This window comes from Budorcas taxicolor, chromosome 3 (assembly GCF_023091745.1).
Source record: "Budorcas taxicolor isolate Tak-1 chromosome 3, Takin1.1, whole genome shotgun sequence".
In the NCBI taxonomy this organism is placed as follows: Eukaryota; Metazoa; Chordata; class Mammalia; order Artiodactyla; family Bovidae; genus Budorcas; species Budorcas taxicolor.
The window spans coordinates 14183698-14251312 of record NC_068912.1 but is presented as its reverse complement, the minus strand read 5'-3'; the positions used below and the strand labels follow the sequence as shown (position 1 = coordinate 14251312).

Sequence of the window (67615 nt, the reverse complement as noted above, 5' to 3'; positions counted from 1 at the left end):
AACACGGGAAGGTGCCAAGATAAGTTGTAAAGGAAAATGTGTGAAAGAAAATCAGTTTTAGATTGAAGGCTAATATTTTTGGAAGTTGGGTGTGTGTGTTATTTTTTTTTTTAATCCCAATAAGAAAAAGTAACCAGGATCCAATGTAAGATACAAAAAGAGTGATACCAAGAGGAAGATTTAAAAAAAAGAATTACTCAAAGCCTGTTTAATTTATTTATTTTTATTTTTGGCTGTCCTGGGTCTTAGTTGCGTTGGGCTCTCTCTAGCTTTGTTGAATGGGGGCTACTCTTCATTGCACACCAGCTGCTCATTGCAGTGGCTTCTCTTGTTGTGGAGCTCAGGCTTTAGGCACGTGGGCTTCAAGGTTGTGGTGCACAGGCTTAGTTCCTTTGTGGCATGTGAAATCTCCCCGGACCAGGGATCGAACCCATGTCCCCGGTATTGGCAGGCAGATTCTTATCCACTGTACCACCAAGGAAGTCCCCAAAGCCTACTTTAAAAATTGGAAAAATTGTCCTTTAAAAAGTTTGACATACAATAAATTACACGTATTTAAAATGTATATAACTTGGTAAGTTTTTATATACATGAAACAATATGCAGATAACACCACCCTTATGGCAGAAACTGAAGTGGAACTAAAAAGCCTCTTGATGAAAGTGAAAGAGGAGAATGAAAAAGTTGGCTTAAAGCTCAACATTCAGAAAACGAAGATCATGGCATCCGGTCCCATCACTTCATGGGAAATAGATGGGGAAACAGTGGAAACAGTGTCAGAATTTATTTTGAGGGGCTCCAAAATCACTGCAGATGGTGACTGCAGCCAGGGAATTAAAAGACGCTTACTCCTTAGAAGAAAAGTTATGACCAACCTAGATAGCATATTCAAAAGCAGAGACATTACTTTGCCAACAAGGTCCATCTAGTCAAGGCTATGGTTTTTCCTGTGGTCATGTATGGATGTGAGAGTTGGACTGTGAAGAAGGCTGAATGCTGAAGAATTGATGCTTTTGAACGTGGTGTTGGAGAAGACTCTTGAGAGTCCCTTGGACTGCAAGGAGATCCAACCAGTCCATTCTGAAGGATATCAGCCCTGGGATTTCTTTGGAAAGAATGATGCTAAAGCTGAAACTCCAGTACTTGGGCCACCTCATGCGAAGAGTTGACTCATTGGAAAAGACTCTGATGCTGGGAGGGATTGGGGGCAGGAGGAGAAGGGGACAACAGAGGATGAGATGGCTGGATGGCATCACCGACTCGATGGACGCGAGTCTGAGTGAACCCCGGGAGTTGGTGATGGACAGGGAGGCCTGCTGCGATTCATAGAGTCGCAAAGAGTTGGACACGACTGAGCGACTGAACTGAATTGAACTGAACTGAACTGAACTGAAACAATCACCACAAATCAAAACCTGTTTATCATCTCAAAGTTTACTCTTGCTCTTTTCTACGTCTTTCCTCCCATGGCTTCCAACTGGATGCAGCCAAGCTGACTACAGGTGTGTATAGCTTTTATTAGTCTTCTCAAATACCCAGCTGTTTGGATTCACTGAATTGTTTCTCTATTGTTTTTCTGTTTTGTTGATTTCTGTCCTGATCTTTATTGTTTCCTTTCTTCTGCTTGCTTTGGATTTCATTTGCTCCTCTTTTTCTAGTTTCTTACAGTTGAAGTTGAGATCTTTGATTTGAGATCTTTCTCAGAGCTTGGCTATACCGGTACTCTGATTTTGGATTTCCTGTCTTGGATTTCCTGTCTACGGAATTGTTAGAAATACATTTTTGGTGTTTAAACTGGTCTATGATAATTTTTATAGCAGCCCAAACTGACTAAGATAGTTTCATTGACTTTGTCTGTTTTTTTTAATTCTCCGTTTTATTTTTCTCTTCTCACAGCTTTGGGGTTAGTTTGCCCTTTGTTTTCTGGTTCTTTAAGATGTGCATGTCTGTGCTCAGTCACTCAGTCGTGTCCGACCCTTTGCGACCCCGTGGACTGGAGCTCGCCAGGCTCCGCTGTCTGCGGAGTTGTCCAGGCAAGAATACTGGAGTAGCTTGCCATTTTCTACTCCAAACACAGAATCTTCCCAACACAGGGATCAAACCCTGCCCAGTGACTTAAGACTGCACTCCCAGTGCAGGGGGCTGGATTTGATCCCTGCTGGGGGAGCTAGATCCCACGTGCTGCCACGAAGGGTTCTCTCATACAGCAACTGAAGATCCAGCATGCCGTAACGATCAGTGATCCTGTGTGCTGCAGCTAAACCAGCGCTACCAAATGAATAAATATTTTTTAAAATGGAAGTTAATGTATTTATCTACACAGTAACTATTTCTGATGCCCTTCATGCCTTCTTGTAAATCGGAATTTTATCTGGTATCATTCTTTCTGTTTGAAATGCTTCCTTTATCGTTATTTCCTGTGTAGGTCTGCTGGTGTAGGTGATGTCTTTGGTGTAATTTTTTTTCCTGCTTTCTTGAGCTTGGGGTTCACTCAACTTCTTGGATCTGTGGGTTACGGTTCTTGTTAAATTTGGAAAGTTATTGGTTAATTATTTCTTCAGCTATTTTTGTCTGTTCCCCATCTCTTTCTTCTCCTTTGAAGACAACATGTATATTAGGCCACTGAGGGGTCTCACAGCTCACTGATACTCTTCCTTTTTTCTCTTCATGTTTCATTTTGGATGGTTTCTATTGCTCTTCTAAAAATCCATTAATCTTTTCTTCTGCTTTCTTTGATTTACCATTAGTCATATCCAGTATATTTTTCATCTCAAACATTTGAGTTTTCATTCCAAGAAGTTCAGTTACATTCTTTTTAAAGTTTCCTGTATATCTATACGTAGTATGCCCAGTCTTCTAATTTCTTGAACATATAGATTACAGTTATAATAACTATTTTTGTATCCTGATTATATCATATATGTCATTTCTGGTTCAGGTTCAGTTGATTGATATATTCCAGTTGATACTATGGGTCTTAATGTCCCCCTTCTTTGCATACCTGGCAATTTTTAGTTGGATGCTAGATATTTTTGTATTCCTATATATATGGACTCAATTTGCAAGCAAATTTGGAAAACTCAGCAGTGGCCACAGGACTGGAAAAGGTCAGTTTTCATTCCAATCCCAAAGAAAGGCAATGCCAAAGAACGCTCAAACTACCGCACAATTGCACTCATCTCACACGCTAGTAAAGTAATGCTCAAAATTCTCCAAGCCAGGCTTCAGCAATATGTGAACCATGAACTTCCAGATGTTCAAGCTGGTTTTAGAAAAGGCAGAGGAACCAGAGATCAAATTGCCAACATCCACTGGATCATCGAAAAAGCAAGAGAGTTCCGGAAAAAGATCTGTTTCTACTTTATTGACTATGCCAAAGCCTTTGACTGTGTGGATCACAATAAACTGTGGAAAATTCTGAAAGAGATGGGAATACCAGACCACCTGACCTGCCTCTTGACAAACCTGTATACAGGGCAGGAAGCAACAGTTAGAACTGGACATGGAACAACAGACTGGTTCCAAATAGGAAAAGGAGTACCTCATCAAGGCTGTATATTGTCACCCTGCTTATTTAACTTATATGCAGAGTACATCATGAAAAACGCTGGGCTGGAAGAAGCACATGCTGGAATCAAGATTGCCGGGAGAAATATCAATAACCTCAGATATGCAGATGACACCACCCTTACGGCAGAAAGTGAAGAAGAACTAAAAAGCCTCTTGATGAAAGTGAAAGAGGAGAATGAAAAAGTTGGCTTAAAGCTCAACATTCAGAAAACTAAGATCATGGCATCCGGTCCCATCACTTCATGGGAAATAGATGGGGGAACATTGGAAACAGTGTCAGAATTTATTTTGAGGGGCTCCCAAATCACTGCAGATGGTGACTGCAGCCATGAAATTAAAAGGTGCTTACTCCTTGGAAGGAAAGTTATGACCAACCTAGATAGCATTTTGAAAAGCAGAGATATTACTTTGCCAACAAAGGTCCGTCTAGTCAAGGCTATGGTTTTTCCTGTAATCATGTATGGATGTGAGAGTTGGACTGTGAAGAAAGCTGAGCGCCGAAGAGTTGATGCTTTTGACCTGTGGTGTTGGAGAAGACTCTTGCGAGTCCCTTGGACTGCAAGGAGATCCAACCAGTCCATTCTAAAGGAGATCAGCCCTGGGTGTTCTTTGGAAGGAATGATGCTAAAGCTGAAACTCCAATACTTTGGCCACCTCATGCGAAGAGTTGACTCATTGGAAAAGACTCTGATGCTGGGAGGGATTGGGGGCAGGAGGAAAAGGTGACGACAGAGGATGAGATGGCTGGATGGCATCACTGACTTGATGGATGTGAGTTTGAGTGAACTCTGGGAGATGGTGATGGACAGGGAGGCCTGGCATGCTGCGATTCATGGGGTCGCAAAGAGTCGGACACGACTGAGCGACTGAACTGCACTGAACTGGTAAATATTCTCAAATTTTGTTATAGAACTCAGTGAAGTTTCTTGGAAGCAGTTTTGCCCTTTCAGTTCTTACATTTAAGCTTTGTTAGGCAGAACAAGGACAGTATTTAGTCTAAAGTTGATCTCCCCCACCCCAGCTGCTGAGGTTTGATCTTCCAGTTGACTGTAGGATGTCCTATGAATCATGAGATCTTTCAATCTGACTGGTAGGAACAGGCACCTTGCCTGGGCCTGTGTGTTTCAAGGATTCTTCTTTCTAATCCTTTCAGGTTGTTCTTTCATCAATCTAGGATTATTTCCTTCTACACATGCACTCTTCTAAACTCAGCTGTGTACTTTAGAAGGGCCCATGCAGATCTCTGGAGTCCTCATCCGATGCAGCTTTTTCCTTTCTGATATTCTGGCCTCTGGCAAACCAACTGGCCTTCCAGGACTCTCAGCTTTATGTCCTCAACTCTAGGGCACTACTGCACTCCACTTGGGCTCCCCCTCCTGTACCTTGGCCTGGAAACTTTGTCCAGGAAGTAAGCTGGAGCAGCTGTAGGACTCACCTCATTTGTATTTTATTTCCCAGGAATCACTATCCTGCATTGCCTGGTTGCCAATGTCTTGAGAACCATTGTTTCATACATTTTTGTCTGTTTTTAAAAAATTATATATTTTTATTATTTTCAATATTATATATTTTATTTTATTTTTATTACATATTTTTATAGGCTTCAGCTATAGCTGAAGCTCAGCTGGTAAAGAATCTTCCTGCAATGTGGGAGACCTGGGTTCAATCCCTGAGTTGGGAAGATCCCCTGGATAAGGCAACGGTTACCCACTCCAGTATTCTGGGCTGGAGAATTCCAAAGAGTTGGACATGACTGAGCGACTTTCACTTTCATTTTAATAGAGTCAAATAAAGTTTTATAGTATTCAACATGCTTTCCTGACAGAGAAAACGTATCTCAAGAAGTAATTTACCTAAGATCTCAAAAAAAAAAAAACAAAAAAACTGTAAAGTTGAATATCTCTACTTAAAATGTTATAGTTAATACAAATTCTTGCAAGAGACTCTGGCCTAGGATGCTATTTGTGAGAAGTAATAAACTGTGTTGTATGTTTCCTCTCCAATGATGAACTTTGACATTTTATTTTCTTTTTTGTTAAAAAATATATACTCTATTTCCAACTAAAGGGTTGTACATAACATACGTGTATGATCTACAAACCATGTATATACACATATAGGCATTGAGTTCATTCTTGATATTTAAAAATAAACTTTATATATTACAAAAAGAAAGGCAATGTCAAAGAAGGCTCAAACTGCCGCACAGTTGCACTCATCTCACACGCTAGTAAAGTGATGCTCGAAATTCTCCAAGCCAGGCTTCAGCAATACGTGAACCGTGAACTTCTGATGTTCAAGCTGGTTTTAGAAAAGGCAGAGGAACCAGAGATCAAATTGCCAATATCCGCTGGATCATCGAAAAAGCAAGAGAGTTCCGGAAAAAGATCTGTATCTACTTTATTGACTATGCCAAAGCCTTTGACTGTGTGGACTACAATCAACTGTGGGAAATTCTGAAAGAGATGGGAATACCAGACCACATGAACTGCCTCTTGACAAACCTGTATACAGGTCAGGAAACAACATTTAGAACTGGACATGGAACAACAGACTGGTTCCAAATAGGAAAAGGAGTACCTCGTCAAGGCTGTATATTGTTACCCTGCTTATTTAACTTATATGCAGAGTACATCATGCAAAATGCTGGGCTGGAAGAAGCACAAGCTGGAATCAAGATTGCCGGGAGAAATATCAATAACCTCAGATATGCAGATGACACCACCCTTATGGCAGAAAGTGAAGAGGAACTAAAGAGCCTCTTGATGAAAGTGAAAGAGGAGAGTGAAAAAGTTGGCTTAAAGCTCAACAGTCAGAAAACTAAGATCATGGCATCCGGTCCCATCACTTCATGGCAAATAGATGGGGAAATAGTGGAAACAGTGGCTGACTTTATCTTTCTGGGCTCCCAAATCACTGCAGATGGTGACTGCAGCCATGAAATTAAAAGGTGCTTACTCCTTGGAAGGAAAGTTGTAACCAACCTAGACAACATATTAAAAGCAGAGACATTACTTTGTCCACAAAGGTCTGTCTAGTCAAGGCGATGGTTTTTCCAGTGGTCATGTATAGATGTGAGAGTTGGACTGTGAAGAAAGCTGAGCGACAAAGAATTGATGCTTTTGAACTACGGTGTTAGAAAAGACTCTTGAGAGTCCATTGGACTGCAAGGAGATGCAACTGGTCCATCCTAAAGGAGCTCAGTCCTGGGTATTCATTGAAAGGACTGATGATGAAGCTGAAACTCCAACACTTTGGCCACCTCATGTGAAGAGCTGACTCATTGGAAAAGACCCTGATGCTGGGAGGGATTGGGGGCAGGAGGAGAAGGGGATGACAGAGGATGAGATGGCTGGATGGCATCACCGACTCGATGGACATGGGTTTGCGTGGACTCCAGGAGTTGGTGATGACAGGGAGGCCTGGCGTGCTGTGGTTCATGGAGTTGCAAAGAGTCGGACACGACTGAGCGACTGAACTGAACTGAACTGATATTACAAAATATATAAAGTTTATATAAGTTTATATATTCTGTATTTCTATCACATGTAGTTCATTATCCTCATAAATCTTTTTCTATAAAATACAGGTTAGTACAAATGAAATGTCAGAAATTTTAATTTGTGGATCAATGATAGGATATTCTTCATCAAAATTTAGCTTGGTGTTAAATTACTGAGCTAACCCATGTAGAATATTCTACTCATATGGGGAAGTAGAGCATGCGATTGGCAGTGCCTGAGTAAAGCTGATATGCAGTAAATACTGTGTGTGTGTGTGCACGCTTTGCCACTCAGTGTCCAGCTCTTTGTGACCCCATTAACTATAGCTTGCTAAGCTCCTCTGTCCATGGGATTTTCCAGGCAAGAATACTGGAGTGGGTTGCCATGCCCTCCTCCAGGGATTCTTCCTACCCCAGGGACTGAACCCGCATCTCTTATATGTCTTGCTTTGGCAGGCAGATTTTTTTTTTTATCACTGAGCCACCTGGAAAGCCCAAACACCGGCTGAACTTAAAGATAATTGCATGCTCTATTTGTCTGTTTTTTAGTTATTTCAGTTGAAACAACTGAACTCAGCCCCTGTTATACCTTTTTAGTGAGATGTGGAAATGCTGGCTTGCCCTTTATCTTCAAATTTAAATCCCAACTCTAGACTTAACATTTGAAAAATTTTCTCACTGATGGAATTAAAGGAAGACTTGTCATGTTACCATTGCAGCCTGTTGTGGGTGTTTGAGCCAGTTCTCTGGATTTGAATTTTGGATGCCCCAAGATTCAAGATTCAAGCTGTGGGGCCTTGGGAATGTTAATTAATCTATTTATGCCTGTGTCCACACTTTCAGTTTATTATATATTTTTATCACATGCATATTTATTCTATATATTCTTTCTTTCTTTGGCTGTCCCGGGTCTCAGCTGTGGCACGCAGGATCTTCAGTCTTCATTGCAGCATGTGGGATGCTTAGTTGTGGCATGCAAACTCTTAGCTGTGGCATGTGGGATCCAGTTCTCTGACCAAGGATCAAACCCAGGCCCTCTGCATTGGGAGTGCAGAGTCTTAGCCACTGGACCACCAGGGAAGTCCCATGTGTCCATTTTAATACTTGGGCCACTGGATGCGAAGAGCTGACTCATTTGAAAAGACTCTGATGCTAGGAAAGATTGAGGGCAGGAGATGAAGGTGGCCGCAGAGGATGAGATGGTTGGATGACACCATTGACTCCGTGGACATGTGTTTGAGCAAACTCTGGGAGTTAGTGAGGGACAGGGAAAGCTGGTGTGCTGCAGTCCATGGGGTCACAAAGACACTGAACAACAACATAATACCTTCCTTATAAGGTGGTTGTGAGGATTAAATGAGTTAATACTTGTAAAGCACTGTGCATTGCCTAACACACAGCAGGTGATTATTATATGGTAGCTGGTCATGTGTATGAAGAGTGCAAAAAGATGAGCTTGACTAGTGTAGGCTATAGATTGGTGGGAAGTCATAAGAAGTGCAATTAGGAAGCTGGATGGGTGCAGTGGAAGAAGGGCGTGAGATGGCACTAATGAGTTTAATTGAGATAGGAAAGACCTATGAGCACATGAAGAAATGTACAATTCCTAACAAGGAATAAAAATTAATACTCTGTTTACCTATAATATCAAATTGGCAAAGCACTAGAAAAATGAAATTATCTGTTGTGGGCAAAGAAGGATTCCATGAAATAAAAACTCTCACTGAGTAAATGAAGTAAAAATTAATTTTTACTTTTTGAGGGACAATTTGGTACAATGAATAAAAAGTCTTAAAGAGGACATATCTCTTTTCCTCAAATTTATTGAAGTATGATTTACATATAATCTTATGTATATATAATGTTTAATATATGTATTAAAATGTTTATTTAATTTTTTATATATTTGGCTGTGCCAGGGTGTGACATTCAGACTCTTAGTTGTAGCGTGTGGGATCTGGTTTCCTAACCAGGGGTTGAACCCAGGACCCCTGCGTTGGGAGCAAGGAATCTTAGCCAGTGGACCACCAGGGAAGCCACAACTCTGTAAATTTAAGGTGTGCAATGTGATGATTTGATACATGTATATATAGTGAAATGTTTACCACAACAAGATCAGGTAACACATCCTTTCCTTCACATAAGGGTAACATTTTTGTTGTTGTTGTTATGGTGAGAACATAAAAGTTCTACTATAATAACATTGTCAATATACTGTACACTATTGTTGACCATAGTCACCATGCTATATGTTAGATCCTTGGAGCCTATTTATCTTTTATCTGCAAGTTTGTACCTTTGACTAACCTCTACCCATCCCCCCAGCCCTTGGTAACCACCATTCTCTTCTCTGTGTCTATGAGTTTGGTGTTAGACTCCATATATACGTGGAATCATACAGTTTTGTCTTTCTCTGTCTGACATTTCACTTAACATAATGCCCTGGAGTTTCATCCGTGTCATTGCAAATGGCAAGATTTCCCTCTTTTTAACGCCTGAATAATATTCCATTGTATTGCTCGTGTCTTTTGATCCAGTAATTCCTCAAGGATGTTCATTGTAACACCATTGTTTATAGTAAGGAGCAGTTGGAAAAATACCTGATATGAAACCATTAATTGAGTTACAGTCCAGCTGTATCTTGAAATAGTGTTAGGTATCCTAATTGTCTAAAACAAGAAACACACAAATATTCCTCCATACATACACACACAGCTGCTAGGCAATATTCCAAAATATTATAATATTTCTAGGAGATGGGATGACAGATTATCTTTTTGTCACCCGATTCCAAAGTGGGGGACTGGTAGGCTTGATTCCACACACCAAGGAATTATCAGTTGTGTGCGTGTGTGCTAAGTTGCTTCAATCATGTCCGACTCTGTACGACCCTATGGACTGTAGCCCACCAGGTTCCTCTGCCCTTGGGATTCTCTAGGCAAGAATCCTGGAGTGGGTTGCCATGTCCTCTTCCAGGGGATCTTGCTGACCCAAGGGTTGAATCTGCGTCTCTTATGTCTCCTGCATTGGCAGGTGGGTTCTCTACCACTAGCGCCACCTGGGAAGCCCAACACCCATTGAGTGTCCCATGATTCATTTCCGTTCTGACACTATCTACCCAGAGATAGCATCAGGTTCCGCAGGTCAAGGGCTCAGTACCACAAGATTGCCCTCTGCTTCAGACACAAAGCACAAGTCCAGGTTGTCCTGACCTGTCGCAAGTCCTGTGCTCCTGACCGAGTGCCTATAAATCAGAGGTTCCCATTACCACTCCCCTCCCCCGCCCCGTGCCTTGCATTCTACTACTTTGCTAGAGCAGCTCACAGAACTTAGGAAAACAATTTACTTGCTAGATGACAGCCAGATGGAAGAGATGCCAAAGGCAACAAGTGTGGGAAAGGCCTTGGAGCTTTCATATTCTCTGAATGCCACTCTCCCCAAACATGCATGCGTTCAGCAACCCAGAAGCTCTCCAAACCGTGTCTTTTCAGGGATTTATGGAGTCTTTATTACATAGGCATGATTGATTAAGTCATCGGCCACTGATGGTTGAACTCAATCTCTAGCCCCTCTCCTTTCCCTGGAGATAGTGGGAGCTAAGTGGGGAGACTGAAAGTTCCAACCCTCTAGTCATAAGGTTGGCTCCACTGGCGACCAGCCCCCATCCTTAGGTGTGGTCTAAAAGTCGCTTCATTAACATAACGAAAGACACACTTATTGCTCTCATCACTTAGGATATTCAAGGGTTTTAGGAGCTCTGTGCCAGAAACTGGACAAAGACTAAATACGTATTATTATAAATCATGATATCACGCAGGTGATTTACATTATCTTTATACTTTGTTTTTTCCAACTGTTCTGTAATAACTTTATTAAGTATAAAAACATCTCATATATATTTTAAAAGGTTTCAATTTTAATATAGGACAGCAGGGAAACAGCAATATTATCTGGTGAAGGAAAAGGGTAAATATGGTAATTTAGTTCTAGCAGCAGTTTGTGGAATGGGATGGATAAAACTCAAATATTCTGATGACTTCTTCTCTATGTACTTGATGAGTTTCACTGGAAGCTTTTGGGGAGTCCTGAACAAGGACTGACACACATGATGACCTTCCCCACCTGCATTTTGAGAGGAATGTCACAAGGAGCTGCTCCTGCCTGCAGAAACCCCCAGGCAGGGTTTCTGAGAAGCGGGCATGGCAGCTGCGGAGAGAGCCCAGCACGGCTGCCAGACTATTCTGATGCCTCACTAATCCTCACAGCTGGCAAGCACACAGCAGTCAGACTGGAGAGACTCTCCACCAAGATCATGAGGACTCCAAGAAGAGGAGAGACCTAGCCTTTTCTGAAAAGTAGGTTAGCATTAAGGACAGAAGTGAGAGTAGGGGACTTCCCTGGTGGTCCAGCGGCTAAGACTTGGAGATCCCAGTGCAGAGGACTCGGGTTCAATCCCTGGTGGGGGAACTAGACCCGTATGTCACAACTAAGACCCGGCACAGCCAACTAATAAATATTAAAGAAGAAAAAGTGAGAGGCTGAACAGCTGTGTTGTGAGATAGGCTGAAGGCTGAAGCTGAAACTGGGAGTTCTAAAATGAATTTGTGGGGCAGGCAAAAATTCAGTTGTAAAGTGAATGAAGATGGAGGAGCAGAGATTAATTGGAGTAAAATGGGCATTGGATGAAAGGGGCAGCTCTAATCAAACAAGAGGCAGTCCTGGGGTTCTCAGGTAGGTGAGGGAGAAGCCCTTGGCAGCATAGACTTTTCCTTATGGTGTTACAAGTCTTCAAGTTGGTGGCAGTGAGAAACACAAAGAAGTCAGCAGAAGACCAGTCACCTGAGTGGAGTTGAGTGAAGGAAGGATACGGAGGCTATGGGTACAAAGATGGATAGTTAATAAAGCGCCATTGCTGTGCTAAGCAGATGGACCAAGCGAGCTAAGCCAGGTTAGCACAGACAGCAAGGAGCACCCGAGTTGAGTCCATGGAGTTGAGGTGGTAGAGCTTGGCCCACAGGCCAGGGAATCACGTGGTCATGCCTGAGGAGTGCCCAACACTGAGCAGTGATATGTGAGAATGCTGGCGGAGTGTGGGCAGCAAAGGCAGTGAGTACCTCACTTGGAGGTTGGGAGCAACCTTGAGGCTCTCATCTTCAGGGGCTCACAGACTTTTAGAGCTGTGAAATTTCTTAAACATGACTCAATTTAATGCCTCCTCCTTTTTTTTTTTTTTTCTAGAAGAGAAAATGGAAGCCCAAAGAGATGATCATAAGTTGTCCATACTCTTTGAGGCCCTTACCTTTTAGCTACATGACCATATACTCCTATTTGTTACAAGGGAATTGACATACAAGGAACTGGTCATATCTAAGATTCTGGAATCTTGCTCATAGTCTTTCTATATTTTGTGGATGCTACCATCATCCTGCACAGTTTCAGGGTCAAGATAATGACTGTCCAATATTCAAGTTCTTAAGTCCTTTGATGTTCTTATGTTCAACTCCTTTTTCTTTTACTCTATAGCGTCCACTTATGGCCATATCATGGGCCTTATTATCACCTGATTCTTCCAGTACCCCTGGCTACAACTTCCTGCCCTATCATGCCTCCAGTTTTTCTAGTCAGTTGTTCTAGATCTGTGAACTATCACTTCAATAACTCAGTTATCCATACTCCCAAATGCACTGCTTTCTTGCAAACGTTAACCAGAGAGCAGCTCACCTGTTCCTCTTTTCTGACACTGTATCTGTGCTGCTGAGGACTGCTAGGGAGTCATCCAAACATGAAATGTAACACCAGTACAGAGTATGGTCTCTTACGTTGAATTCCTGTGTTTTGTGTGTTTCTGAGAGGTATCAAATCCTCCCCTTTTCTCCATAGCAGCTATTGTAAACCTCCCCTCTTGCCTCAGGTGTTTTCCCCACTGTATCCCTTCTCACTCTTGTTTGATGAGAGGGGACAAAAAAAAAAAAAAAAAAAAAAAACAAAAAAAACAGCATAGCATGTTAGGAGCTTAAAAATCACCACTCCACCTTAAATTTAAAAAAAAGTAAAATCGGAACAAAAGGCAAGATCAAGTTCTTAGATCTACCAAATGAGGGACATCACAAGGCAAACTGGCGCTCTACCCAATTGAAGAAATAGATATATAGATAAAGAGATGCACCTTACCAGAGCAGAAACCCATGAGCAGAAACTTCCATTGGAACTAGAGCTGGGGTAGGAAAACCTGAGCTGTAATTGATAAATTGCTGCAGGCTCAGTGTGTGTGTCTGTAAGTTAAAGACGCTAGGGGTGCCCAGTCACGGGTGGAAGAGGGGCACTCATTTCTGTCAGTTTTGACTCAAGGAACTCTATCAGATCCTCACAGTGAATACTGGAGAAAAATCCCCTTGCGTTCTGGCAGAGGGTTAGGGGTCAGAAAAAGAGGCATTCTGAATTACACTAAGAGGATTTTCTAATCTGTCTTAATAAGGTATGCCTTCAGGAGAAACTATCTTACCAGGACTTATCCTACTGGGGCTTTATCAGAGCCTAACTTATCTGGGGGGAAGGGAAAATACCCAACTCCAGCCCCCTTTAAGGAAGGGAAAACTTGAGAAACACTGGTGAAGTTCACAGTCCGGGGCACAGGCTCACTAAAAGACAGACCTAACCTACAAAACAACTCCCCTCCTACCAGACCTTGCTGCTGCTGCGTTGCTTCAGTCGTGTCCGACTCTGCAACCCCATAGACGGCAGCCCACCAGGCTCCCCCGTCCCTGGGATTCTCCAGGCAAGAACACTGGAGTGGGTTGCCATTTCCTTCTCCAATGCATGAAAGTGAAAAGTGAAAGGGAAGTCACTCAGTCGTGTCTGACTCTTTGCGACCCCACAGATTGCACCCTACCCGGCTCCTCCCTCCATGGGATTTTCCAGGCAAGAGTACTGGAGTGGGGTGCCATTGCCTTCTCCGACCAGACCTTGCTACTATGTTGCTAAAGACCTATTTCCCTCAGTTTCTTTCACCCAGGACATCATGTTTGCCTTTCAACAAAAAACTACAAGGCATACTAAAAGACAAAAAGACCCAGTTTGAAAAGATCGAATAAGCATCACAACCAGAGTCAAATATGGCAGGAATGTTGGAATTATCAGACCAGGAATTTGAAAACTATGATTACTACGCTAAGGGCTCTAGTGGGAAAAAATAGAAAACAAGCAAGAACTGATGATAGTAACGTAAGCTGTGAGATGGAAGTTCTAAGAAAAAATTAAAAAAGAAGTGTTGAAGATCAAAAACACATTTTCTGCAACAGAAGTGAAGAAGACCTCTGATTGACTCACGAGTAGGCTGAACTTGGCTGAAGAAAGAATCTCCAAGCTTGAGTATATAACAAGAGGAAAGCAAAGAGGATAAAGACTGAAAAAGACGGAACAGAATGTTCAAGAGCTGTGGGAAAAATACAAAAACGCAACATGCATGTAATGGGCATATTAGAAAGAGAAGAAAGAAATGTTTGAAGTAATAATGACTAAGAATTTCTCCAAATTAATGTCGGATACTAAGCCAAGATCCAGGAAGCTTAGAGAACATCAAACAGTAAAATGCCAAAAAAGACTATACATAGGCGTATAATATTAAGCTTCATACAATCAAAGATAAAGAAAATATCTTGAAAGACGCTGAAGCTGTGATGGGGGTGGTGGAGAATACCTTCCCTATAGAGGAGCAAAGATAAAAATGATCTACAACTTCTCAGAAACCATGCAAGCAAGAGGAGAGTGGAGTGAAATATTTAGTGTTAAGAGAAAAACCCCAGCAGCCTACAATTTGTATTTTGTACACTGCGAAGTATCCTTTAAAAATGAAGGAGTGGTTAGGACTCCATGCTTCCGCTGCAGGGGGCCCAGGTTCAACCCCCAGAGTGGCAGGGGTACTGAGCCCCTGCAAGCTGCATCGTGCGGACGAGAAAAAGAGAGAGAGAGAGAAATAAAGACATTTTTTGCCATTAGACTTGCCTTGGAAGAAATGTTTTAAACAGTTCTTCAGAGAGAAGGAAGTAATATAGGTCAGAAACTCTAGTCTATAAAAAGAAAGAGGAGCTTTGGAGAATGAGTCAGTGAAGTAAAATAAAAACTTTTAGTTTTCTTACTCTTAATTGATCTAACAGGTAACATTTTGTTCAAAATAATAGTAATAGCAACAATGTATTTGATTATTGTACATGTATATGCACACAAGAATATGTATGTATGTGCTTATGTGTAAGAGAAATGAATGACAGTCATGATAAAAGGGACAGGAGAGAGGGATTAGGGATATTTTATGATTACGAGGTGCTTCTTGTGTATATTTGAAAGTGGACTTGGATTAGTTGTACGTATATATTGCAAACTCTAGGGCAACAGTTAAGAAATGTAGACAAAAAAAAAATGTAGACAAAGAAATACAACTGATACGCTAAGAGAAGAGAGAAAATGAAACGTTATAATAATATGATGTTTAATTAAAACTGCAAAAGGCAAAAAAAAGTGTGGAAGACAAAAATAGGAACAAAGGACGAGGATGCCAAATAGAAAAGTAACAATTATGGTACATAGTAACCTGACTATATTAATAACCACTGTAAACGTCAATGACCTAAATACACCAAGAAAGACAGAGATTGTCAAAGTGGATCAAAGAACAAGACCCAGTATGTTATCTACAAGAAACCCACTTTAAATATAAAGACATATATAAGTTAAAAGTAAATGAAGAAGATACACTTACTTCCCTGTTGCATATATCTTGTTAACAATAAAATATTTTTTATCTAAAAAGTAATAGATGGAGAAAGACATGCCATGCAAATACTAATCAAAAGAAAGTAAACATATCTATACTAATTTCAGACAAAGTCAACTTCTGAGCAAGAAAAGTATCAGGGATAAAGAAGGGCATTATGTAATGATAGAGGGGTCAGTATCCCAAAAAGCTGCAATGATCTTTGTGTGTATGCATCTATCAAAATACATAAGGCAAAACCCCAATATGACTGCAAAGAGAAATAGATGAGTCCACTGTTGTAGCTGAAAACTTTAATTCCCCTCCATCAGAAATGGCCAGATCCAGCAGGCATGAAATCATTAAGGACATAGTTTAATTCAACAGTATCATCAATCAGCTGGATGTAATTGACACCTATAGACTATTTCATCCAAGAAGAGCAGATTATATATTCTTCTCTAGCTCATGGAACATCCACTAAGGTAGACCACACTCTGGGCCATAAGACACATCTTAACAAGTTTAAAAGAATAGAAATCGTACAGTATTTGCTCTCACACGCCAATAGAATTAAACTAGTCAATAACAGAAAGATAGCTGGAAAACCCCAAAACACTTGGAAGCTTAACAACGCACTTGTGGATAACAAAAGGTTAAAGGAGAAATGTCAAGGTAAATTAAAAGATATTCTGAACTAAAAAATACAATTTATCGAAATTTGTGGAGTGAAGCAAAAGCAGTGCTTAAAGAGAAATTTATAGCATTGAATACATTTATTAGAAAAGACAAAAGATCTAAAATCAATCATCTAAGCTTCCACCTTAGGAAACTAGAAAAAGAGGAGCAAATTAAATTCCAAATGACAAGAAGCAAACAAATAAAAATTAAAGCAGAAAACAAGAACAAGAAATCAGTAAAGAAAATCAATGAAACCAAAATCTGTTTCTTTGAAATGATCGACAAAATTAACAAGCCTCTAACAAGGCTAAGAAAAAAGTGAGATGACACAAGTTACTAATATCAGAAATGAAAGAGGGGACATCATCTCAAAACTAATGGGCATTAAAAGGTTAATAAAGGAGTATTATGAATAGCTCTATGCCCATAATTAGATGAAATGAACAAGTTCTTTGAAAGGTCCAATCTGCCAAAACTCACACAAGAAGAAATAGACAATCTGAATAGGCCTATATCTTAAAAAAAAAAACCTGAACCTTATAGGGTTTTGGTAACAATTAAACAGTTTATAACCATGAAGTTACTAGAATATTAGCTGGTATATAGTAGCATAGGATAGTTCAGTTCAGTTCAGTTCAGTCGCTCAGTTGTGTCCGACTCTTTGCAACCCCATGAATCGTAGCATGCCAGGCCTCCCTGTCCATCACCATCTCCTGGAGTTCACTCAAACTCACATCCATTGAGTCGGTGATGCCATCCAGCCATCTCATCCTCTGTTGTCCCCTTCTGCTCCTGCCCCCAGTACCTCCCAGCATCAGAGTCTTTTCCAATGAGTCAACTCTTCTCATGAGGTGGCCAAAGTATTGGAGTTTCACCTTTAGCATCATTCCTTCCAAAGAACACCCAGGACTGATCTCCTTTAGAATGGACTGGTTGGATCTCCTTGCAGTCCAAGGGACTCGCAAGAGTCTTCTCCAACACTACGGTTCAAAAGCATCAATTCTTTGGCGCTCAGCTTTCTTCACAGTCCAACTCTCACATCCATACATGACCACTGGAAAAACCATAGCCTTGACTAGACAGACCTTTGTTGGCAAAGTAATGTCTCTGCTTTTCAAAATGCTATCTAGGTTGGTCATAACTTTCCTTCCAAGGAGTTCAGTTCAGTTCAGTTCAGTCGCTCAGTCGTGTCCGACTCTTTGCGACCCCATGAATCGCAGCACGCCAGGCCTCCCTGTCCATCACCATCTCCTGGAGTTCACTCAGACTCACATCCATCGAGTCTGTGATGCCATCCAGCCATCTCATCCTGGGTCATCCCCTTCTCCTCCTGCCCCCAATCTCTCCCAGCATCAGAGTCTTTTCCAATGAGTCAACACTTCGCATGAGGTGTCCAAATACTGGAGCTTCAACTTTAGCATCATTCCTTCCAAAGAAATCCCAGGGTTGATCTCCTTCAGAATGGACTGGTTGGATCTCCTTGCAGTCCAAGGGACTCTCAAGAGTCTTCTCCAACACCACAGTTCAAAAGCATCAATTCTTCGGCACTCAGCCTTCTTCACAGTCCAACTCTCACATCCATACATGACCACAGGAAAAACCATAGCCTTGACTAGACGGACCTTATTTCGTGGCTGCAGTCACCATCTGCAGTGATTTTGGAGCCCCCAAAAATAAAGTCTGACACTGTTTCCACTATTTCCTCATCTATTTCAGTTATTGTTATACTATTAATATAAGGTCATGAACGTAGGGTCAATATATATCTTGTTTATTGTCCAGTGATATTCTGGGACCAGTTTGAACTGACTCATAAGAACCAATTGTGCCCATTTTATCCCAATTCCATAGTTAGAGAAGTCACAGAGCTTGATATTGACTATGGTGGAAGTATTTACACCCCTGTAATTTGGCTAATGCTTCAAATCAGGGATTTTTTTTTTTTGAGAGTTGGTTTACTGGTATGCCATTATTTAGCCCAATGCCTGGCACTTAGTTGGTACTCAGTAAATATTTGTTCAGTGAATAAACATATGACCACATTATTTCATTAAGGTCTCTTCAGCACACCTTGAATGGAATAAGGCTCAGTGTGGAGTTTCTTATCACAGGAGATCCTTGCTGTGCGCATTACTGGGGTATTACTTTTGACAAAAGGAAAGGGGGACACGGAACAGGAAGACCATCCAAGGAGACTCATTCTGAGGAACTGGGCTGGTCTAGGGTCTCAGAGTCAGCATCTAGTATCTGTGTAAGGCTGCTATTTGGGTTTTGCAGTCTTGAGGTATCTGTGAGGATGTCTGAGTGAGTGAGAGAAGGTCAGGCGACTCAGTGTGTGTACTAGGCTAATGAGAAAATGATGTGTGGAATTGATATTAGATGTGGAAGAGCCCTTGACTGTGAGGGCCCATGAAAAGGCAGGGATGGGACTGGGGTGTGGAAAGGGAGGGTAGGAAGGAGGCAGGCTCCTGTTGAAGAGGAAGCCTTTAGAAGGCTGTTGGGGAGAGGCTTCAGTGTGGGGCCCTCTGGGTATTGTAAGCAGGTATAAGATCATTACCCATTCTAGTTGTCATTTCCCTTTTTCCAGCCTCCTTTCTTCTGTAAAATGATAGTAAAACTTGATCCTCCCCCAATGAGTATGTACTGGTGGGATGTGGGTTTGGAGAAGGGAAGGTATGCCACATATTTGTCATTATCATTGTTAGTAGTACTATAGGATAGTGTAAAAGTTTCACCACAAAAATGCCATTATTGCTTTACACCTTATAACAATAACACATGCTTTAACAATCGTTATTTGATCTTCCGACTTGATCCTATGATGGCAGATTTTACTTTAAAATTTGTTTACTTTTAATATAAGTAATTCAATCTTGTAGTTTAGAAGAATTGCAAGTATAAAATATTTGCAGCCACTGGACTTGCCTTCTGTGATGGCTCACACCCTATCTGTGGAGTTTTTTTCTCTCTAAATCAATCCACTTCTTACCTAAAAAAGTAAATAAAAATATTTGCAGTGAAAAATCTATTTTTGCATCGGTCCTCCAGCCACTCATTTTCTTCTCCCCAAATAAGTAACCTTTGATATTAGTTATTGTTTACTTTTCCAGACATTTAAATGAGTTGACCTAAAACAAAGAGTCTGCTAGCTATTTGCTCAGCAAAGATGGATTTATTCAGGATCAGCAGAGAATTGCAATTCAGGGTTCATAACCTTGGTGAGCCATCTGCAAGTGCCCCAACGGCAAGGGAAAGAGAACACTTTTCAGAGAGAGGAAAAGGAAGTTGGGAGAGCTATAGTAAACAAAAACTCCATAGCTTTTCATTGGCTGAGTTATTTCCAGGAAAGAAGAGGGGTCTTTCTTCTTCCTGCTGGGCTCTACTACTATCACAGGGCATAAGAGCTCCCCCTTCTGGTCTTCTGGCTCTATTTAATTGCAATTTCTATTAATTAATTTTTTACAAATGCCTAATCAAGTAAACACGAATATTATTTCTCCCTTGTGGATCAATAATAACATCCCATGCATACTACTATGTCTCAGAGGTATTTCGACATCAGTACACAAGGTTCTCCTTTCTTTCTGTCTTCGCACAGCATTCCATTTTATGGATGTGCTATAATTTGTTGGTTTAACACTGCAGGCAGACATTTCGGTTGCTTCCATTGTTCTGCTTTTGAAACCCTGCTGCATCGAATTGCCTTGTAATACTGCACCAGTGCCAGTTTATCTGTATTGTCCCTGTTTCATAGATAGCACAGCTGGGGCTCAAGGTGAGGCAGTGACATGTCCAAGGTCACAAACGGGCATCGAAGCAAGTTCTATGACCCAGGCACAGTGAGAGTTTCCTTCTGCTGCCACGTGGAGCCTGGATTTTAGTTCAACGTTCGTTGCGTCATGCTGCCACAGGCAAGTCTTCCCTAGACACTGGCATGCAGAAATGGGGAAAGACCTATGTGATCCTGCCGATAGGATCGAAATGAGCTTCTGAGCGAAATCCTAAAGGATGGGGAAGAATTAGCTTAAGCAGTGGGCAAGACAGGGCTTTTTTAGTCCGTGGGACAAACAAGCACCCAAATCCCCAAGGCACAAGCAATTCAGTGCCAGCAGGATGTCAAGTGGGTGGTGGGAAGCAGCTACAGAAGAAGTGTCTCTGAGTTTTTGATGGGCGCTAGTTCCTGGATTCCAGGCTATACTGAACTTGGACTTGGTTCTTTAGAGTGGAGTGGATGGGATTTCTGTGAGAAGATTTACTTTCATGACTTAACTTTTAACAATAATATAAAAGAGAGAGAGAGAGATGACCATGTGCTGGATTATCTGGGTGGTGCTTAATAACCTATATTGCCAAATGACTCTGGCGTCTGCATTCGCCTTTGTCTTTGTGATGAGCTGGCATTGAGTGGTGCTGCTTTAATTGTCTCAGCTAATGAGACGAGAACAGAGGAGGACTCAGGATGTAAATGATGCGTTTGTGCCTCCAGGAGGCCAAACGTCCTCCCAGCAGGCTGAGGGAACAAAGGGCGAGCAGAAGTTCCAACAGAGAAAAGTGGTGGGAGAAGTGAGTCATTGCATGCCTGCCAAACTCCAGAGACCCTGTGCTGGAGGGATCAGTCCCAGTCACATTGTGTGCAGCAATTGGTTTCAGCAGACATCATCTGTCACAATAAATTAATGTTATTATTTTAAGATGCATTGGGTGTGTAGTTTTGTTTCTATTTAATTGGTAAATTGCCATCACTTTTATAGTTTTACATGCCGTAAGTATGTATCTATATCTAGTTTTAAGCCTCTATCTATTTAAATGACCTAATCATACAGATAGATTACCATCGCTGGGGGTACAGAAGCCTTTTTTTCCTTTTAGGGGAGCCACTGAAGGGTTTTGAGTCACATGATTAGACTGGCTTTTTAACAGAACATCCTGGCAGTATGGATTACGGACTGGAAAGAGACAAGCTTAGATTCCCTCAGAGGCCGGTGGGGGCCTAAACTAGGTCAGTGCAGCATTGTCTGGAAAAGAATAGATTTGAGAAATGTTTAGGAGGTGGAACTGGTAGGGTTTGGTAGCTGACGGGGGGTAGGAAGTGAGGAAGAAGAAAGCATGGCCTGACACTCTGTAATTTCTACTTGGGTGTAATTGGCTTTATTGTGGTATCATTAATTATTAATAAAGTTAGAAACTGAGAGTAAAAGGGATTGAGGAGCAGCACTGGATGATGAGACAAAGAATTCCATCTGGGGCACGATATGTGTGAGTTGCCTGTGGAACAGTCAGGCAGAGATGCTTGGTGGACAGCTGGACCCATGAGCCTGAAGCTTGAGTCAGAGGTTGGTGCTGGCTGTGGAGGTGTGGTGGTGGTGAAGACAAAGAGAGAAGACAACACTGAAACCATCTAGGAAGCATGTGTAGGATAAGCAGAGCTGTGGCTGGTGTTCCGGAGGACACTGGAGGTGAGGGTGCAGAGGGGAGCCCAGAAAGAAGTTTGAAAAGGAACAGTCTCAGGGATGGGCGAGTTGCAATGGATGGATCTTAGCGACTAATGGAACAAAGGGTTGCCAACAATGTTGCATGCAGAAGAGAATGAATAAGATGAGGACCAAAGTGTGGTCACTAGATTTAGTAATATAAAAGTCACATGGCACTCGTTCCCTTCCTAAGCCCCAACACAACCTTGGAATCCTTCTCAACTCTGTGCTTCCTCACAGTGGCCCCGGTCAATTAACTGGAGTTGGCACAAGAGCGGACACCTGCCTGACCTTCCTTGCTAGGTTGGGATTACATCACTGGGGAGACAACGGACTGGGGAGACAATCCATTCCTAGGACTGGAAGAAAAGACCAGGGCAGGGGAGGGAAGCCCTAGGGGGAAGTGAAGTAGGCTGAGAGAAGGAGAGCCGGGAATAGGTACGAGGAGGTTTAGAATAGATGCTAAGAGCTGATGTGGGACCATCAAGAGATTTGTGCGGGCCTAGATGAGGTTGGACAGGGCAGCTTCACGGTAGCGCCCTGCCCTGCAGTTGTGGGATTTTCTCCATCAGTTCATGGCAAGCTGGGGGTAGGAAAAGTGAATGGGATCGATTACCAACACATAGGAGCTGATACCCAGAGTTTGTGGTTCCAAGTGACCCAGGATGACTTATTCTTGGTGACCTTTGAATCCTCAACTGAGAAACAGATGGGTTGGATGGATGCTCTGTCTGGCTTCATTTCTGATTTCCTGGCAATGTTCCGTGGTAATTGTGCTGTGTGGGTCTCATTCCATTTGGATGCAAAACCTCTGGCCCAGAAACCAAATCTCACCCACTGCTTGCTTTCCTCAGGCTGAACCCTCAGGTAATTACTGCTGAGCTCACTCAAATTTCCCCTGATGGGTTGCTGTGACTGGTCTGAGCTTCTGAAAGGGTTATAACAAAGCAATGAAAGAATTAAAAAACAGTATTAATTAGTGATAGTATTAACATTTCAAATGGAATTAACGTCTCCCAGCCAGGTGACCAGATAAATTACTTTTGTAGGTAATTACGATAAGCAATTAACACTAAATGAGATAAGTGATACCTTGCCTGGTTCCTGGAACATTTTCTTCCTCTCTTTCTTCAAAACCTTCTGAAAAGCTCTCTTTTTGGCTAACCCTATTTTCTACCTTCATCCTTTGCCAGCCATAATACGTAATGTAAACTATTTTTGGGCTTCCCAGATGGAGTTAGGTTCCATTCCCGGGTCGGGAAGATCCCCCGGAGGAGGGCATGGCAACCCACTCCAGTATTCTTGCTAGGAGAATCTCATGGACAGAGGAGCCTGGCAGGCTATGGTCCACAGGATCACAAAGGGTCGGACACGACTGAAGTAACTTAGCACGCACACAAACTATTTTAAAAATATTGTATTAGTGAGGCTGCCTTTGTTCCCAGGTTTAAAGCAGGAGAGTCCGAGTTATAAATAGCATATGAACAGAAAAATGTTCAGTTTCCTCACCACTTACTAAAAACATACCAAAGAAGACAGTAATGATGTAAGGGTTTGCTCTTATTAATCAAAGTGGGGGAAGGCAGGGAGAGGTCCCAGGGTCTAGAAGAACTCAGCCTTTGCAGCTGACATCATAGACCAGCATTCGAGGCAGGATTATGGAGCCAGATGGCTTGGATTTGAACCTGGCTCTGCCACTTGCCGGAAAAATGGCCTTGAACAGGTTGTTTTACCTCATTATGCCTTGGTGTCCTACAAAATGGGATGATAATAGTACTTACCTCCTAAAACTATTGTGGCTTTTGGAAGAACTGATGTATCTGAAGCTCTTATGACACAGTTGGCTCATAGTAAGCAGTGTGTAAACGTGACTTTTTAAAATGTTATAATCTTTTTTCAGAGGACAGTTGAGCAATATGTATTGAAATGTCATAATCCTTGACCCATTATTTCACTCCAGGGAATGAATCTCAAAGAACTAATTTAAGGGGGAAAAAAAAAAGATTAAAACTATGGACAAAAGTTTTGAAACGATTTTACTTACAAAGCAAATAACGAGAAACAACCCAAAAAGTCACCAAAAGGGTAATGGTAGAACCGGTGTTGTAGCAGCATGATAGAACAGTCTGCCCTGGTTAAGACCTGTTGCTGTTGTTGTTCACTTGCTCAGTCATGTCCGATGCTTTGCAGCCTCATGGACTGCAGCACAGGCTTCCCTGCCCTTCACTATCTCCCGGAGATTACTCAAACTTATTTCCACTGAGTCAATGATGCTGTCCAGCCATATCATCCTTTGTCGCCCCCTTCTCCTGTCCTCAATCTTTCTCAGTCTCAGGTTAAGGTGGGTGACATTAATAACAAATGTATTTGTTCAGTTGCTAAAACGTGTCTGACTTTTTGTGACCCCATGAACTGCAGCACGCCAGGCTTCCCTCTCCTTCGTTGTTTCCCTGAGTTTGCTCAAACTCATGTCCACTGAGTCAGTGATGCCATCAACCATCTCATCTTCTGTCGCCCCCTTCTCCTCTTGCCCTCAATCTTTCCCAAATGCATAGCATAGTGAAGTGTTTATGAAGTAATATTTGATGAAAAAAGCAATCACAGAATTATACATCTCTTTTGATACCTTTATAAACAATGGACATATGTTGCCTGTGCTTTTGGAGATTAGAAGGGACTTCTCAAGATTTACCTTTAGGCATTTTAATTAATTAATTAATTAAAGTGGAAACAAGTTTATTTAAAGAGATACACATTCCATAGGGAGAATGAAGTTCGTTTCAGAAAGTGAGAGCGGCCTACTTTCAGGTATTTTAAAGGAGGTTGAATACCAAACAAAATTTATGTTTACATTAGGTGTCGAGCATGTATGCAGAAACCTTGCCTCTCAAGTGCTTGGTACTCGGTCACCTACCGTGACTGCCAAGCCCTGACGATACCACCCCACCCTCCTCTCCGGGGCCCGGTCACCTACCTTCTGTGCCAGGCACTGACTTTGCCACACTGTCTGTGGCAGAAAGAAGTGTCTTCAGTGCACCTCAGAACATGGCAGCGCCGTGTCTGGCACGTAGTGAGCATTTAAGAAACGTTTATTGAATTATACATACATGTGTTCATATGTGTGTGTATAAATGTATACAGTATTTGAATTTTTTTCTCCCGTCTTGGTCTTCATTAGTGGGGAAAAAAGGGAGAGGACAGGGATTATCCTCATTGCCAGCAATGATTCAGGGCAGCAAGCACTTTTTGTTTTTATGTCTTCGAGGCCTCTTCTATATGCTAATCAAGTGTTCTAGCGACGAAACATCTTCCCTTTAACAGTATGTGTTGCATCACCCTGAGAAAACCAGCCTTATGGGGACACGACATTAGCACACGTCAGGCAAGTAGAGGACAGCCCCAGACAATATGTAATCATGCGCCAGAATGCACACAGCAAGGAGCATGTCTGCTGCTGTGGCTTGGGAATCCCTGTGGCCCAGTGCTAGGGCTCAGCGCCCGCGCTGCAGAGGTCTGCGCTCGATCCCCAGTCAGGGAACCAAGGCCCACAGGCTGCGAGGCGCAGTGGAAAAAAGTTACGAAAGACTAATTTACAAAACAGAAATAGACTCAAGACGCAGAAAACAAACTTATGGCTACCAAAGGGAAAAGGAGGGGTAAATAAGGATTTTGAGATTAAAAGATACACACTGCTATATAGAAAATGGATACCAAACAAGATGTGTTATAGAGCACAGGGAACTATAGTCAATATCTTGTAATAATCTATAATGGAAAACAATATGAAAAAGGATTATATATATATATACTGGAAAAGAATATATATATAATGGAATCATCTAAATTTGTAAACATTGTAAACAACATTATAAATCAACTATGTAAAAAATGTAAAAATCAACTAATTCAGTTAGAAAAAATCACACAGAAATAACTTTAAAAACTTCCCTGTTAATATATACTATGCTCTTATTTCTAAGGAATTTTAAGGGCCTCAAGTCTCAAGCCAAGTGATTATGGTGAGATGGAAAGAACATTAACTGATAATTAGGAAATTTATATTCTAAATTTGGCTCCTCTATGTGTATGATTTTGAACAAGTCCCTTCTTCTCTCTGGGCCTATAAAATTAGAGGGTTGAACTGGATGATCTCAAAGGTCCCTTCTGGCTATTAGTGTCTGGTTCATGAAGTCTGGGAGTTCTGACACCCTGAAACTCTGCTGGAACCCAGGCGTGCTTCTGTTGCTGCGTCTGGTGTGATGAGCCCCGGACCCTGGATCCGGGGCAGTTGGTGAGCTCACTTTGCTGCGTCTCAGCCCAGTTCCCACTCCTCCTAGAAGAAGGTTGAGTAGCTGCTTCGTGTTCTTCCCAGGGGAAGCCTAACAGCCCCAGAGGGCCAGAGGGTGTGATGTCTAGGGTTGATGGCTGCCGCAGACTGTACCAGAGGAATCGACAATCTACCCTCTGTTTTCCCATTAGATTTGTGGATCCTTTAGTGAATAGTCCATAGCTTGCAAATGGGATTTCTATCTTGCAACTCTCTTCCTCCCCTAAGAAGACTCCAAGGTGCTCATCACCGCTTCACTTCAAACAGCGCTCCTGGCGGGCTTTACTCTTTCAGCCTCGTCGGGAACTCTAAGCCCTTCTGATCGCGAACCTTGATTCTGGCCACCAGAGGGCGCTCCTGCAATGTGGACATCAATAGTTCTCGGCGTCGGTGGAGCCAGGGTCCCATTTTAGGACATCTGCACTTGCTGAAGCCATTCTTAAGTGATTCTCAAGCGGGTACGGTTTCTTCCCCTGGGGAGACATTTCATCAGGTCTAGAAGAGGAGAGATGGGGAGAGTGCTACTGGTACCTAGAGGCCAGGAATGCGTAGGATAGCTCCTTACCAATGGAGAATTTTTGCCATATGTCATTAGTGCTGAGGTTGAGAACCTCTGCTCAACTTGAATCTGTTGTCTAAACGGCATAGTGCGCTGCCTGGAAATTTACGTCCTCTGAAGCTGAGCTTTCAGTTTCCTGGGTTCACCTCTTCCAAAAACAAACTTTAGAAAAGTGACCACAAAGCATTTTTCATTGTCTGAAACGTGGGGGTCATAGCAACAGCAAACCACTGAAGAGGAGGATGGGTCCGGCAGAAGCCACATGGGGGTCCCTAATTATGGGACCCCGTCCTTGAGACTGGCCTCTTGGAAGAGGACACTATCCCTATGACAGTGAGATCCATTTCCTTGTGTCGAAGCAGACAACGTTAGCTCTTTGTCTCCCTCAACTGGGCAGGATGATGGGAAAGCCCCAGGCTGGGGGTTCATCCTTCCCGTAGCACTGGGGATGGGCCTGTGACTTTGGGAGCGAATGAGAAGCAGTTTTCACTGTAGCTCCTAGGATCTCCTGGGAGAGGCAGTCTGAGGTCCCCCTTTTTGGCATCTGGGGTAAGGGAGAGAGATTGAGATGAAGACACTCACAGATGCTTTCTCCCAGCCTCTATCCAGCTTGGAAGCCTGGGGGCTGGTTCCTTGATCACCTTAACCTTTCTGTGGGGTGAGGCCTTAGCCCCACTTTCTCTGGGTCTCTTCTTCCTCATTCCACCCATGAGAACGTGCATCTGCCACAAATAAGGCCTGAGGGGCAGTGAAAAGCAGAATGAACAGGGAGCTCCGAGAGAAGGATGCGCCCCTACTCTTTGGATGAGAGGCAGGGACAAACCAGGGACAAAAGGCACCCTCTGAGCCTGCTTAGTTTCTGCTCCCCATCGTGGGAAGGAGGTAGAGATAAACCCTAAGCCTGTAATTGGCAGCCTAGAGACAGCAGGGCAATATGGTTCTGTTGCCTTGGCTCCTGGAACGTTCTTTTCTGATGGCTTTTCCTTGGTTGAACAAAAGACCCCTCTCTCCTCTTCCCCCGGCGACCTGATGCTTCAACGGGGACCCCTGCCAACACCCTACTTCATCCCCAGCCCCTTAGAACACTGCTTAGAAGTCCACGGCAGGGACCTGGGGGGTCACTCTGTGAAGACCTCTGCTATGCTCTGAAGTTCCTTCCTTGAGGCTGGTTTCCACTGGTCTGGGGAGCATCTCCGGCTGCAGCCTCAGCCTTTCTCTCTGGGACATGATGGCAGCAGAGGGAGGGGACTGGCTGGCTCGGTGTCTGCTAGGCCTCAGGACCCCTCCCAGACCCCCTCCTCCCACCTCTTCCCATCAGAAATCTTGGGTGGATCAGACGGCAGCAGGGGGTGGTCAGCCAAGAGGGCAGTTTGCCAAGGGCATTTTATTTGTGGTTTGCTGTGGAGTGTTACAGAGCTGAGGAGGCCCGTCCCTCCTGAGCCCACTTGCTTAGGTCTTGGAGAAAGAAGGGGACAGGAGCTCCCAAGATCACAGAAAGCAGAGGGGTGGGACAGAAGCGCGTGGAGGCGCAGGAGAGAGATGGGACACCTTAGCCTGGGTGAGGGACAGTGCCCCACAGAAGAAAGAAATTGCCCTGAGACTTGGGGAACAAGACAACTCCTGACCCCTCCCCAGCTTAGACTCTTAATTTCCCCTCTTGTGTGGGCAGGTATGGGGTCTTTCAAATGATGGGAACCTCTTTCTCATCTGCCTTAAAAAAGAAAAAAATTGAGATGAAGACTGTCTCTTTAATGTGATCGGCAGTTTGGTGAGGGGGCACTCTGCCTTGGGTTTCCCATTCTCACATGTACTCCTTCCCTGCGATGCCCCTGTGCCCTTGGGTCCAGCTCCATCCCTTCAATCTCCTGCTTTGCCAGGGGAGGGTGCGAAGCCAGAGGGAGGTAGACAAGAGGACAGAGGGAGTTTGGGGGACTCCCCCCAACTTCACATCTTCCTCCCCCATTAAGGAGGATCCAGGGGCCACGCTACTTTGAAGCTCGCCAGACTGGGGGATGCGGGGCCTTCCTCTCCAGTGCTGGCTCCCTGCCTCTCTGAGGAGAAGCCCTCCCTGGGAGCCGACGTGGTCTCGGGCTTTACCTCCAGCCCCTCGGGCCTCAGGGACCAGAGTCGGAGCCTCTCCTCAGCCCCCTGCGCCAGTCTGGCCAACAGTGGAAGCTCTGGAAAATGCTGGGCTGCTGGGGCACAAATGGGTCCTGGGAGCGGGGTGCCTGGTATGGGGGACCCTGGGAAGTGCAGCTCTGGGGCGACCGGGGGCAAGAAGGGTGTTGAGCGGCAGGGCCAGTTGGAGGGGACAGCGAATGGTAGGGGAGGGGTGAAGGAGGCAAAACTGGGCAGGTCGCTCAGGGGGCTCCCCAGATGGCAGCAAGGGCCAAGCTGGCAGGGGACCGGGGCAGAGCCAAGTCCTAGGGAGAGAGAAGGGGAGAGAGGGAGAGAGAAAGGGTCAGAGAGTGTCCGCCGTTGGAGATGCCCCCTTTTATCGCCCACTTCCTATTTCTTTTTGCTCCTGCTTGAAACTTTCTCTCCCCACCCGGGCACTTTCCTTTTTTATTTGCTTCACGTCTCATCATAGATGTCATTTCTTTGGGGAAGCCTCCACGCCTCCCCAGCCTGGGTGAAAGCCCCAGGACAACCCTCCCCCCTCCTTCCTGGTCCTCTCCTCCAGGACCTGTTGTTCAGAATCAGGAGTCATTTGTGAGATTACTTAATATCTGTGTCCCCGGCACTGTGGGGGCAGGAACTGTGTCTGTTTTAGTTTGGATCCTGGGATCCAGCCCAGCCTGGCGTGTATTAAGTGCTCAATAAAAATGCATTGGATGAATGAATTGAGGATATTCTTTGCCATAATTCAGTGGATCCATTCTTCTCTCTCCTTATCCCTGTAGAAGAAGACTGTAGTTCTGTTCTGGTCTGGAAAAGAGCTGGCTGTGTGGCTCTGGGTTTGTCATTTAGATTCTCAGGCCTCAGTTTCTTCATCCATAAAACCTCCTCTCCCAGATAAGATCAAGCAGTGTCACGGGTACAAAGAGGCCTGCAGAGCTGTGAGGCCAATGTGTGGGGGGTGAACCCCGGCCTTTCTCTGCTCTGGCTGGCTCTGGCCCATAGCTTTCTTCCTCCAAGTAGCTCTCCCTCCTTCCATTCCTTCCAAATCTACCCCATTTCCCCAGGATCCTACAATAGGGGTTCCTAGCCTGGGATCTCTGGGAATGATTATATAGAAGTTCACACCACTTTCTGTAGCTCAAAAAACCTAACTCCAGAGCTTCCCTGGTGAATGATAAAGAACGTGCCTGCCAGTGCAAGAGGCATGAGTTCAGTCCCTGGTCTGGGAAGATCCCATATGCAGCGGAGCCATTAAGCCCGTGTGTGTGTGTGCGTGCGTGTGTGTGCACACATACACACTCAGTCATGTCTGATTCTCCAGACCCCATGGACTGGAACCCTCCAGGCTCCTCTGTCCATGGAATTTTCCAGGCAAGAATACCAGAGTGGGTTGCCATTTCCTCCTCCAGGGGATCTTCCCAATCCAGGGATCGAACCTGGGTCTTTTTGTGTTGGCAGGTGAATTCTTTACCGCTGAGCCGCCTGGGAAGCCCAACTAAGGCCATGCGCCACACTACTGAGCCTGTGCGTTAGAGCCTGGGAGTCGCCACTAAGCCCGTGTGCCGCAGCTACTGAAGCCCGCACGCCCCGGAGCCGGTGCTCGGCAGCGAGAGAAGCCTGTGTGCACAGCTAGAGAGAAGGCCCCGCTCACCACAACTAGAGGAGAGCCTGCACAGCCAAACAAATACAATTATTGAAAACAACTCCCCAAACAAACAAAACCTAAGTCCAGTTCCACGTTTTTTCTTAGCAAGGTCAAGTGTGAATTCAGTCAAGGTGGTAACACCAGCAGGGCTATAGCTGGTAAAAACTGGAAAAAAAAACATTTAGTTATTACTTAAGTCATCCAATTTATTTGGTAAGAACAAATTTCTGACACTGGATCTGTGAAAGGGGAAAACAGTTAAGATAAGCTTTCAAGAGGCAGAGCATGGATACCCCTGCCAGCCTGGGTATCTGTCTTAGTCGCCCAGTTGTGTTTGACTCTATGCGATCCCATGGACTGTAGCCCTCCAGGCTCCTCTGCCCATGAAATTCTCCATGCAAGAATATTAGAGTGGGTTGCCATTTCCTCCTCCAGGGGATCGTCCCAACCCAGGGATTGAACCCAGGTCTCCTGCATTGTAGGAGGATTCTTTACCATCTGAGCCACCAGGGAAGCAAAAGGTAATACACATATGGAATGTAGCCTACATGGACTGTAGAATGCCAGGCTCCTCTGTCCATGGAATTCTCCAGGCCAGAGTACCAGAGTGGGTAGCCAGTCCCTTCTCCAGGGGATCTTCCCCAGGGATCTTCCCCAGGTCTCCTGCATTGCAGGTGGATTCTTGACCACCTGAGCTGTCAGGGGAACCCAGTATGTACCTTCTCCTGAATCACTGTCCTTTCCTTGGATTCTTAGGTGAAGTGGGGACTGTTGTTTTCCCCCAGGAAGGCTGTATCCCTTGGAGGTTCCGAGGACAGTGTCTCCCTCAGAGCCCCACAGCTGAGCAGGCAAGTGGAGGGGATGGTTGTAAGAGCCTTCCTCCCCTTCCCCTCCCGTTCCTAGCTCTAGCCCTGTGGCTTCCTGCTGCTGGCTCAGTAGTCCTGGCCTCTCGGCTGCCCAGAAGCAGTTCTGAGTGAAGGCAGAGTGAGGGGTTGGCACCGCCTTCTGGAATCCCAGTTCAGAAGTGGGCCATGTGGGTGCTGCTGGCCTTCTGGTGACCTAACCTGCTGAGCATGCCTCAGGGCCCCAGCACAGGTAGGGCCTGTACCCACAGAGGGCAGGGCGGTGCAAAACAACTCCAAGCTGGGGCTCACCAGGGAATACTTTTTTTTTCCCCTGATAGTTTCTCAAAGAGAGAAGCTCTGTGCCCAGGGCATTCCCAGAACTAGGAAGGGGTGGGTGAGAGTGGAAGAACAGGGAGGAGTTCAGGTGCTGTCTCGCTCTAGGCTGCCTGACTTGCTGCCCTTCGAGTCCTGGCAGGCCTTGGGCCGCCCCACGCCCACAACCTCGGCTGCGCTCGTGAGGGCCTGGAGCCAGGTGCTCTGCATTCTCTGGGAGGTGGGACCTCTGGACTCCCAGCTGCACTGGAGTGGGGCTAAGGCCAAGGGTCTTTGTTCCACAAAATTGCCAGAAGTGGAGGGACATGTCGTGGGCCTCTGCAGAAGAGCCTATGGTTGGTCAAGGATTTCTGTGATCTATTTTCACAAAAAAATCTGATTTTGCTGCTTCCCAGTTTACAGCCCTGGAAGAGGTGGCCCCTGCCTGCATGTTTGCCATGTCCCCCTCAATCGCCATGTGCTGCCACACTGGTGAGCTCCCAGTGCCTCTTTCCTGCCCCAGGACCTTTGCACACCTTGTGCTCTCTGCTTGCCATATGCTTGCCTCTCTCCCCACTAAGCCGGCACTGGTTTACATTCTGGGAATCAGTTCAAATGTCACTTTGTCAAGGAAGTCTTCCTGGCTGCTCTCTGCACCCTGAACTTCTCTGTAGCATTTGGTACAGATACCAATACTTGTCAGTTTGTTGGATCATTAACTGAATATCCCTCTTGCCTACAAGCTTTATAAAGGCAGTCTTGCTCACACTGGCACCCCAAGCCCTAGGACAGGGCCTGGCACATTCAGCAGGAGCTCATGAGCTATCTGTTGAAAGAAGTAGTGAGTGGATGAATGAGTGAACTTTATCTTCCCAATTTCTCTTCAACTGGGCCTCCTTCTGCACCCAGGCCCTTGCCTTGGTTCCGGCTCCATCACCAGCTACCTAGATCTGCAAAAGCCTCCAGCACCAGCTGTAGGCGTCCTACATCCCCAACTCTACATACAGCCCAAGTTGTCTTTGTAAGATGAACATCTGGACGCGTTTCTCCCTCTGGGTTCCTTGTGCTTTCAGGATTAAGTCCAAGCCCTTCAGCATGGCTTCTGAGGCTCTCTGGGACTAAACGCCCGTTTCCCTTGCCAGCATCATCTTGCCAGCTGTGTCTCTCCTCTTCCTCCTCATCCCTGCTCCCGTCACCTGCCTCACTGTGACCACGTAAGCTACGAGCAGATCTTCAGATTTGACTGCACTTATTTGCAGCTTTTTCCTTTATAAATGATGTTCCCTCTGCCTGGACATCTTTCTCCATCTTCTTCACCTGCTCAGGTGCAGCCTCCTCCAGGAAGCCCCAACTCCTCTGCATTCCAGTAGCACCTTGCGCTTCCCTGAATCCCAGTACTGGTCACTGACCACCCTCCTATTTCTGCTCCTCCCTGGTCTCTGAGCATCCCGAGGGCCATCTTTCACACGTGGACCCCCACACCTAGTAAATAGCTGCTGCTCTTGCTAAGTCGCTTCAGTCGTGTCTGACTCTGTGTGACCCCGTAGACGGCAGCCCAGCAGGCTTGCCCATCCATGGGATTCTCCAGGCAAGAGTACTGGAGTGGGTTGCCATTGCCTTCTCCAAGTAAATAGCTGGTGTGCATCAAATGTTTGTTGATTGTCTGCACGATGTGTCCCCAGACTCATGCCCGCTCTTCCATGTACTCAATATGAAGGGTTCTCCCCTCCTCCGTTCAAGATTCCCTGGGCCCTCTCCAGGAGCGAGCACTCACGGTGGACACTGCTGCTGCTCCCCTTCTTGTTTCCAGAGGCCTCTGGTGGCTCTTGAGGGGTCCGCTGTCCAGCCAGCTGCTCCGCCATGGCCCGATGGGGGAACAGCATGCTGTGTAGGAGCTGGGGAGTGAGGAGAGGCAGGCACGGGGGTGGAATGGGCCCTCCTTGGTATGTATTCCACAGTACACATTGTTTAACAACCAGTCGTTAAAATAATGAAATAGCCTCATAATGGTTCTTAAGTCAGTACTGCCCACATGTCCCACACCCTCTATGGAGACCCCACCCCCTTCCCCATGGCCCACCGTTAAAGGGGTCATGCCTGGTGCAGAAGGAGTTGCCCTCTCCCGCAGGCTCTAGTCGGGACTGTTAAACATGGAGGGGTGAATCAGAGTGTCCCTTCCGCCCCTGGGACACTTGGGGACTAGGATGCAGGGGGAGGAGAACGTTGAAAGCTGACGGCCCCCAAGGCAGAGAGGAGGGTGGGAGCATTCTGGATGGAGAGGCAGGGCCTGGCGGAGCTCTGGGGACAGGCCCAGCTTTTGTGCCTACCTCACTCTGCACACCCATGGGGAGCAGCGCTGGCTGAAATAGAGCAGGGGCCCCCAGCAGCAAGCAGGGGGACGGGGCTGCCCGGATCTCCCACAGAGGGTAGTTGACGACGATGAGCTTGCTGAAGTTGAACTTGTAAGTGAACCTTTTGCCTTTGGTCTTGTGCAGGATCCTCTTATTGTAGTAATATCTGGAGATCCCAAGGATGAGAGCAGGAGGTTGGCAGGGAGGATGCATTCAAGAGACCCAGCCACATCCCCGCTCCCCAGGTTGGCGAGATGGACCCCTAGCTGTTCTTGGATAACCGCTAGCCATCCTGTCACACTCCAGAGCGGTTCCCAAGCCTCGGAGGGGTGGGAATTGGACAGGGGTCCCAGAAACCACAGCCTTTTTATCTGAACTCTTTCCTCTCTGGTCGAGTCGTCGGCCTCCTCTCACCTGAGGGCCCGGCTCAGCTTGTCATAGTTCATCTGTGGTTTGCACTTCCTGCGGCCCCAGAGGCGGGCCACCTCATCCGGATCCTTGATGACGAATTCCCCGTACTCTCCCTGCTGCCAGGCGATGACATGGCGGAACTCCTCCTTCTGCAGCAGCTCCAGGATGAAGTGCCACAGCTGGATCTGCCGGGAGCCCGGGGACGACTCGGCTTTGTAGGCCCAGTCGGGGAAGGCCAGGCCTGGGGTGGAGAGGGGAGTCAGCGCCGCCCCACTGCTCCCCGAGGCCTCCTCTGGGGCGCGGCTGGGACCCCTGTCAGAGGCTCACCTGGGATCCAGGCGCTACCAGCCGCGGAGATGGCAGGGAGGCCCTTGGCCAAGCAGCTGCAGTGCATGGTCCACTCCCAGGGAGCGAGGGCTGCGTCTGGGCCTTGGGGGGAGATAGTCCTCTTAGCAGGAAGGGAAAGAAGAAGGCAGGGGAGAAGGAAGTGAAAGAGGAGGGAAAGAGAGAAGAGGGGGGAGACTGGGGAAGGGGAGCGGGGTCTGAGCAGGACACTCCCCCACAGCCAGGCTGGGCCAAACTCCCCTGGGGACCTCCTCACTGGCCAGGGGCTGACCCAGGACTCGGGGGTTTGAGGCTGAGCTGCTTAAACAGATGGAGAGGAATGCAAAGGGTCCTAGATCTTGCCCTCTAGATCCTACCCCTGCTGGGGGATTTGGACAGAGAATGAGACCTCTTCTCAGGGCTTAACAGGATTGAGGTTTTTCCCAAGAGAAGACAAGCTAAAATGTAATTAATCGTTGGCTCTTTCTAAACCTCGAAGGGAAGGAGGTGGCAGATTGACAGACCCACACCTTTATAATGCTTAGAACAATTTTGCATTTGAGAAGAGGCGGGATTGTTGTGTGTTTACTCACTGAGAAGTCTCAAACGCCTAGCAGAGTACCTGACTGTTCATGGATGTTCAAGAAATGATTCTTGGTAGAATCACTGAATGGTGATGAATGTATCAAGGATGTCACTCTGTGTTTCCCCTACGGCTTCCCCTTCAGAGTGTCAGCTCCCTGTGGTCAGGAACCCCGGGTACCTTTTTCATTGCTGGCTCCCCAGGATCCCCACTGCCTAACCTAGGGTCTTGTACTCACAGAAGGTCTCTAAATATTTGTTGAATTAATGAACCATGGACAAGAGAGAAGGAATCTTGCTGGTTCCCAGTTTAGCTTGGGGTGGGATAGGGGCAGCTGGTGAGACGGGGGAAGACTGGGGGACCAGCCCTAGTGAGATAAACTTGCCTGTTGCAGGTGAGGGGAGGAGTTGTCTTTGTCCCAAAGCCTTCTGGATGGGACTGAGGATGGTGCGAAAGGCTGGCACCATCCAGAGCGATGGTCACTAGTGCAGGAGGAGCCAATAGCCCAGAGGACGAGGAGAGATGGGAGGGGCATGGGTTTGGCAGAACGAGAGGCCTGCTTCAGGCTGGGCCAGACACAGTGGGGTTACCTGACTGTTTGGACAACTCGCTCACCAACAGGGGACCGGCTCACACCACCTGGGCTCTGAGTTTCTACCTCCACTGCAGTTGGCATGAGGCAAGCGCTGTTCTCAACTAGAACTTCCTAGGCCGTCAGGTCTGGGGGCAAGTGAGAGCTTATCTGGAGTAGCCTCCTCACTTGCCAGATGAGGCTGAGAGAGGGAAAGTGACTTGCTATATCATGGGTGGCCGCCCCCACCGCCCCCCACTCCTATTCCACAGCACTTTCTCCTGTACTCTGCTGCCTTAAGACTTAAATCGTCTGTAAAAGTGCTTCTCAAACTCTAACGTGCATAAGGGTCGCCTGGGGATCTCTTTAAAATGCAGATTCTAATTCAGTGGGACTTGGTGGAACTTGAGATTCTGCATTGCTAACAAGCTCCTAGGTGATCTCAGTGCTGCTGGTCTGTGGGTTGTACTGTGAGTAGCAAGAACCCATGGGAAACAGCATCAAGGGGCTGTGGGAGGAATTCCGACAACAAGGCCGTACTGCATAGCACAGGGAACTATTCAACACCCCGTGATAACCCATAATGAAAAAGAATATGAAGAGGGATGTGTAGATATGTAGAACTGAATCAGTTTGCTGTACAGCAGAAATGAACACACCTCTGTTAACCAACTATGATGGTGGTGGTTTAGGTGCTAATTCGTGCCCAACTCTTGTGATCCCAGGGACTGTAGCTGCCAGGTTCTTCTCTCTGTCCATGGGATTCTCCAGGCAAGAATACTGGAGTGGGTTGCCATTTCCTTCTCCAGGGGATCTTCCCGACCCAGGGACGGAACCCGTGTCTCTTAGGTCTCCTGCACTGTAGGAGGGTTCTTTACCACTAGCGCCACCTGGGAAGCAACGCATTGGGAAGTTCCTCTTTTGTCTAACCTCCAGCTGCTTGGGGATCTCTCCTACCTCACCTCAGGAGAATGGATGGGGTAATAGGGGGCGCAGAGGTGGCAGATACCCAAGGAGGAGTGTTCCTTGGAGGAAGTAGATATAATTCCTAGGGCTGCCGTGCCTGCTGGATCTGATAAAGTTTCCTGGTCTGGAGGGTTTGAGATCTCAGGTTTAGGATCTGGCAAGAAGGGAACAATAAACCCACTGGAGAGCAGGCACTCAGGACGCCCTGCACTGTGGGGAGGAATTGACACTTCTGAACCTCACAGGAAGTATCAGCTGAGATGGAACTCAGAGGTGCTGAGTGACTTCTCTAGGGTCACACACACAGCTCTTAAGTGAAAGAGTGGAAAGCAAGACCTTAATTCAATGTTTATAATATTCAGCCACCTAGGTAGGCTACCCACAGCCTCTCTCTTGCTCCTTCAAAGAAAAAAATTAAAAATACTAAGTCCAGGTAGGTCAAACCCTGGGTTTCCTAAATGCCTCAGCCTCCTCCTTGGCATCTCCCATGTTTGTGAGGGTCCCTCCTGGATCCTCACGTGTCTGAGGAGCTTGCTGGCTCTGGGTGTGGAAATCCTCACTGCTGCTGAGTGCTGCCAAGTGTCTTCCCTCTAGTCCATGCTTTTCTGCGGGAGTCCCTGAGCTGGCCACGGGGAACCCTCAGAGAGGAGCAGGTTTTTTTACCTTCACATCCAAGAATTGCTCTGGCTGTTTAACCTTAATTCCTCATACTTCTTTTTTTTTTTTTTAATTTTTGCTTAAATTGGAGCATAATTGCTTTACCTTATTGTGCTGGTTTCTGCCATATATCAGAGTGAATCAGCCACAGAGACACACATATCTCCTCCCTCCAGAACCTCCCTCCCATCTCCCTCCTCATTTCACCGCTCTAGGTAGTCACGGAACATTGGGCTGAGCTCCCTGTCACACAGCAAATTCCCACTAGCTATCCATTTTGTACACGGAAACGTCTGTTTCACGTTTTACACATGCTAGTCTCTCAGTCCACCCCACCCTCTCCTTCTTCCACTGTGTCCACAGGTCTGTTCATGTCTGCTCTCCATTGCTGCCCTGCAAATAGTTTCATCAGTAAGCACCATCTTTCTAGACCCCATACACATGCGTTGATAGACCATATTTCTCTTTCTGACTTATTTCACTCTGTTTAATAGGCTCTAGGTTCATCCAGCTCATTAGGACTGATTTTAACCCACATTCTGGTGGCAATGCTCCCCAAGGCTGCGGGGAGGTGTTCCTATTCTTCCTGTTCCCCCCATCTCCCAGCTCCCTCCCTCTTGTCCTGTGGGCTGGGGATTGAGGTGGGGCAGCTCTAACAGGCCTTGCACAGCCCCTCCCACCCCTACTACAGGATCAGTGCAATGGCCTGAGAGGATGAGTATTGAGAACCATAAATCACAAAGGATCATAACCCAATCTTGAATGATCAGAGAGCCTGCTCTTAAGGGCTTTGTATTTCCTGATGGGTTATAGTAGCAAGCAATTATTATTGTTGTCATTACCATTATTCTAATTATTAATAATATGATTAATCCCCTTGACCAATGGCAAGGGCCCATTGCAACACATATAGGTTTTAGGTCATTATCTAAGACAAGCAACAGAGATAACAATGAGAAAATAGACAGTAACTCTTAGCCAGCGGTTGGAGCCAAACAAAATGTCCCGAGCAGATTTTACCTTTTCAAGGGTTTAGTTAATATAAATTGGGCCCCTATCATGCACCTAGCATTGGGCTTGACAATTTTTTCCCTTATGTTAGTTATTTCATTGAATCTTCACAATGATCCTTTGTGATGGGTATCATTATCTTCATTTTGCAAGCTGAGGAAATTGAGGTTCAAAAGATTAGGAGACTTGCATAAGATCCCAGGGCAAGTGGTGGAGCCAGATGGAAACAGGTCTGTCTCACTCCAGGCTCCCAGCTGTAATCAATCAGGGCAGAAAACTTGGGAGCAGGGGCGAGGCGGGCAGGAGGCCCTGGGGTCCTGAAAGAGGCACTCCCATTAAATCTAAGGAGTGGGCTCTTTGCCTGAACGATGATCAGTGGGAACCCCAGGAAGCCAGAGGACATCAGACGGGCAGAGTGGAATACAGAGAGAGCGAGAAACACAGGAACACACCCAGAATTAAACAACCCTCAGAGTTCAAGACCAAGGTTGCCTCCATGCAAAGTAGGAAATTTATGCCTCAAAGACACTTTGTTGTTGGCCCTTCTAAGGGGCTAAAGTGGATTGTCCCCAAAATCTGATTGTTTGGACACAACCAAGTCTTCTCAGTGACTGCTTGATTGATGCAGTGGGAAGACAGACTGTTTGTAAATTCAAAGGCAGCTGAAACAGAGGGCAAGTGAGCCAGCCAGGAAGAGAGTGAATCAGAGACAAATAGCATTGCGGAAATTGGATGCTGTGGACACAGGTGAGGTCCAGATACCACCCCAGGAGAGACGGAAAGATCGGAGTGGAGAAACCAGCCCAGAGGGGCAACCAGGGAAATACAGGCTGGTGGGCTGGGGGTGGGGAGGGGTGGGGTGGGGTGGGGTGGGTAGTACTTTCTGCTGGTGAGCACTGAGCAAATGGTATACCACCCCTCCGCCCCGCCAAATCCCCAATCTGATTAGAAGCCTCTAGTCTCTCCCCTGGATCTCAGCCCCAAGTGGGGAGTGTTAGTCCTGAGACCTTCCTTAATGCTATTAGTGAAAGCAGCTTAGGTGGGTGAGGAAGACCAGCTGGGGGCCTGGGAAGGGCAAAGCCAACACCTTTTTCCTTGGGGAGTTTGGGGGAGGAGCTGGGATAGATGTCCTTCTTCACCAAGGACATCTTGTCCCTTCTGTCAGACCTAGAGACTCTAGGGCAGAGGACCCCTTCTGGATGCTTCCTGGCTGGGAATCTAGCCAGCTGAACCCTGGCTCCCTCCCGCAGGTCATCGGCCCACACCCGTGAGAGACACCGCCTTCTCTGCCACTGCTCCTGCCAGGCTCATCTGACTTCTGAACCCTCCCTTCCTCCTCCCAGCCCTGAGCTCCATCTCCAGGCTCCCTCTCACCCTGCCCCTGACTTCTCCTGAACCCTCCCTTCCTCCTCCCAGCCCTGAGCTCCATCTCCAGGCTCCCTCTCGCCCTGCTCCTGTCATCAGTCTCCACGCCCCACCCCCATGCCCAGGGGTCTCAGATCCTTACCTCCTCTTCCCCTCAGCCCCTCCAGCCCCTTGCAGACTGTCTCTGACTTTTGCCTCCATAGTCCCTGGGGGCCGTGGGATTTAAAAGGTTTGTGTAACTCCATGGAGTAGAAACCCAAACCCTGACACCCCCGTGCTCCACCCCCAGACCTGGCAAGAAGGGCAGTTAAAAGTCGTGGGGGAAGTCCCAGATCCCGTAAGGACCCATGGGTTGGGGGAGGTGGATTAGGGTGTCAGGAGACCAGCTTCCAGCCCCACGCCCGCCCCTGCCTCGGTCTGGCCCCTCCAAGTCTCTGTTTCGCTTTGTTTGACCTTTAATTTTCAACTGTTTCCTCCTTCCTTGCAGTTTCTCTCCTCTCCCCGCTCGAGTCTCCTTCTTCCTCCTTTCCACTTCCAGTCTGCCAAGCCTTCTCTCGCCTTACTTCCCCAGCTCCATCATTTTCTCTCTCTGTTGTCCATCCTCTTCTGTTTCAGTTTCCCTCGGTTTCTCTCCTGTCCTTACATTTTATGTCTACAAATCATACTGTCTACAAATCATACTGTCTACACACCAAGCGGTCTGACTGTCTTGCCTCTGCTGAGCCTGTTTTCCTTCTTGCGCGTGCGTCCCCACCCCTCACTCAGCCTGCCCTGTCTCCGTCCCTGCCTCTCCTTACTGTTTCTTTTCTCTTACCTCTTTGTCTTTCTCCTGCCCTCCTGTCTCTCACCTGTGCCTCAGAGCTGGAAATCAAACCCAGGCCCCCAGCTTCCTGACCTGGCTTCTACAGCCCCTTCCCTCCTTTTGTCCCCCCACCAGCCCTCCAGCGGCCCCTCGCCCTCTCCCCCAGCACAAACTCAGTGCCAGCTCCTTTCATCTCGTTCCCATCAGCGGGGCCTCTGGGGATCTCCCTGCCTGGACACCCCCTGATCCTTCCCTCCATCACCCCCGCCAGGGGACAAGAAATCCCCTCCAGCAGGCGCTGCTGAGGTGGCTGAGGAGCCAGGCAAGCCTGAGGAAGTGAAAGCTCCCAGCCAAGTGCTGAGCTGGGATGAGCTGGCAGACCTTCCTGGGGCTGAGTAACAGGGACCAGGAATGCAGCTGTGGGCAGAGGGCCTCTGGGGCGCTCTCCTCAGCTGGGGGCCTCTGAGGCCTCTGACTCAGTCCCCAGCCCTTTGTGCCGTGTTGCTTCCAGCCTCCACCTCAACCCTTGTCCTCATCCCCAGTCTTACCGCTAGCCCTAACTCCAACTTCCACTAACCCCAGCTTACGGCCCCATCCATGTGCCCTGGACCCTCTCCCCATGGGGCCCCACTGCCCTTGAGCAGGGCCAGAAAGGGGCTGGAGATGGAGTGACCGGCACCACTCTCTTCCCAGCCTCCTCTGGTCAGTTGGGAAGGGGCTGGGAGTCACGGGGCCTCCCTCTGCCGGAGGAACATCACCTTGAGTGCCTCTTCCGCCTCACACAGCCCGCCTCTGTCCCCACCATCACAGGGGTGCTCTTGCCAAGGGGCTCCCAAGCTCTTGGGTTTCAGGCTTCTTGGATCTTGTTCTCTGGGAGGGAGCCAGGAGTCTGAGGACGCGAGGGAAGAAGATGGACGGGGCAGAATCCCATCACCCCATCAGAGAGGTCACCTCGTCCCAGCCTGGCTCAGGTGGGAGCACAACCTTAACTCTGCCCTCCCTGGGCCACCTGCTGCTCCTTCCCATGCCCAGGCTGTGACGCCCACCCCCTCAGTGTCAGAGGGATGGCAGCAGCGACACGCTGAGATGCTGAACTCCCTGTAGGCAGAGACAACAGGGCACGGGGATGGCTGAGACCCTCATTCATTCAGCGCCCAGAGCCTGACTCAGCCCCGTGAATCCCAGGAGTCTGCTCTGCCCCAGTGAGCTGACGTCTGACCCCGGCTGCACCCCATCTGAGGAGAAGAGCCTGGTGCCCTGTCAGACCTGCTGTCTCTCAACCGCTGCTGTCTCTGCCCTGACTGCCCCACACCTGCTTCTGCACTGTCCCGCGTCTGTATAGAGGAGCCAGGCCCCTTCCAGGCGGCTTCAGTATGGCCCTTGGGTTCTCATCTTCACCTGGTGCCTGTGTCTCTTTTCTTCTCCCCTTCCCAGCTGCCCCAAAACTGGCTCCCCAGCTGGGCTGGGGGTGGGGGCGGAGAAGGATCGTCCCCCTGGCCGGCCCCCAGAACCCCTTACCTTGCCGCAGCAGCCAGCCAGTCCGGGCTCTGTCCAGCGGCTCCTTCCAGTCGCACTTCTCGCCCAGCGACCCCTCGCTCATCACACGCTGAGTTAGGGTTACTTAAAATGAGAGCGGGATCTCCAAGCTCCCAGGGGAGCTGATGTGGTTTTTCAGACAATAGCTTTAACCCTTCGGGGGCCAGTGCCACCACGGCCCTGCGCCCTCTGCACCTCTGTGGGGGTGCCGTGGGAGGGAGTGTCTTCCACAGGGTCCTTTGCATCCAGAGCCCACCTCTGGGGCAGATGGCTCCTGAGACATCTGACCAACAGAGAGACTGATGAGAGGGCTACTTCTGCCTCAGTTTTAGGAAAAGGGACAGAACTGTCGGGAAGTCCTTCCAGCTGTCTACCCTTTCCCTTGCATCAGCCCTTCTCTCACAGGAGGTCCTGTGGAGATAAGAGTCCTGGTCTGGTAAAGAATCTCCTCTTCACAACCTCTGACTCTTAACGCTACCTCACTCCCTGCTTTTCCCTGGGAGTCCCAGGCCCCACCTCTGCTCCCATACTGGGGATGAACTGTCATAACCTGTAATTTTTCTCTTAGTCTCAAGTACTAACATGAAGCTGATAGTTTACCCAATCACCTTTTCTCTAAGGTTTTTAAAGCACTTATTATGTCTCTTTCCTCTTAGGGCTATAGAAAATAGTTTTATTTTCCTTTTCTTTATAAATACTACTCAAAGTTAGACAGCAAGAAGAACTGCCAACTACATCCTAAACCAGATGGAAGAAAGTAACTGCAGGGGCATCAGGTATCCCACTGAAAACAGCAGGAACAAGAGAAGGCGGTAGGATTCCAGCTTCCACTGGGGAGGGCATGGAGGATTTAGGTAACTGACCTCAGGGGAAACCAGAGGAGTGAGGATGTCAAAGGCCACAGCCTCTGTTTTTAAGTCCTGGGGACCAAGGGACCCTGGAGCCTGTTGGGCCTGTGTCCAATCTCTGCAGTCCCTAGTGGGGAGGAAAAGATGGATGGCTGTCATTGGGGAATCAATATGATTTTTTTTTTCTCTTCTTGAGTCTAGGAGGCCAAGTTTCTCTATCCCTTGCTACTCCCCCATCATTACACAGCCCCTCCCAGTCTCAAGCTGATCGAGATGGGAATGGAGGGCCATGGAATTAAATTCTAGGGGTTGTTTTCTGGTTAAATCAACCGAAGCTAACATGATGGAAAGGTGAGAGAGAGAGGTTGATTGATGGAGGAGACAGGAGCTGGGGGGCCACGAAGAGAGTCCTTGTTGGGGGCGGAGAGGCAGGACGGGGCTCAGGGCCCATCGATGGCAGAAAGGAAAGAAGCTGCAAAGGGAGGGATGGTCCAGAACGTGGTTCCAGGGAGCTGGTGCAGGGAGGAGGGAGGAATATTAGCCAGGGTGAGGTAAACTTAATTGCTATAGGAAACAGAGAGCTACAACCAGGAAGAGCGGGGTTAGCGCTGAGACAGGCTACTCCGGGGGTCTCCCTCAGGTGTCAGTGGCGTTTTCCCACCTGAAGAGCTGGCTCTGCCCCTCGCTCCCCTTCACTCCATCCCATTTCCTTCATTGAAGGATTTAGGACGATTTGAGTTCAAAGTGGGATGAAGCCAAGGCCAAGGAGAGGATTCTGGGGAGGAAAGAGCCTTCCCCACTCCTGCTCCAGCATGAAGGCCCCATTGGAAGAGCAGGTGGTGGCAGAAGCTTTAGTGGGAGGACTGGGACCTCCAGCTTGCCTGGACCCCAAGGGTCTTTCGGACCACCTGATGCCTCCACAGCTCTCTTGGGAGGGCCACATCTGACAGGCTCCCAGGAAGGGAGGATCAGGGCTCTTCTGCTTTCCTACTTCCTGCCAGCGTCCCAGCTCCCAGGAAAGTCCCTCAAGTTGCTAACTTCAAGTCCTTTCGAGAACCAGAGCAGCTGCTTCTGAGACAGTTAGGGTTTCACCTTTTCTCTTCTACTGCTCCACACGCTGTCCCTACCCACTTCCTCTTGTATTCCCGTAAACCTGATCAAAGTGTCCCCCTCACCACCCCCACCCTTTCTGGTCATTCACATTTTGATTGCTGGGCCTCCTCGAGGAGGCTGGCTTGGGACTAGGAACCCCGGGCACTTGGCACAGACTTTGGCTTCTAGGATGGGACCCTGGGCCTCCTCTGTTTCTTCCCTAAGACACAGGCAAACGGCATACTGCCCTTTGGGGAAGGGCGTCCGCTGGCCAAATCCAGCCCTTTCCTTTGCTCTTTTTTATTTGCAGCTCAATAAGGCATGTGGGATTGACCGCTAGGGATTGAACCCATGCCCCCTTGCTGTGGGAGCATGGAGTCCTATCCCTGGGTCACCAGGGAAGTCGCTTCCTTTGGTTTTCTGAGCACCTCTGTGCACACCAGGTGCCTGGTGCGGTGCCTGGACATGGGGGCTGTCCTACCAAGGGCTTCGGAGTAAACCAGAAGGGCACATCCCACCGGCTCCCCACACTCTAGACCCTCCAGCTACCCCATCTTGGCAACAAGCAGCCTCAAGCTTTTCAAAAAAATTCATTTATTTTTCAGTTGAAGGATAATTGCTTTACAGGATCTTGTTGTTTTCTGTCAGACCTCAACATGAATCAGTCATAGGTATACATATGTCCCCTCCGTCTTGAACCTCCCTCCCATCTGCCTCCCCATCCCACCCTTCTAGGTTGATACAGAGCCCCTGTTTGAGTTCCAGGAGACATACAGCAAATTCCCATTGGCTCTCTGTTTCACATATGGTAATGTAAGTTTCCGTGTTACTCTCTCCTTACACCTCACCCTCTCCTCCCCTCTCCTCATGTCCATAAGTCTGTTTTCTATGTCTGTTTCTTCATTGCTGCCCTGCAAATAAATTCCTTGGTACCATCTTTCTAGATTCTGTATGTATGCGTTAGTATACTATATTTACCTTTCTCTTTCTGACTTACTTCACTCTGTGTAATAGGCTCTAGGTTCGTCCACCCCATTAGAACTGACTCAAATGCATTTCTTTTTATGGCTGAATAATTTTATGAGCTGCCTTGTTGAGCTGTCCATTCATCAGTCGATGGACATCTAGGTTCAAGCAGCCTCAACTTTTGAAGCTACCTTCCAACCCCTGGCTTTGTGTCTAGTACCTCTGCTTGGCCTGGTCCAGCTCCTAAACAACCCGGACACGACGCAGTAATGGGGCCAAGTGACGGGGGGCGGAAACCCCATCCCTGGCTGGTGACAGGAATCGACGAGAGGTCGCCCTTTTTAGCTGGGGGCCTGGAGATGGCTCTGGGTGTCTCCCAGGGTCCACTTGGGGAGGAGTCTTTCAGGGCTGAGTGTGGTGCAGGGTGGGGCTGGGAGGAGTCCCTCTCCTCAGCTGCCCCACCCGTCCCCAGGGCTCGGTGGCACAGACTCGGGCATACAGACTGTTTTCCCAGCAGCAAAGCCAAGGATGCTCTATTTGCACCTCCAGTGGACTTTTCCTGTTCTAGTTAGCGACTTTTTTTCATACTTGAGTAACCAGCACGATAGGCTAAATTCCCAGCCTATCGACACTGTCTGACATACTTTGTATCAAGACCTCATCACCCTGGATGGGTCTTTTCAGGTCTCATCTGCGCCTTTGTGACTATCTGACATTACTGCGGGCAGGACTGCAGACCCATGGATGGGATCAGGCCCTAGGGAGGGCTTCACCAGGCCCTGCAGGGGATGTGGGGCTTGCCAGGTGGGGTGGACGGGGAGGTGGTGCCATCTCCTCCCTGAGGAACAGGATAAGAGAAAAGAAAAAAGACTCCTCATCTTCACTCTCTCCTTGTTCTTCTACCAGGATCCAGCCTGGGGTCGTGGCAGCCAGTGGACTGAAGGTGGGGGCCCCCGCTGTTCCAGGAGGGTTGGTTTGGGGGACTCGGCTGTTCCAGGATGTTCTGTCTGGCCAGGTTGGTGTGATAGAAGGACATTATCCCTTGAGAAGCACTCCTTGCCAGATGTTGGTGAAAGAGGGGTCATCCCCTCTGACTCACTTCCTTGACTCCCCATTGTTCCCCAAGACTGGCTGGGACCCAGTGCACCCTTATTTGGGGAGTGATGGTGGCCGATTCTGGACCCAGAGGAGGGAGGAGAGAAGAAGTGAAGGGAGGGAAAAGGGACACCCCTGGGTGGGGGGATAGGGCCCTCAGGTGGCTGTAAAGGGGGAAAGGAAAGCAGGTGCGGGGAAGCTTTTGGAGTCAGACTCAAGGAGACAAAGAAGAGGCAGGAGAGGAAGCGAAGGAGAAGGAGCAGACGAGGTGGAGGGAGGAGGGGGCCCAGCTGGTAGCAGGGCCGAGGCCGCCTGGGCTGCAGCTCTGGGATATGGGGACGGGGGAGGGGAGCTGTGGGTTCGTGCGTGCCGCCGGGGCTGGTGTCGGTGGCGACTCTTCATGTCCCATTAGTGGCAATGGAAGGTGACATGCGGGGATCGATACCAATCGAGGCAACAGACTCCCAGTAATAAACCCATTTCACTCACACTTCTCCACCCCCGCCACCCGACCCCAGGAGAGGGAGCCAGGGCTTCCCACGCCCACTCCCCCGTCTCCAGAGAGGCTGGTCTCAGAGCTGTCCCCAGCCCTGGCTCCTGGTTGGGGGCAGGACCCCCACCCCCCAGGCAGAAGGATCTTCGGTAGGGTGGGGGGTACGTGCTCTCCGTTTGGTTCTGTGAATCTCAAGCTGGGGTCCATGGAGACCTTGGGGCTGGGTCCACCTTCTCCTCTGGAGGGTGAGGAGGAGCTGCCCACCTCCTCCCACCTCCCCAGCCCTGTGAGTATTTCCAGGGAAGAACAGGGAAAAGGTTTGGAATCTGTGGCTCGGCTCAGCCCGTGGGCACAGGTGAAGGCATCTTTGTGCTCCTGGGTCTCCTTCCTGCCTCTCTGTGGGTGTCTGAATGTGTCTGTGTGTCTCCGAGGAGTCGTAAAATGAGTGTGCGTCTGCCTGTGGATGTCTGTCTCTATGGCCGTGTGTTTTGTGTGTGGGTGTTTGTGTCAGTTTTGGTGTTTCCACTGTGTGTTGTTGGTATACTGTACGTGCCTATCTGTGTCCACACACACCTATCTCTAGGAGTGTGGGTGTGTGAGACTGGGCTTGTCTGTGTATGAGTCTGAGTGTGTGTGTCTGTCTGCTCCTGGGTGTGTGGGCTGTGCTTTTGTTTTGGAGACTGTTTATGGGCATCTCTGTGTATAGTGTGTATGTGTCTCTCTCTGTCTCTGCGGACATGTGGGAAAATGCTGCTGGCCTCTTCGTATCTGCACCCAAACCCTGCTCCCATCTGGGCCTCATGCAGTATCTTACCTTCCAGGTAGGGTGCATTCCTGTCCCTGGGACACAGAGGTTCTCTCAAACTCAGGACTTTCAGTATTAGACCTGGGACAGTGGGTCACGCTCCTTCCAAGCCTGGGTACCAGGAGGCCAAAGTGAATGGGTGCAGGTGTCAGGGAAGGAAGGCTGAGAGAGAGACGGGGTGAAGAGAGCTGAAGGATAAGCTGGAAAAGTTGAGGCATTTGGATGGAAGAGGAACTAGGAATAAAAAAAAAGACTGTGGGAGCAGTAGGGGGAATGCTGGTTAGACTCAGGGAGGAGCTTCCCCAGAGCAGAGTTGGGACTCTAAACTGAGACAGGAAGGAAAGAGATCAGTTGTCCTCTGCTCAGGGAAAGCTCTGGTGAAGAGCTGTGTTGGGTTCTCTGGGGGGCACTGGTGCTTGCCACCTCATGGCAGGTAAGATGTAGCCAGATGGACCCTGCGGGCTCATGCCCTCCAGCGCACCTGCTGCTTCTTCCTCTGGCTCCTCACTGGGTGGGGATGAGTTTGCGGGGCTCAGAGTTGGGATTACCCCCCTCCCCAGTGCAGATCGTGTCTGGACACACGGCTTTGAGTCCTTCCCTCTCTCTGTCTGGGGGCTCCCTTCCTCAAAGGGGACAGAGTGAGTCTACAAGGCCCTGGCTGGTGTGCATGGCGTTGGATGAGGGATCCAGAGGTTACAGATGGAGAGATGGTTTTATGTCCTAAAGTCTCTAAGCTCCATGGGGAGTGTCTGAGTCTTATCCATTGTGTTCCCCATGGAATTCCCAGTTCCTACCTCAGTGCCTGGCTCGAAGTCTCGGTGGAAGTCTTGGAAACTGAGCTCCATGGCGAAGAATCTTTGCATACTGGGCCCGCTCTTGACATTTGTAGCTGCCAGGCACTAGTGGTAAAGAACCCGCCTGCCAATGCAGGAGACGTGGGTTTGATCTCTGGGTCAGGAAGATTCCCCTGGAGGAGGGCATGGCAACCCACTCCAGTATTCTTGCCTGGAGAATCCCATGGCCAGGGGAGACTGGCAGGCTACAGTCCCTGGGGTTGCACAGAGTCAGACATGACTGAAGCGACATAGCACGCACGTGCAAGTGCACAGATGGACAGCTGCCCCCAGGCCTGTTCTCAGGAGGGTGCGTCCAGGGTGGAGGCCCATGTGTGCCTGGACACCTCGCTGGCTACTACGCAGAGAATTCCAGGGTGCCAGGAACCCAGAGTGTGCACTGCAGTGGATGGGTCCCCTTGGCCCCTCTGACTCCACACCCACACTCAGGATGCGACTGTTGGCAGATTACAGTTTCACTGTCTACTGCCTTTCTGCCCAGCTGGTCTGTGAGCTGAGCAGGGCTGAGCTTTGGGAGACTGGGGAGAGAGCTGGGTCTCGTCTGGGGTCTCCCAGCATTCCCTCCACTCCCTGGACCTTGTTCTTTTATCTTTTGTGTGGTTCCCCTAGTCCTGTCCTCAGATGGGTCCCTTCTCGTAGGCTGGAGGCTTCAGGAAGCCGTGAAGTGTTGCCTCTCAGATTAGGGGCTCCCTGGGGGAACTGTCTGTGGATTCCCTGGCAAGTGGCTGAGGCTTCTTCTCTAGTTTTCCTTCTTCCAGCTGAAGGCAGGATGCTTGGGTTCCCAGAGGTGGGGAGTTGGGCCAGGGCCAAGCAGAGTTGGAGAGGGTGAGGAAGGTGGGCAGGACGGACCCATATATCGGGCTCCAGAGAGGGCAGGGGTAGTGGCAGGATATATAGTGAAGCGCATCCAGGGGCACAGACAGAGGCAAGACTCTGCAGACTTACTGAAGGGATGTCCGAGAGCCTGGCTGGGGTGCTGGGGGATTCCAGGTCTCGTGGTAGGGAAGCAGGGTGGGTGGGATGGTGAGGAGAGAGAGGCTGAGCCCAGGGCCTTTGGTGTCTATTTCCTCCAGCTCTTACCTGGACCTTGGAGACCCTGGGATGTGCAGACATTTCCACTATCTGGAGCCAGGAAGGATTTCTTGAAAGAGAATTTAGGGGCTCCAAGGGGAGGCTGGTTTTCCCTCCTATCCACTCCCATCCCCCACCCCAAACACCAACCCTGGGCAGGCTAACCAAACCTTTGTATATATATATATATATATATATATATATATATATATGTATATATATATTTCTGTGTTAAGAAGCCTTATGTCAGGTTGATAGGAAAAAAAAAAAATGAGGGAGAGAGATGGGGAAGCCAGGAGAATGCAGAGCTCAAATGAGACCCGAGATAAAGCAATTACCTGATCAATACGGGTGAAATTGAGTAATCTAGTGGATCAATACCATGGGCAGGAGGTTGGGGGGGTGCTCCTTGCTCTCAGCCCTGCTCCCCTGCCCACTCCTTCTGCAGCCCCCGCCTGCTTGCTTCAGTTCCCCCCACCTTACCTCCTTGGGAATTCGTCTCTATGTCTGCCTTCCACCTCGGCCTCTGTGGTCTGTCTTCCAACGTATCACCCCCTGCCCCTCCCAGCTCCCAACTGTGCTAGGGCTGCCACCGCCCCCCTAACACCCAGGACCCCCTCTTCATCTCACATGCCCTCACCCATTCTCTGTCCTCCCTTCCCAAACTGGTCCACTCTCAATAGTCCTTCTAGTCTGATGGACTGTAGTCCCACTCATTTTCTATCTTCTCCACTCCCACCCATTTACCTCCTAGGTGGGGGCCACAGCCCTAGCCAGATGGATAGTCAGCTGCCCACATCTGTGTCCTGAGGGCGAGTGCAGATAAGGGGATCCCTGCACCCCTCTCCTCCATCAAGTAAGAGCTCTTTCAGGCTGAGAACTAGGTTTGCAAGGACCAAGCCGTCCCCATCAGCCTGACTGAACTGCGGGAGAGGGAGCTGTGCCTCCTGCTTCAGTCTTATTGGCAATATAACCTACCTACCAGAGAAGGCAATGGCACCCCACTCCAGTACTCTTGCCTGGAAAATCCCATGGGTGGAGGAGCCTGGTGGGCTGCAGTTCATGGGGTTGCTGAGAGTTAGACACGACTGAGCGACTTCACTTTCACTATTCACTTTCATGCATTGGAGAAGGAAATGGTGACCCACTCTAGTGTTCTTGCCTGGAGAATCCCAGGGACGGGGGAGCCTGGTGGGCTGCAGTCCATGGGGTCGCTGAGAGTTAGACACGACTGAGTGACTTCACTTTCATGCATTGGAGAAGGAAATGGTGACCCACTCCAGTGTTCTTGCCTGGAGAATCCCAGGGACGGGGGAGCCTGGTGGGCTGCTGTCTATGGGGTCGCACAGAGTCGGACACGACTGAAGCGACTTAGCAGCAGCAGCAGCAACCTACCTACTCTATCTATAGAGCACGCCTTACATGTCAGGTGCTGGCCAAGCTGGACTCTGGGGCAGGAGGCTAGGAGGAGGACCCTGGTTCTTGCTGATCCAAGGAGGGTGGTGTGGATGCCGCTGGTGAATGGCACCAGCCCACGTGGGGACTGGTGCCTGCTGTGTTTAGAAGGGGCCTTGGTTTTTTTCTTTTTTCTTTTTCAGAAGGGGCATGGAGGAGAGTGAGAACTCCCCCAGTATTGTGGGGACATCTGAGTTCTTGCCTGCCCAAGTCAGTACTGAAAATTCTCTGGTAACTGGGGGAGTAACAGCTCACTGGGGGAATGCAGGGAAAGCCTGTGGCATTGTGGGGAGAGCACTAGAGAAGGAGCCAGAGCCTCCTAATCACCTGTCTTCCAACTGGAGGCTCCTGGTGGACTCAGAGTGTCTTTATTTGACTGTGAAATCCCAAGACAGAGTCTGGCTTCCAGCAGGCACTCAGGAAATGTTAGCTGAATAAATGACTGACTGTTGTCACCTGGGCACAATCTACCTTGTATTTCAGTTCATTATGTTGACTTGTGGGCACGTGGCTCATCACGTCAGTTTCAGGAATGAATGAATGAATGCCTGAATACATGTTTGGTCTCTCCCTCTTTGGCCTGGAGGTCACCTCAGGGCAGCTGACACTGGCGATGATTCCATGTTTCCCTTGGAGAAGTCTAGGGGCCTCTTGAAAGCAGCTCGATCCCCTGCCTTTTCCTTCTAGTCTCTGTGTCATCACTGAGGGGTAGGGAGGTATTTGAGAGAAAGCATGGAGTCTTTTTCTCAAACACCAGGACAAACTCGGTGAGTCCTGGTTTGGTTACTTACTAGCTGTGTTGATCTTGGGTGATTCACTTAACTTCATTGACCCTTGTTTTCCTCACCAGCAGAATGGAGATAGTAATAATAATCCATAGAGGGCAATTTTGTGGATCAATCTGTGGGTCAAGTAAGTTAAGGCAAGTGACAAGAACGTACAAATGTTACTTGTTATTGTCAACATGGGGGCTGGAGGAGTTGGTCACCAAAATTTCATAATGTGCAGATAAAGATTTTTCCCAATTGGGCCAGGAGTGGGAGAACCAAAGCAAACTTCCTTCATTGTGATATTCTGAAGACACCTGCTGCAAATCTGTTTCCCCGCCCTTTTCCTTCTAGTTAGTTGCTGCAAGGTCAAAATCATACAAAGACATCTCTACCCCACCCTCCACCTGTTTACTCTTGGAGAAATATTAGGGGTGGGGTGAGGAACAGAAGGACAAACAAGACATCCTGGAAACAAAAGACTCTATAGCTAGAATTGTGTTCCCAAGTCTGACCTGTCTCCTGGGGAGAGTGGTCCCTCTAGCCTCCTCCCTCTTTCCCTCTGCTCCCTGGTCAGGTCCCTGCAGGGCCCAGGGTGAGAGGCCAGAGGCACCTCCCTCACAGGCCTTTAGCTCTCTGGGACCAAGGCTGTGAGGTTCTGACTGTTCTAAACCAGTCCTTGGGCTGAAGCTGGGATGCAGCCAGCACCTGACAACTGAGGCAAGAGGCAGTGATGCTGGGGCAGGGCCTGCTGCATCTTGGCTCCAGACCTTCACTTTCCAGTCTTCACCCACTGTTTAGGCTGCACCCTCCCCATTGCTGCCTAGACCAGATTCCCAGATCCTGGAGCCTGGGATTGGAGATGTGGGGTTTCCCCCTCAACCTGGGCCCTGGGAGTCAGGATGGGGCTCCCCTGAATTCAGGGAAGGCTTTCATCTTTGACCTTTATCCCTCTTTGGTCAGTCCTCACAGCCCAGCCCCAGGAATCTGTTTGTCCAGAGATAAATGCCCTGTCCCCTGGGCCTGCTACAGGTGCTGACTTTCCTTCTGCCCTCCAGATTGGAATACAAGGCCTGATGCCTGGAGAAACGCTGAGGTTGGGGTCCCCTGCACCACCCTAATTCTGTGTGTCTGATTAAAGTGTCTTCACCCTGCCTCAGAGATCCAAGGCCATGAGTGGGCAAAGTATGGGATTCAGACTCACGAGATCAGTGAGAAGGTCACCAACAGTGGACTTCATTTTTCTCCTCTGTAAAACAGGGATCATTGTGTTAGGGGAATGACTGACCGAAACTGCCCATCCTGGCCAGGCCTGATAGTAACCGCTTACATGAGTTATCTTACAACAGGAGGTCCTGGTAAGGAACGTGGAACTAACAAGCTACCATCAACCCGAAGACTTCGGGAAAAGTCGAAAGGAGACTCCAGTTCATATGTCCTACCGACCTCCCAGAGTCCTTCTGACTTGAATCTATCTTGGCTGAACGATGCACGGGCCATCTTGGCTGAATGATGCACGGGCCAGAGTGATTGGCTGGAGACAACCTGGAGACTAACCACATCACCGTAAAACCCGAGACTGGGAGCCATGTGGCAGAGCAGTCCTCCTGGGTTCCCTTACCCTGCTGCTCTCCACCCAGGCGCCCCTTCCCAGTAAAGTCCCTTGCTTTCTTAGCATATTTGTCTCCTCGGATAATCCATTTCCAAATGTTAGTCAAGAGCGCACTCTCGGGCCCTGAAAGGGTCCCCCTTCCTGTACTAAGTATCTTACCTCTCCTGAGAGGGGCCAACGGAAGTGATGTGAAGGTACAAGCTTCCACATATAGAGTACAGGCATAAGTATCATAACAAGGACGAAATGCTTTATGTGTATCATTTAATCTTCACAACAATCCTATAAAATAGACAGATGCATGGAAAGGTCCCATAATCTGCCCAAGGACTCACAGTCAGTAAAATGGCAGGGGTGGGACTATGGGATTAGAGCCAATTCCAGTTTATCTCCCTTCCTCAGGGAGTCAACACACCCAGCTCCTGAGAGAGAAGGGAAGCAGAAGCTGTGACAAGAGGAGTCGGGGTGGTGGAGTGGGGGGATGTCTGAGACAGCAGTCCTCCCCATTCTCAATATTCCAAACCAGCATTCTCTGTCCAGACAATCAAGCCTCCTTCGTATATTTCTTGTTATTCGCTTATCCAGGAAGCACTCATCAAGCACCCTCAGGCTCCAGGCAGTGTGCTAGGCACTGGAGAAAATGAACCGAGCCTGTACCAGCCCTTGCTTCCAGACCACCCTGTGAGAAACCAGACTGGCAGAGCACTGATAACAGTATATGAGGGTGGTGGACAGAGGTAAGCCCAGGAAAGGCCCCTGGAGGCAATGACATCTGAGCTGAATTCTGAATAAAATGTACTTGGTCAGGTGAAGAGGAGGGAAGTCTGTCTTCAGGCAGTGAGTTCAGCAGGGCCAAGAGGCCTTATGGCACGAGTGGTTAAGAGCACAGGTAGTGGGGCCTGAACCCTGGTCATACCAGTTAGCGTCTCTATGACTTGGCGCTGCACTGGTTGTTTTGGCTGCAGCTTAGGCTTTGTGTGGGGTGGCTGAGTGTGTGTGTGCATGTGTGGGGTTAAGGACGAGGCTGCAAGGGTAAATGGAGGCCAGATTATGAAGGGCCTCCTAAACTGAAGTAAGGACTGTAAACAGGGAGGTGACGAGGAGTCTTTGAAGTGTTAATTCCTTATTCATTCATCTTAAAAAAAAATTATTTAAATTGGAAAACAATTGCTTTACAATGTTGTTGGTTTCTACCGTACATCAACATGAATCGGCCGTAGGTATACCGACTCACTCATCTTGACAGGCTCTGAGATTTACACTTTCTCATCTCAAACCCTGATACCCCCTCCCCTGCCTGTGTTCTCATCCTGAAGCTCCATGTCTTTCCTTACTTCTTCCCCCCTGCTCACCATCACTCACTCCTCTCTTTGCTCAGAATTTGAATAACTGCTGTACAATTCTGTGCATTGAATGGCCAACATGGGGTGGCAGGACCAGTGGCCTGGGATCCTTCCTGATCTCAAAACTACATCCAGTTTCATTCCTAACAAGCCTCACTTTTCTTTCAGCAGCCTGAGGATGGGAAAGAATCAGGAGGCTCTCTTAGAGGGTCTGCATCCAAGCCCATTCATTCCCAGCTTGATTTGGGTTACTTCCAATACTTTGGCCACCTGATGCAAAGAGCTGACTAGTTTGAAAAGACCCTGATGCTGGGAAAGATTGAGGGCAGGAGGAGTAGGGGACGACAGAGGATGAGATGGTTGGATGGCATCACTGACTCAATGGACTTGAGTTTGGGTAGACTCTGGGAGTTGGTGATGGACAGGGAGGCCTGGCATGTTGCAGTTCATGGGGTCACAAAGAGTTGGACATGACTAAGCAACTGAACTGTGGGAGTCAACCAGTCAGCCTCTATCACATCACTTTTTCCTGCCAAAATGAGTTAACAGTCTCATGATAGCAGAGATGTTCACTTCACAAGCTGGCCTTCCTGCTCTTTGGCCTAGCTCAGACTCTTCTGCATATTGGGGATGACCACTGCTAGTAGATTAAAATGTAAACTCTAGGTATCTCCTAAGACCCTTCATAATCCATTCTAGTTTGCCTCTTTGGCCTTACCCCTCATAAATTCCAGCCTTCTCGAACTCACAGGATCTTTTCGTAGAAGTCAAATTTAACACCTGGCTATGACTCTACAAATGTTGGGCTCACTTTGCCTATCTCAAGAGTAAAATGAGATTACTTAGTCTGGACTTGAGAGTCCCTTGGACAGCAAGATCAAACCAGTCGATCCTAAAGGAAATCAACCCCGAGTATTCACTGGAAGGACTGACGCTGAAGCTCCAGTGTTTGCCACTTGATGTGAAGAGCTGACTCATTGGATAAGACAGATGCTGGGAAAGATTGAAGGCAAAAGAAGGGAACGTCAGATGAAGTGGTTAGATAGCATCAGCAACTCAGTGGACATGAATTTGAGCAAACTCCAGAAGATAGTGAAGGACAGAGGAGCCTGGCATGCTGCAGTCCATGGGGTTGCAAGTGTTGGACACAATTTGGCGACTGAACAACAAAAAGCTTGGCACCATTTTTGTTCAGGTGCGTAACGTGATACTTAGTTCTCCTCCTACTTCTCGACTCTTGTCCTCTTCTGGGCAATACTAGGTTTCCCTCACACTGGCCTTTCATATACTCAAAGAACAAAACAAAGGACCTGTCTCGTAGTCCAGTGGTTGAGACTGTGCTCCCAACGCAGGGGGTACAGGTTCAATCCCTGGTTGGGTAAGATTCTGCAAGCTGCGGCCAAAAAACAACACAACCACCTTTATTGCGATTATTACTCACATACCAGAAAAGTCACCCTTTCAGGAGAGGCTAATGCAGTCAAATTCAATTCAAATTGTACAACTATCATCACTAACTCCAGATTTTTATCACCCGCCCAAAAGAAAATGTGACCCATTACCACTCTACCCAGCAACCATTAACCTGTTTTCTCTATGGATTTTCCTATTCTGAATACTTCATATGAACCGATTCATACAAAGTGTGGCCTACTGTTTCTGCCTTTGCCATGTATTCTGAATGAATTCTCAAATCAATTTTGAGGGTGACATTTCCCAACCAACTTGTCTGTGGCTTCAGTGGTATTGTATCTAGCAGCAGCCATCGACACAAGGAAACTGACCATCTCCAGAGCTGTTAAGACCCTCACTAGGTTGGTTCCTGCACAACAGGAATAAAGTGTGGGGGTGAGTGAACGAGTATGCACGCAGCAAATGCTCTGGCACAACCACCTGGCTTGGTGTGTCAGCAACAAAACCAACACTCTGCAAACATTACTTAAAAGTATTTTCTTTTTTATTTAACTTTTAACTTCTGAGGTAAAATACTTTTTTTTTTCTTTCAACTTCCATAACAAAATACAGAGCTATCAGATACCCCTGGAAAAAATATGTATATTATACATATATTTCTATAACATTACATCATATATATATAATATATATATGCAAAAATTTGAAGACTTTATAGAAAGCAGAACATCTAAAAGGCACTGCACAATGGAGTTAAGATTACTTACACGTTATGTACATATACACACTATTCTGCTTAAGCGGGTAACTAGTGAAGTCACCTTTCACATGTGAATTTCCAAAAATCCCTGCATCTCAATTTTATAACACAATTTTATTTAGGCATTTTTATAAGAATGCCTAAGTATTTCAAAACAAATCAACAGGTAACACCCCACCCCCACCCCAAGAACAAAAAAATCAAACAGTTCTTGAAAGACTGATCAGTTTTTTTCCCCCCAAATTTAAAAGTATATTCCATTACTGTCTATAAAACAAAGAACACAAATATATTTATGGAATAAATAAAAAACAAGGGACAAACAGCCAACTAACTGACTCTACCCGCTTGGTAAAAAGTGATATACTTCAACTATTTTTTTCTTTTAATGCTTCTGAGTTTCTTGGCCCACTGAGGACTAGGGTGCAGTGATTCCCTGTTAGCGAGCTGGGTTTAATGCAGTGCAGCTTGAAAACTGGGGTTGGAGGGACTTATTGTTCATTTTTCACTCCTAGCTGTTCTTAAAAAACAAAAACACTCAGCAAGGCTGGATGCCCTGAAGAGATCTCTATACTATTTTCTTCTCTATAGCCAGAAAAGCAAATGGCTTGCAAGAACACGTTCTCGATTAACACAACTTCAAAATTTGTCTTTGCAAATTTTTAAACATTTGGCACAGCACAAGTTGGAAAAAATGGGGAGGGAAAATAGACCTGGTGTTGTTCCCCTTTCCACATGCTGTCAGTGATGAGATGTTCACAGAAGAGAATGACCTGGCTTTGCGCCAGGCTTGTGACAGGTGCTGCCAGGAGTGGACTTAGGGGAGAAAAACTATCTCCCACTGCTTTGCCCCAGGAAATATCAATGACTGCCACATCCCCTGGTCCACTTCCCAGGCAATCCCAAGTTCGGCTCTGAGTAGTACCCTCCCCCAACCCCAGTGTGCAGTGCAAATCAACCAACAATTTACTGGTGGAATGGCAATCAAAGGAAACAGTTAAACATCAAACAGTTTCTTAAAGCCAAAAACAGTTTTCATGGAGTTGGAACATTTTTTGAGTGTTTTTCAAGTGTAAAAGCAGTGACTTTTTATTCAAACAGAAGCAGCATCTAGGAATTAATTCTGGCACTTGGGTTCTAGGGGGTTACAGGTACGCATCATGGATTTTTCTCCCTCTTTAAAGGCCTCGTGTCTATTCCTGAGTTCATACTGACACCTGCCGGCGCCTCTGCTCCAGTGGACAGAGGTGGTGGGCAGCCAGCCTCCCTGGTTAGATTGGGCAATGCCAAGCAGAGATGCCTCTTCCACCTGCCTGGGCTTGCTTTTCTGATTCGAGGTAAGTCGAGGTACAGAGAAAGGAACCGACAAAAACACAACCAACCAAAGGCAGCCTGAGTTGTTAGGAACCACTCTCCTAATCCTTTTTCCAGGGAGAGACAAATCACTCATGGAATTTCAAACAAAGGGGAGGACAACTGCCAAAAAAAAAAAGGCATGATGGACTCAAGTCATCTTAAGCCATCTAATAACTCGCCGGCTCTCACCTTTCCTGGGCTCCTCTCTCAAGCATGCACTCCAGTTTAAAAAAGACCCCCCCACTCCCACCATAAAGACAACCCTCAAGTGCTTCTTAGTACACAGAGTTCACCCAGGCTAAGATGGAGTCAGGAATTTCTTGAAAGCATCCCCATGCCCACTTCCTGCCCCCACCAGACGTGCAGTTATTTCTCCCCCTGCTGCTCATGGGGCTGAGCCACGTTAGGTATTTCTGTACACTATGTACTACATGTGTGCACACACACACACAGCTGGCTGTGGATTCTGTCTGCCCTTAGTCCAGGTCCCTTTTGCCTCATTTTTGATCAATACCTTCCCATTCCTTTGAAGCTGAAGGAACAGAACTCCCCATGAAGAAACAATCCCTGGAGTTTCACAGACAGTCAACTGATCTTAAGAATTAGTATGATCTCGGGGAATGGGTATGGCAAGAATGGCACCACCACATCAGGACAGACACCCGCTGTTCACTCCCACCAGCCCTCGTGGCAGCTGTCTGCCGTCTGTGCTTCCTGTCCACCTCTCCCGTCAGCCTCATACACATCCACGTGTACCCCCAGCTACCTTCTGCATTTCCAAGTATAACTTGCCCTTAAAGCCCACAATCCTGCCTTTCTGCTACCCATCGCAATAACATCAGGTGGGCATGGTTAAACACCAGCTTGAAGTCTACCATTTTCCGACACCTCTGGATTATCTGAGAAGTTGTCCGTGCCCTTTTACAGGTTTACGCTGACAGACCCGTATCATGCTGAAGTGTGCTCATTGTTAAGGCTTTGACTGGAGACAACGTTAAGAGCAGCAGACACAAGAGAGACGTCTTCCACTTGCGTCTCAGTCGACTCGCTCAGTCACACACTGGTTTGGCTCCCCAAACCCGCGGTGGGAAAAAAAAAAAAGGTAATTTTTGTGTTTTTGTTTTTAAAGGCATCAGGTTACTTCCTTCTGTCCTCTTCTTTCTTCCCTGAACAAGAGTTTACAACTCCTCATGGCTTCTTAATAGATGAAGTAGGTGAAATGTCCAAGAAATTCACGGCAGGGCTTCCTGTCTCAACCACTGTAGCTGAGGCTTGGTGCCTGAGCCTTCCCAGCCCCGCTCTAACTGGCAGTACATTGCATGTTTCCTGAAAACATTCTATATTAAAAAAAAAAAAAAAAAAAAGCCAAACAACAACAAAGGGAGAAAGAAAGAGAGCAACACGTGAACATCCCCCTGCCCCAGTAAGACAGATTATCTTATTCCTCCCCTGAAATAATTATAAAGAAACATTTCAGGCAAAATACTTAGTATTAATGGTCTCTCACTGCTCAACCTCCCAACCATGCCCCTTTCCCTTTATGTGTCTCTCTCAGAGCAAAATAAATTCATTAATGGCTTTCCATATATAAATACAATAGAAAAGAAATAAGTCTGGAACCTGAACTATTATGGGACCAAACAGTTTTCTTGGCCCTCTGGGAGTCTGTCAAAGTGTAAGCCTCAATAGGAAACAGAGGCTCTTTCTCTTTTCAGTTCAATACCAATTCCGTCCTACTCACCAGGAAAAAGTGTGTTCACATCCCACCTAATTTACAACAGAAGACACCCCATCCTATCCCCAAAGAAAAATACAAGTCTACACCCCTAGAATGATCAAACCAGTCTAATTCCCTCCCCACCCCCCACCCTGAAATCTTGCTACATAAATACATGTGTGTGTTTGATTATAGTATAAACAGCTCCCAATCCTCTTCCAGTTCTAAGCATCAGCAGCGGCTGTTGCCAAGCCCCGGGGTCCAGACCCGTTCCAGAGAAACTTGCCATTCTTACTCAGGGCTTCAGGGTCATCATTCCAGCGCCGCTTCAACCGAAGCTTGGGGGGCATCAGGGCATCTTCTTTCTTCTCAGGTGCCCCGGGCTCTTTGCCAGGCCTGTCCTCACTGTCTTCAGACATCTCCAGGGGTTCTTCACTTGGGGTGCTAATGGGTACAGAAGGCCACACAGGCGGTGCAGCCGGGCGGGCAAAGATGGTGCTTTTTTCCTCCTCCGTGGTCCTGCCTGGCACACTGCCCTCTTCTTGGGAGCGCTCCTCCTCCTCCCGTGCTGACTGTCTGAGGCTCTCAGGAGCCTTTTCCAAGGCTGGCTCCACCTTAATCCTCGGTGGGACAGGAGTCAGTGTGGGAGCAGGGAGAGGGGCTGCCTCCTCGCTGCTCTCCACCCTCTCCCGGTTCTTCCGCCCGACGGGTGGGGGCTGCAGCTTGATGGAAAACTGGGATGGCTCCTCGGGGTGCGCCTGGCACTGCAGCGGTGGCACCATGAGCCCTGGGTACCGAGGGAATGTCCGTGGACTCAGATGGTAGTTGAACACAGAACAGGCTTGAGAATGAAGGTAGTGTTTCATTTCTTCAGGGTTGAAGGAGAAGCAACTGCTGCTGGTGAAGGGGCTCAGGCCTGGTGAGGGGCTATAGGAGAAGATGGTAGGAGTCAGGGAGAGGGCTGGTGAAATGGGGACGTTAAGGACGCCTCCACGGCCTGGGATCGGAGAGACGGCGAAGGGACTATGGGGGTCAGGGTACATCCCTGGCCTGGAGAACAAAGGAAGCATGATGTCAGGCTTGCGCTTCTGGTGGCCAATCCCTCCACCCACGGCACTTCGGGAGGACATGAGATCCACACCCCGGCGCCAGTCAGCGGCTGGGCCATCCTCCAGCTCTGAAAGCTCCACCTTTCTATCAGTGCTATTACTTGACTCCTGGCCAGAAGCAGTTAGGGAGCTAGCAGAGAACCGCCCTGGCTGCACATCACTAGTTGGAGAATGGGTGTCCAGTGGTGAGAAGTGGAAGCGGGAAGAGCCTGTTGGCACTGGTGGTGCACTCTGGGGAACCACACCTGTGAGGGCGGGAAAGACAAAAGGCCACTTTAGAGGTCTAGTCATGCATGACTGGCAATTTGACTGTCGCTAAGTAAGTACAAAATGTTGAAGAGCAACGGGAAACAAACATTCCAGCTGGACTGAATCTCACCTGCTTGTCTTTTCCGCTTCCTTCATCCAATTTAGTTGCCACCTTTCTCTAGCCTCTTACCCGCTGTTTTCCTGTACTCATTACTGTCTAAAATGTCATTTACTTGTTTACCTGTTTTCTAAACCCCATGAAGGCAGGGATTTCTCATTTGCCAGTAGAGTTCCAGCAGCTCAGAGCTGAATAATTAGTAGGCTCTTAATAACTATCAGCTGAATGGATGAGTGTAACAGTGTGTATATACAGTATGCAACACCTGCTTCAGGTCTCAGGTTTGCAAACGGTCTTTCCTTGTTTTCGTTATTTGTGCCACGTCTATAAGCAAACAAACCAAAACCAACAGACAAAACTGGGGATGGTATGTATGTAAACAATGCATTAAAAGCTTGAACACCCTGTACCTCACAAATATGAACACGAGCAAGACCACATTTTAAGAATAAAAACACAAGAAAGGGCCATGTTTGTTAACGCAGGTTCTCATGGTGTACCTTTTATCATTTCTGACATACAACCACTTCTGTATAGAGAGTCTAATATTTTTCAATCTCTCCAAATCTATGTTCTATTATACAAATTCTGTATCACAATCTCCATTCCCATCCTGCTTTCCATGCCTTTCAACCACTGAGGAGGCTGGAACAAAGTCCAATACCTACCACCTGTCTCCCAAATTTGTGGACTGAGATCTGAAGCTCTAAGCAGAAACCAACACTGCACTACACAAGTCAACTTCAGAGGCTCACAAGTTCTCTACTGCCCTCAAAAGTCCTTCTGATAATCAGAGCCTAAGACGTCTGAGGCCTGAGGGGCCCTATGGGCTCCTGGGAGGTATCAGTGTCTTCTATCACTGATGATGTCAGAAGGGCTATTTTTACCTTGAGGGAAGGATAAAAGAGAAGAAAAAGCAAGAAAAACCCAAATAAGTGCAAGGGTGGTGACACAGGAGAAGAAACAAAAAGGTGCACAAGATATGATGTGGGGAGGAACTGCCAGCAATCAGCTGTGTTCTCCTGTTCTTGTTACAACTGAGTCGTTTTCAGATAGGACCCTGGGGTCAGGTGGCAAGTCCAAGACTGTGTAGCTTTCTCGGCACACGTCTGAAGAACACTGTGCCAGAGCAGCATCTCCCAAACTGATGTTCTGCAGAAAACTGTTCCATAGGTTTTTTTTCTAAAACCACTGATTTTAATTGTGTGATCAGGAAAAACAGATGGATTGACCTGTATATAATTTGAGCAGACTCGGGGGTGGGGTGGGGTGGGGGTGGGCTCTAAAAAATATTTCTGCTACCAGCCTATTATGGTGGCTATGATTCTACTTTTCTTTTATTCTCTTGGATCTTGATTTTGCATTAATGGCACATCTATTCAAAAGCAAAAGAAAAAAACCAAAACACCCCCCCTTCAAAACACTTTTCTGTGTGCTGGTGGACTGAATAAGTATAACATGGAGAGAAGCGGAGGTGATAAAGAAGGTCCCGTCTCCTGAACAATTCAGTCATTTGTTTTGCTTTTTTCAAACTGGAAGATAGATACCTCAGTCTCTACACGGGCTAAAGATACATTGTCAATTTGCAAAAATGGAGACAGAATACAGGGCATTTTCCAAGTGGGTTTAGAGGGAGTGAAGGAAGGCAATCTCGAGGTAGCATTTTGGATCCCTTTAACTAGCTGCTGGAGAAAGAAATGGCAACCCACTCCAGTACTCTCGCCTGGAGAATCCCACGGACAGAGGAGCCTGGTGGGCTACAGTCCACAGGGTCGCAAAGAGTTGCACACGACTGAGCGACTTCACTTTCACTTTAACTAGCTGCAGCAGTCCTACTTCAGTAGGGCTGGAAAATGTGGGTTTGAATCTTAGTTCTAGCACCTTCTACTTTGTAGCCTGGTACAAATAACCAATGGGTTTTGAACCCCTTTGGCAAAATGGGAATAAGGCCCTTGATAGGGTTCAAACCCTGGCACTACCACTTAATAGCAATGTTATTCTAGGTAACTTACTTACCTTTCCAAGTCTCAGTTTCCTTACCTGTAAAACAGATAATAACAGGACTAATCCTCATGCTATGAGAACTACAAGAATTAATATTTGTGAAGTCCTTAAACTAGTACCAGCATATAGCAAATTCCATATATTTGTTGAAATACATGATTTTTTATTAGAAAATAATCATGGTTTAAAAAGCTAAAACTTTTAAAAGGCATATGGACCATACATTAGATAACAATATTGGAGCAATGTTAAAATCTCCTGAGTATGGTGATGTTACTGTGATGAGGAGGAGAATGTCCTTGTGCATGGGAGGACTTACTGAAGCACACAGGGATAAAGTGTCACATCTGTAACTTAATCTTGAAAAAGTTACATATACAGATAAAGCAAATGTTACCCGTTAGTGATTGTAGGTAGAGGATATATGGATGTTCACAGTTTTATTTTCTCCCCCTCAATGTTTTTTGTAGCTTGAAAGTTTCCTAAAATAAGGATAAATATAAAAAAAACTGGGGTGGGGTAGAGAGGTCTCAAGTTCATCCTTGAACTGGTTTGCCCTGCCCCCAAACTCTGACAAGTAAGCGTTTTTACTACGTATCTCCTGCATCTTTCCAATGTTTCTTATAAGTCCATTAAAAATACATTTTGATGTAAATATTAAAAGACTTATAGCCCAACTGTATCAGCCCACCATCTAGACAAGATCACTCTAGCCTCCAGGATCTAAATCCACACAGCTCTGCTTCTCAAAGCATTTATCACATTCCACATCGATATCTTATCTCTCTTGCTAAATTTTCAGTTCCTTGAGGGAAATAACTCCCCCACAATCTTTTTTTTTGTTTTTAAGTCTTAACACATTATCTGTTGAACAAATGAATGAATCCCAAATCCAGGGAAGGAACGTATGCTCTATTAAATATGAGCCAGATTTCAATAGCTCAATGGCTCAAGAATCGTTTCCTGAGAAACTGTCCAACAGGTCACTGTATTCAAGCCACCATGATCAATCTTTGGCTCTGCTGTCATCCTCGATGCTATCATTTTAAACTGGGGATACTAAGACATATACTTTACTAAGCTGGGAGAGCGGCATGAGTTAACTCACAAAAACACTGGGCGAAAGTACCTCTGTGAAGCAGATGTTCAATAAACGTTACATTTCTTTGTCATCATTAGAAGTTAACCTGAAATGTTTGGTCGATTTGGGTAAAAGTTCTCCATGAACTACTGACTCTAGTTCTTTGGGGTTATCTGCATCCAGGATGTAAAAAACTAGTCGTATCCTTAAAAGAAACGGACTTTTTGCTTTCCCCATGATTTTCTGACCAGGATCTTGAGCCTGGTTAAGAATCAATGTTGATTCAGCTGCCTTCTAGCCCAACAGGCAGTTCTAGGCCACTACTGTGTGGCTGCTAGGCCAGAGTCTTCACAGAGTGACAGTCCAGACTTCCTTTTCCTGGAAAAGCATATTGGTCCCCATTCAGGTTATCCAAGTGGCCGGATTTGTGGGTTTTCAATAGAAAAAAATGCAAATGTGAAGTCAAGTGGGCCTTAGGATGCATCACTATGAACAAAGATAGTGGAGGTGATGGAATTCCAGTTGAGCTATTTCAAATCCTGAAAGACGATGCTGTGAAAGTGCTGCACTCAATATGCTAGCATATTTGGAAAACTCAGCAGTGGCCACAGGACTGGAAAAGGTCAGTTTTCATTCAATCCCAAAGAAAGGCAATGCCAAAGAATGCTCAACTACCACACAATTGCACTCATCTCACATGCTAGCAAAGTAATGCTCAAAATTCTTCAAGCCAGGCTTCAACAATACGTGAACCGTGAACTTCTAGATGTTCAAGCTGGTTTTAGAAAAGGCAGAGGAACCAGAGATCAAATTGTCAACATCTGCTGGATCATCAGAAAAGCAATAGAGTTCCAGGAAAACATCTACTTCTACTTTATTGACTAGGCCAAAGTCTTTGACTGTGTGGATCACAACAAACAGTGAAATTCTGAAAGAGATGGGCATACCAGACCACCTGACCTGCCTCCTGAGAAATCTGTACGCAGGTCAAGAAGTAACAGTTAGAACTGGACATGGAACAACAGACTGGTTCCAAACTGGGAAAGGAGTACCTCAAGGCTGTATATTGTCATCCTGCTTATTTAACTTATATGCAGAGTACATCATGCGAAATGCCGGGCTGGAAGAAGCACAAGCTAGAATCAAGACCGCCGGGAGAAATATCAATAACTTCAGATATGCAGATGACACCACACTTATGGCAGAAAGTAAAGAACTAAAGAGCCTCTTGATGAAAGTGAAAGACAAGAGTGAAAAAGTTGGCTTAAACTCAACATTCAGAAAACTAAGATCACGGCATCCAGTCCCATCACTTCATGGCAAACAGATGGGGAAACAATGGCAACGGTGAGAGACTTTATCTTCCTGGGCTCCAAAATCACTGCAGATGGTGACTGCAGCCATGAAAGTAAAAGACGCTTGCTCCTTGGAAGAAAAGTTATGACCAACCTAGATAGCATATTAAAAAGCAGAGACATTACTTTGCCAACAAAGGTCCGTCTAGTCAAAGCTATGGTTTTTCCAGTATGTATGGACGTGAGAGTTGAACTATAAAGAATGCTGAGCCCCTAACAATTGATGCTTTTGAACTGTGATATTGGAGAAGACTCTTGAGAGTCTCTTGGACTGCAAGGAGGTCCAAACAGTCAATCCTAAAGGAAATCAGTTCTGAATATTCATTGGAAGGACTGAAGCTGAAGCTTAAACTTCAGTACTTTGGCCACCTGATGCAAAGAACTGACTCCTAGAGTCAAAATTCCTCTAGGTACACAGGGAGGGGGCAAGAGTGAAAAATAGAGGAAACAAGATGCCAGTGGTTAGAACAGGTTTGATTTCCTAACACCTCTCCCTCAGGCACAAGGAAAGAAAACAGGTTGTAATTAGAGAGATGCATTCCAATAGTTTTTTTTTTTTTAAATGCATGCCCCAGGGACAGGAGGGTGGTTACAGGGGAGATGGAACTGTAATGATAGCAGCATGAAGCTAAAACTGCCCTAACTTGTTGTGTGTAGTAATTACATATCTGCCAAGGATCTCAGCATATTCTCTCAGCCACACCCCTGCTCTAAATTTTCAGGTTTCTTCCAACTTTTCTCTGAGAAGTTGTAATACTACAGAGTCATAAGCAGATTTCTTTGCCTTATACAGTTCCATAAAGACAGAGCACTGATGGACTCCTCAGAAATTAGTAAAATACAATCTATTTTCTTAGGCAGGGGCCTGATTTGGATCTTGAAACAAACAAACATCCTTATCAGAAACTGCCTTCTCCTTCGCTGAGAAGCAGACCCAAAACCTCCGTGAAAAGCTGTAATGGAAAGCTATCCTGTGGAGAGCCTGGAGGCGAAGCCTTGCAACACTTCAGAGGAGAGAAGGTCAAGTAACCCCAGAGTCCTATTCTCCGAGGAGTTGTTGGTGCAGATCAAAGGCACTGCTTTTCACTGCAAACATCTGAACCTCCCCTCCTGTGATCAAGGATGCTGTGGTTTTGATGAGATTCACTTGATAAGGTTGAGCTTGGTTGTTTCATAGAAAATCGGAAGTGTTTTAGAAACTAGTTCTTGTCTGTGAAAGAACCACTGGGCTGGGTGTTGAAATTCTGAATCCTGAACTTAAGGATCAACACAAACCTATGGAATAATATTCCTAAAGAAGACAATGTAATAATATCTAGGAGATGGCAGATAATATGCAGAAAACAGACCCAAATTAACCAAATCTATCTCAGTGCTGCAGTCTATCACTTCCTGTGAGAATAATGAGAATAGCTGGCAGAGGGAATCCAGGGGATCATATTACTGTGGTGTTTCTAAATACCCCTTAAGCATGACAAATCTGAAGACCTGGGTTTTTAAAATTCTTTTTTAACTCAGAATTTACTCCCCACCAAGAGAGTTTGCATCTTACCACTTGACCGAATGTTGATGAATGGGTAGTTGGGCATCACCAGTTTGTTGAAGTTAAATTTATAGGTAAACCTTTTCCCTTTTGTTTTATGAAGGATCCTCTTGTTGTAATAGTATCTGTAAAAACAAGAATGCATGTCAA

At 47.2% G+C, this 67615-nt stretch overlaps 2 protein-coding genes across 3 annotated transcripts in view; both read right to left on the bottom strand.

The window, feature by feature from the left end:
* Positions 1 to 28821: 28821 nt before the first annotated feature.
* On the bottom strand, positions 28822 to 40266 carry LOC128045699 (ETS translocation variant 3-like protein). The gene is made up of 6 exons (XM_052638152.1): positions 40164 to 40266; positions 34872 to 34973; positions 34548 to 34785; positions 34110 to 34299; positions 33557 to 33677; positions 28822 to 29282 (listed from the first exon to the last, which is right to left on the bottom strand). The coding sequence occupies exons 1-6, from the start codon at positions 40264 to 40266 to the stop codon at positions 28822 to 28824; spliced, it is 1215 nt and encodes a 404-aa protein (XP_052494112.1).
* A 19912-nt stretch (positions 40267 to 60178) lies between these two features.
* Positions 60179 to 67615, bottom strand: part of ETV3 (ETS variant transcription factor 3) — an 11488-nt gene continuing 4051 nt past the window's right edge. For both annotated transcript variants that reach the window (XM_052637539.1, XM_052637540.1), the window contains exons 4-5: positions 67475 to 67590; positions 60179 to 61360 (exon numbers count right to left, since the gene is read on the bottom strand). In XM_052637539.1, coding sequence (XP_052493499.1) covers positions 60231 to 61360; positions 67475 to 67590 — 1246 coding nt within the window. In that variant the 3' untranslated portion in view covers positions 60179 to 60230. The remainder of the gene's footprint in view (positions 61361 to 67474; positions 67591 to 67615) is intronic.

Coding starts and splice junctions, on each gene's coding strand:
- LOC128045699 (XM_052638152.1), bottom strand. CDS start 40,266: ATGGAGTTACACAAACCTTTTAAATCCCACGGCCCCCAGGGACTATGG. Junction 34,786..34,871: donor TGGTAGCGCCTGGATCCCAG/GTGAGCCTCTGA, acceptor TCTCCACCCCAG/GCCTGGCCTTCCCCGACTGG. Junction 33,678..34,109: donor CCATGGGTGTGCAGAGTGAG/GTAGGCACAAAA, acceptor CTCACTCCCCAG/CTCCTACACAGCATGCTGTT.